The 72,089-nt window shown below is 33.4% G+C and overlaps 1 protein-coding gene and 1 pseudogene across 1 annotated transcript; both read left to right on the top strand.

Moving 5' to 3' along the window:
• Nucleotides 1-37,833: 37,833 nt before the first annotated feature.
• Nucleotides 37,834-37,956, top strand: LOC145242320 (U2 spliceosomal RNA; annotated as a pseudogene).
• A 5,227-nt stretch (nucleotides 37,957-43,183) lies between these two features.
• LOC145239937 (uncharacterized) lies at nucleotides 43,184-43,636 on the top strand. The gene has a single exon (XM_080103535.1). It carries the CDS (start codon nucleotides 43,184-43,186, stop codon nucleotides 43,634-43,636), a length of 453 nt encoding a protein of 150 aa, XP_079959661.1.
• The last annotated feature ends 28,453 nt before the right edge of the window (nucleotides 43,637-72,089 follow it).

Genomic DNA, 72,089 nt, shown 5'->3' with positions numbered 1-72,089 from the left:
TTATTTTAACTTAAGCGTAGCAGGTCGGTAAAAAACCCCATTGCGAACGTAAGCGCAACAGACAACACATAATTCTAACTCAGCAACAAGCATAATCTCTTATATATATTTGAGACCGCATCTAAAATCAGATCTCGCGAATAGTACACGAAGAGAAAGTCTCATAGAGATGTGTGGTCGTATGTAAAATGTCTAATATCTCAGGAATGTCTTTGTTGAATTTTTTTTTTCTCTTTATTTGTACTTTTCCGTCAATAAAAATGGAACAATTCCAAAAGCGTCGTGTATGTTCAGTGTCAAATATAAGCATTAAATTGATATTTAATGTCGAAAGTCTCATGATTTCAACAACTTTTTCATGTAAAAGGTTTTAAGTCAAAAACACGCTTAAAAGTAATTCTGAGTAGAATGTGTTTATATCTATAAAACATTTCATAAACAACTCCAAATTGTTTGCATGAAATTTATTTTAAAATAATGTGGTCAAAATAATCAAATGATCGAAATCGTGTTGACTTATTTTTTCGCCACCATCAAAGAGACCGCCTTGACGTGGCGTGATGGACATTCATATGAGAAAGATGGTTAAATCTTGAACGACAGAATTATATATATATATATATATATATATATATATATATATATATATATATAAGCGAGATAAAACATTTTGCTAACGGCATTTCATTTCCTCTAATGATATGTGTCTATTGAAAATCCATGGATTAAGGAAATTAACATAACTTCCTTCTATATATTCCTTTCGTCAAACAATAAATTCTTAACTCGAATATATGTGTCTATATTTTGATTATCAGAATTTAACTTCAACCACTGAACTTATATATATATATATATATTAGTAGTAGTAGTAGTAGTAGTAGTATTGTTTAGTTATTTAAACAAAAACAAAACACACACTGTCTACCAAAGAGTGCTCAATGTGTAGACAGAGCAATATGAATATGTTGAATATGAAAACTAGTGGCAACACATATGCAAATATGTTTCAGTAATCACCTTGCAGGGTGGTCACTGAAAATATATTTGCATATGTGTAGCCACTAGTTTTCATATTCAACAGATTTATATATATATATATATATATATATATATATATATATTTGTTTACAGTTCTTTGGGGAAAGAATTCCAACAAAGTGCTCGATTACAAAGAAAAGCTTTTTCGATATAAGAACTTAATATTTATTTATCTAATAGTACATAATGTTCAGAAAAACATTGCTATTTAATTCCTAGGTATTTTTGTTTTTATATATACATGTGTTGTATTTTTTAAGGTAGCCATAATTTTCTTATTCAGCATCAACTAGAGGATCATAGAGAGAAGACCAGCATACTCACCAGCTTCAAAACGGTGCGCCCTTTGTGATGCGGAGAAATACCACATTATTATTATTTATTAGTATTAATGATCCTGCAAAGACCTGTTTGAACGTCCGCAGTGAGACCCTTATATATATATATATATATATATATATATATATATATATATATATATATATATATATATAAAATGGGTTAAGAAATTCCAACGAAAGAAAGATGTATATTTAAATAAGGGAGTAGTCACCAACAATGCGTATTTTTTAACATTATTTTATTATTCTGTGTCTTGGTTTTTCATTGAGAATTACGTTTGGATCATTGTAATAATGCTTTTAAGTCATTGAAATCGTTTACGCGCGTTTCAGACGGTCTGTGATGCGTCCTCGTCAGAAATTATTTTCAAATGTGTTGGAGATGTAAAAATGTCGATTTTCGTAGTTAATTTGAAGTTTTTCCAAGGGGTAGAGGCTTGTAAGTGTTTATTATTCATTGGTATGCTGAATTTTTATTGCTCTTTTATTGGGCTTGTCCAGGGAGACCTTGACCTGGCTGTAGTCGCTATCTCTTTCTGCTAATGTTTTTTTCTTTTCCTTTAGGGTGGGGTAGGGTGTGTGTGTGTGTGTGTTTATGTGTGTGTGTGTGTGTTTATGTGTGTGTGTGCGCGTGTGTGTGCGCGTGTGTGTGCGTGTGTGTGTTTGCTTTTATTGGTTTGGGAATGTGTATATTGTTTTATAGTATTTTGGGGTTATTTGCTTTCTTAGGAAGGCGGCTGTGGTCCGAGGTCGTTACTAATGTGTATGTGTGGGGAGGGGGGACTGGCTCTTCTGAAATAAGGGTACGGGTGCTTTCATTCTATTTTGATATTTATTTTTTGGATTCTTGGATTTTAGTATTGTGATTTTTCGTTTTAGTCTTTTCGGGTGTTCCTTATATTATGTTTGTTTAGAAAGAGGGGTGTATTTAAAATAGGGGATTTTTTAATGTTTCTATTTATTTGTCTCCCCATGTGGGTATGGCCAGACCCAAGACCGGTTCCTAGTGTGGGGAAGATTTTGTTCCCCAGAGGGGGGGGGGGCATTGGAGGGGGTATAGGTATGGGAGGGGGATGATAGAAGGGATGATAGTCGTTTCAGTCATGAGGGGATTCTCCTCCACTGACTGAGGAGGGAGCGAGGTGTTGGAACAGATATTATACTATGGTTCTAGGTGTCTCCTAGTGTTGTTGGTTTCGAGGTTAAGTAGGGTTGGTATTGTTCAGTGTGTTGTATTAGAGATAGGGGTGTTATGTCTGTGTGTGGTTGTATGCGCGCACGTGTGGATGTTTTAATGTGTCGGTTCTGATTTATGTGTGGGTGTGTATATGTGTATGTGTATGGGTGTGCATGCGAGTGTACCTTGCATTTCATGTTTTTGTGTGATGGTATTAGGTTCTGTTCAGTTCAGGAATGATCCTGGTCATGAAGTTTTTTTCCTGTGTAAGTAAATAAAAATAGTTGTCTGTTTGGAAGATTGGCATTATTTTGAAGCTGTTTCCACTGCATGTGTGTACGTGTTTTGAAACGTAGAGGTGTCTGTTATCTGCAATTTTGATGTTGCTCTTATGTAAGGCCACTCTATTGCTGAAATTTTTGGTGGCGCCTATGTAGGATTTGTTATATGTTGTGCATCTTTGTGCATATACTACATTTCTGAAGGTGCAATTTAGATCCTTTTTTATTTTGAATGTTTGTGCTGGGTTTTTGAATGCGTATGTGTTACCTTCTATTATTATGTCAGATGCTCCACATAGCGGTTTGTTGCATTTTGTAACTCCTTTTGTAGTATGTGGGACGAGTTTTCAGGAAGTTAGGATGTGTTTTAAGTTTTTGGGTTGGCGTTTGCTTTTTATTATTTTTGTTGTTTTAAGTATGTTGTTAAGTTTGTCGTTCTGATTGAGGAGGATAAGGTTTTTTGTTATCTGTGTGAATAGTTCTCGGTTGTTTGTGTTGTGTGTAGAGACGTATGCTAGAATTTGTTCTTTGTTGTGTACTTTTGGGGTTCTTAGTTGGTCCATTGGAATTTTTTCAGCCAGTTCAATACCTTTCTGTATTAGTGGTAGTGGGTATCCTCTTTTCCGCAGTGTTATTTGTAGTTCATTCAGTCTAGTTGAACGGAGGTGTCTGTCTGTTACTATGGTGCAGACTCTACGTGCTAGGGAGTAGGGTATTGATTTTAGACAGTTTTTAGGATGGTGGCTTTTTAAGTGGAGGTATTGTTGAGTGTCTGTGGGTTTGTGGTAGATGTCTGTGATTATTTTGTTGTTTTTTATTGTTACTAGGATGTCTAGGAAAGGTAGTTCTGTGGGGCTTTGTTCTCGTGTGAAGTTTATTTTTGGGTGTAGATTTTGTAGCAAAGTGTGGAGTTCTTTGATATCCCCCCATGAGGTTCTCCAGAGGATAAAGCAGTCGTCTAGGTATCTTTTCCAAGATTTTATGAAGAGTGTTTTTATATTATATATATATATATATATAATATAATATACATATATATATACATCGATCACGTTTAACCAACATGCGTTACCATCCATTAACAACAGGTTTAATGGGAGTCAACAGTGTCGTATAAGCACTCAAAGACCTACGGATAAAAAGATCAGTATTAAAAACAGTGTTGTTACAGAAAATTCTATTACATGATAAGTATTTAGTAATATACACGTTGTAAAATTGTTGATTTGGTTTGGTTTGGTTTGGTTCGATTGTTTTACGCCATATCAACTCTTTTCATGTTATTTAATGCCGAATCCAGTTATTTGGAAGACTTTTTTTTTATAGAATATATTTTTTTTCGATTCGGTTTCTATTTAACCCATAGATGGGACCCTAATAGGTACTACCACTCCGGGTCAGAGTTTACCTGGGAGAAATGGCAATTAAAGGGTGGCTCCATACTCCCCCAAAGACTGAAAGCTGGGGCCTCATCATCGGATATAGTTTAAGATCATATCAATGATCTAAAATTGTCGAGAAAAAGTTTATCACGTAATAAAGATTTAATGACAAGAATATTTTTGTATTAAATACGGTTTCAAACGAGAAAAGCATGCTGCCTTACAAATTTCTATTTGCGTATACGTTGTCTCGAACAACAGCGACCATTTTCACTTGTTGCTTTTCTATTACTTCAAATCATTAATATAAATATTGTATATTGCATAGACGTTTTGGCATTCATAGTTGGATATTCGTCAAATACAAAAGGTTATTTACGTTGACAATGTTTAGCGCTAATTTCACCTCTTCTCTATGATGAGAGGTTTAGCTCAGCCTTATAACTACACGTAAGAGAATTAGAAATAAAAGTTGGTGTTAAAGAACCTTATTAGAAATGACATGAAATGTAAAATGAGATCTGGATATATATATATATATATATATATATATATATATATATAGAGAGAGAGAGAGAGAGAGAGAGAGAGAGATAGATAGATAGATAGATAGATAGATAGATAGATAGATAGATAGATAGATAGATAGATAGATGCATTTATTTCTTATCATAAGAGCTCGAATCCACTCAATAATAAAATAATGGGTAAATCGACAAAAGAAAAAAGTTCCTATGAATCAAGATGATTCTGTTGTTTGCATTGGTTTCACGTGTCTTTTCTACGATTCGTTTCTAGAAAGAAATTTGATGCTAAGTAAAGAAATCACGTGAAGGTTTCTAATATGCTTAAGTAAAAGTATTTTATTGGAACGAACTAGTGGTTAAATACTTCACTGTCGTCAGAACACCATAGATACGTAATGTAAATATACGTTTCAATTAAAATTGTTTAGTTGTCTCTTTCTCCTTATATGAACATGCCCCTGCTACCATTCCAGATACAACTGCTCGGAGTGTATCGTCTACCCTCACCACACGACACCAAAAACGCCCGAAGTACCGGTATCAATCGTATATAATATTAACAAAAGAACAGTTACATAATTCATGAATGCATTAGTTCTCTCGGTTGCAAAATACTAAAGATCATTTACATACAATTGAAGAGAGGCGACTGTGTTTAAATTTCCTTCGATATAAGTGCAGGTATCTCATTGGTTTCTGTATTCATGTCATGTAATAAGGACTTAAATATAATCTAAGAACTTCAGTTTCTTATAAGATTTGAATATGCTCTAATTACCAGAGAACTCGTAATAAATGATAAAAATTTTGAAACATCGTGGGGTGACAAATCTTTAATATGCTTATGTAAAATTGCATCACTATTTTAATCATCGCAGGCATTTCAATTTGTGCAGATTAATATATTTCTATATACGTGTGTACATATATATATATATATGTGTGTGTGTGTGTATGTATATCTATGTATGCATGTATGTATATATGTATGTATGTATATGTATGTATAGTTTAATTCAATGTTATACGCTAAGAAAAGTGCTCAATTACTTGCGAAGAAGTTTCTATATATTAATCAAACTGTTCATATATTCATGGCTGATCCTATGATGAATGTGTATCCATTTAATAGAATATATATATATATATATATATATATAGCAAGTAAGCTACACTGAGGCGTCATGCTTCATGCCTACAGGAAATCGTACGGCTAAATGATAACATAGACACTATTGTGTAGCTTACATGCCATATGTATATATGTGTGTGTATGTATGTATATATATTCATACTAATTCCACTACTAATATTAATAGTACTAAACGTTATTCAAATATTGAGCACTGTTAAAGTAAATAATAATATATACACAATATATTATAACACCTTATCAGATTAGATGTGTATATACCTTAAATAGTAATTTATATATATATATATATATATATATATATATATATATATATATATATATATAAGTTGCGACACCAGATATCGGCTATCGGCATGTCTTAATTATGTGACCTAAAATGTAAACCCATTTTAACCAATTATATTCAATTTATTTCATAAGTAAACTATGCAAAATAATAAAATTACTTGAATTACACAAAATGTATAATTTAAAAGAAAATATTTAGCATGAATGTCCAGGATGTTTACCTTGTATTATTTACCAACGGGTATGGCGCTCGGGGAAATGGAAAACTCAATAAACTCCCTCTCCATTTTTGAACACCATATAAGTATTTTACACGATTTATTAACTATCTATATGTTTTAGATATGATGTTTTTAAAACTTTGATTAAACAGATAAAATTTCTTTTAGGACCTGTTAAAAATGCGAAAATATTTTATTAAAAAAAGAAGAAAAAGACGATCCAATTTCTTTTAATTTTTTAAAGCTGAAATATTTTTAATAAATTTCTGTATCAAATCTATCTACAAAGAGTAAAAGCGTTACATTTCATCCTTTTCCTTGCAGATGAAATTTTGTGTTGAATTTTCTAAATAATGATGAACATTAAAACAGTTTTATTATTTTCTGATTAAGAACTAGTAATCTTTTATGACACGTACTTAATTTTTGGGGAGAGCGGCGATTTCAAATTGAAGTGTCTGCACGAAAAAACTGGAAATACAGGCAGTGTTCTATAGGATCAAATACATTTTTTACAAATGTTCATTTTTAAGTATTATTTTACGATAAAGATGTTTATCAAGAGAAAACAAATATTTTACTCAAATGCTGTCTTTTGATTTTAATAACGAATAAAATTTTGCTGAAATTTTAATTAAAAATATAGAGAAAAATGTAGAATAAAAAAGAACATTGAAACAATCGTATTATTTTATAAACAAGAACGGACAACCATGCATAAACATACGTTTATATGGTACCCACTATGTGTAATCAGTTAGCTTATTTCGAGACCTGAAGGCCATGGTAAACCGAATTTCTATCGCAATTGATGATAACTACATAAGTCACGTGTTTTTCTCGTTAATAATTTTTTCAACGTTTAAAGCCGATATGCTTTTTTTTTCATTTTTCCTTAATATATTAGTTACACCTGCCAGATTAGACTAACGTACTTTGTGTGTTTTTATCATAAATGTTTTTGTAAATGTTTGTATCCGTTGAAACATATTTAATAAAATATATGCATATATTTTTCTGTGTATTTAGCATATATTTATGTATATCGTAGTAAATTGTAAATCACTTATCCAGTTCATATATGTGTGTGCGACTTTCTGTATATGTATGTGTACCCGCAACATGCGAGCATAGAAATAGTGTTGAAAAGAATGGATGATGAGAGGACACTTCTTATTCCAATTCTATCCAAACCAAATATCATGTTCACGCTTTTGTTTTACTCAGACGTTAACTGAAGCCGAAGTGTGGTTTACAATCGGAAATAACTGGAGCCAAATATACCATTTATTTCCGATCTTGAGAATCATATCCGGAACTGCCAAGACGGCTCCAGATTTAACCCTCAAGATGAGACAATCATTGCTTTTAATTAACTCAATTTCCGGTCGTTACTTCATGATGGAAATCGATGATGACGATGATGTACTCGTTACGGCCGCTGATTATCGCATTGGCGTTTAATGTTCTATTTCGCTTTTAGTTATTATATCACTTCTGATCATACTCTTGGCAAAGGTATGAATCTATACGCTATTTCTACTATTAAATGATAGTGTATACTCGCAAGTCTTGGTAAAAAAAAAAACAATCAAGTTATATCGAGTCATGATTAATACTAGATAGACAGAGAACAGCTATTATTGCCAAACATTTGTATCAATAGATGCCGAGATGTGAATAATATTGTAACGTGGTGTAGCCGTTACTTTTTTACTGTGTCACTACAGTTTAAACTTCTCTGGAACCCTCAAGTCCTCTGGTACCGTCACAAATGAACAAGAAAAAAGAAATAGACAAGAAATAGGAAGGAAATAAACATTTGGAACATATCTGGTTCATCTTTGGTCTTGTTTGACGGAAATCTGCAAAGCAGATTATTCCCAAGAAATGACCGAGACTCAGGTTTTATTTTCGGCAACTTTTTATTGCGGTTTTTTTTCTCCTTTGGAAAGTTTAATCGCTGATTCTGACTATCGCTATTTCTGACCCTCTCTACTTGGATTTATTATGATCTGAAGGCCGTCTCTGTCTCTCTCCGACTGACTCAGCTAATTTCCATGTATCTCAATAAGACCATCTTCTCTTTTGCAAGATGTAATCACTATACGACACTAAGATAATCACCTGATGTTTTTACATGTCATTGTTCTAAGATGCCAACTAAATTGTTATGACACCATTTTTAAGTTGCCATTCCCAAATTAATGTAACTAAATACCGATTCTAAATATTTTGATTATTCTAAAACATATTTTAGCTTACAAAACTTTTTGGCTTGAATAATCATAATAATCATTGCCCGATCCATATCTAATATCCTATATGGGTAGATAAGTTTATCTCATCAACTTAACTTAATTCTTCTAATATATCGGATAGTGATTGCTCAGTTACGATCTGTACAACAGCTCAAGACTCACTACGTGACCAGCTACAAACAAATTATAAGCGGGTTGTATTAACGTCACGACATAGGTTTTGGTTTTGTTAGTTTTTCATTTATCAAGGCCAAGAATCATTCAGAGGTTGTGACAGATGAAATGACACGATTGTCAGTTGCAGATTTTTAATGCAATGACTTTAGTCTGTTTAATTATATAACTGTGTAAAGTAAAATATTATTTAGCTCCTAAGGTCAAAAATTTCATTTTAGTTTCTTACAGTAAGTGGCTTCATGCCTTTTCTGTGATGATGTCCATAAAAAATATATATATATAAACATAAACATACGTACATTTACATATCTATATATACTAGCGGGGGTACCCGGCGTTTCCCGGGTGTTTGGAGGTATGTGTGCTGTTAAATAAAAAAGAAACCGGGGGAGGGGGGTAAAAGTTGGTAGGATCGAATCCGAAGCCCTGAGGCGAAGTTTGAAAATAAAATCGGCCAGCCAGAATGAGTTACTGAAAGGTGTTTGAATTTATTTAAGTAAGAACCAAATTGACAGGTGCACGCACTAAGTCGTAGAGCGTTACGACGATGACGACGACGACGACGTAAGCAAGAGCTTTTCAGCAAATGAGGTCAATGACCAGGTTTGTTTGTTATAAGCGAAGTAAAAAAAGAAAACATAAAAACGAACGTTAAAACTTAAGCGGGGGGGGTAATCAAAACATCGAAAAAAAACACAAAAAACTAACGTAAGGCAAACGAACGATGTTAAATGTAAAAATCGAAAAAACAAAAAAGAAAACAGAAAAACGAGCACGTGAAAAATGGCTTAAATAAGCCTGTTTCGATATTAAAATTTAAAAAATCGGTGGGTACCCGTGTGTTTTGGGTGTGTGGTCTGGAGTGGATAAGCGAAGTAAAAAAACAGAAAAACGAACGTTACGTGAAAATGGCTTAAATAACACTGGTTCAATATTTAAATTTAAAAAATCGAAAAAAAAGACATCTCACACCACGATTCGAACCCAAAACGTTTAGATAACGAACCGACGCGCTAACCAACTGAGCTAACATGAAATTTAGACAGTTTTTCAACTATTGAAAGTAAATCAGGTCATGACGTCATCTGACGCATGCGTAGAATCGGTCGTCGTTACGAGAGGACCGTTTTTGTTGACCCCCCCATGTCGTAAATTGTCGATTTCGGGGTGAAAAAATGAATGTTTTGGGCCAATTTTTCGATATTTTTCGAGCGAAGGATGGAGCTTCAATATAATACCGATGTTGTGAATTTTCGTCATGTTTGTCGAAAGTTTTTAGAAGACACACAAACACACATACATACATACATACATAAAAACAAACATACATACATACATACACACATTTTCACTTTTTTATGTATAGATAAACATAAACATACGTACATTTACATATCTATATATATATGTGTGTACATAAATATGTATATGAATATATATATACACATATATACATGAATATGTATATGTATAAATTAATACACATTTTTATACAAATAGCGGAAGGTCTGTGTGTGTGTCTGGTCACGAATATGCTCCTATATGGTTGACTATTATAGAAAACTGATCACATATAATGATAGAAGATGTATCGAGACACAGGAATGGGTATGTTTGATCTGGCATAATGATGATTCATTAAAATTGTGGAGTCTGCGTACGCGCCTGGTCCACAAAGTATGGAAATAAAAAATTTTAAAATTAAAAAAAACCTTTACAAGTGTTTTTGATATAGATGTAAATAAGAATACTTTGATAAGTATGTTTTATCTTAAATAGGGGTTGTATAATAAAATTTGGAGGTCTGCGTTCGCGCCTGGCCTCCATAGAATGGAAATAGGCACAAACTTTACTAAAGACTTTTCATATTTATCTGCGTAAATATACTTTGATAATTATGTTTCAGTTTGAAGAAATACGGTATAATGAAATTAGGGGGTGTTGGTTCGCGCCTGACCTCCATAGAATGGAAATATGTCACAAAGTTTAACAAGGTATTTTAATATAGATCCACAGAATATTGTTTCAGTGTGAACAGGTATGGTATAATAGATTATGGGGTTTATCTATTTTATTTTTACTTTCATCATATTTTGCTTTGGTTTTGATACCCCCAAATTCGAAGCTGTCTCTTTACAACCCTTCCTTTTCATAACTATATATTCATTCTCACTGGAAAAATGAAAAACATATATAAATCATAAAAGCATAGCTACGTTAGTCAGCTGGGGTGACTGGACACCCCAGAAGCAAATTCTGACATTACCTAGCGGACAAGTAAAAGTAGTTTTTTTCTTTCATCTGTAAATTTAAGTCGATGTCATACTGACCTCTGACTTTTTTAAATATTATTTTTACTTATCTGACATGTCCATTTAATTTGGATCTCTCCCGCTTCCCTGATTATATATATATATATATATATATATGTGTGTGTGTGTGTGTGTATATATATATATATATGTATATATATATATATGTATATAGATATATATATGCGAGTGTGTGTGCGCGCGTGTGTGTGTATGTGTGTGTGTGTGTTATAATTATAATTACTCTGGATCGACGTTTTCACATTTTATAATAAATGTTTAAATTTCAGCATAATTTCTCGAGGTTAATATTGGATGTTTGGTTTGTTCCTTGGTAACTGACTCAGAGATTGCTTTGTGCCGGGTTTGAATCTCCCAACCGGCTTTAATCGTAACTCCCTGCACTGATGATTCCTGAAAGGATGAAACACTAGTGTTTGTAGGTATTTAAAAATTATTGTAGTAATAAGCAAGTATATGTGTGTGAGTTATTTTTCTAAAATATGATTTTTAAATTATATTTCTCGCTTTGTGTATATCAATTCTTTGTGTTCATAATCTCAATGCATGCTAAATATAACAACATAACATAAAAGAATAACATTATATTATAGTTACATTTCAAGATAGAAATATTCAGTTTTCATGATAAACAGCTCCTCCAACATATTAGAATTTCGGTACATTTTTTACAGATTCGTTTCATCATGCAGGAACAAACGGTTATTATTTTGTTACTATCGGATCTCTTCGTGCATATACTCTTCAGAAAAATTATTTGCTCAGAAAGAAAAATGCATGACAATATAATATCGCAAAAAAGAAAATTATATATATATATATATGAGAGGTGCTAGTCTAGCGGCACTGATGAGTTGTGATACAACGAAACAAGATTGTATATCGGTGACTACAAATATATTTTAAGCACCCCTCTTTGGGTACAGCATTGTCGTAAATAATCTCACCCGTTACTTAATTGGCTGAAAAATGCGAGGCTCGCTGTTTGTTTCTTTACAAACAGGCGGTTTGAGCACTGTAAAAGTGGTGGACGGATGTTTGTTTAAATAGACATTCGGACGGGTTATTTGCGGGCATCGCTTCTGTGGTCAAGTGGGAGAACTGCCGACTATCAACAGGGCGGTACTAGGTTCAATCCTTGGCACGGGAGAGCTGCTTGTCTAGCGGCACTGATGAGTTGTGATAAAACAAAACAGGACTGTATGTCGATGACTACAAATATATATATATATATATATATATATATATATATATATATATATATATATATTACAGTGCTAGGTTTATGTTTGGTATTAATTATATGAACATTTATTTACTATGCTTTGGTTATAACTACTTTTCTCTGGTAAGTGCTTGAATTTTGTGGGCTTGACCAATTTCCTCAGTTAGTAATGCTGATAACCTAGCATTACTAACTGAGGAAATTTGTCAATCCCAAGAAGTCCTAAGTCAACTGGAAGAGGAGGCGCGATTGGTGGGTCTGTACTGCAATTCTAAGAAAACAGATACAGGCCTTCAATCACGTTGACCCAATTGCAGCGAAAGCACTTAATGGGACTCTGCTCAAAGTTGTCAAAACTTCAAGTACGTTGGAGCATGGTTAGAGAGCTCTGAAAAATATTTTGAACTAAGAAAAGGACTGGCATGGAGTGCATGTCACAAGTTAATGAACATATGGGCATCAACTCTCTCAGAAAAGTTGAAAGTAAGACTCAATAGAAGCAGTCCTTCTCTATGGTGCTGAGGCATGGACTCTTATAAATGCGCTGAAGAATAGACGATGATTTTTACACACAGATGCCCAGGATGGCCCTCAATAAATCATGGAGAAGTCACGCAACAAACGAACAGCTTTATGGTGACGTACCACTAGTATCACTGAAAGTACAGCAGATAAGGATGAGAGTAACTGGTCACTGCATGAGGCACAGCGAAGAGGAGGCCAGCAAGCTAGTTCTCTGGATACCAACAGATGGACACCCAAACCGTGGTCGCAGAAGAATGAGCTACATCGGTAACCTACAGCAGGACACAGGATTTGAAAGTGTTTTGTACCTGCAAACTGTCATGCGAGATCAAGAGAACTGAAGAAGTCGTGTAGATTCGGTGGTGAAGTGTCCTGAAAGACGACGGAGATGAGATGATGATCGTCCTGTTACATTAGCCCCCTAAAGAGGACACGGTTATGCTCCATCAGCCTTTGTGGTATCCTGACTTCTTACTGAAAATATAACAGCTACAGTACGATGTTCCTTCCCAGACGCACAAACTTGTTGACATCTTTTTTCTGGATGTTGTTTTCAAGGATTAGTAAATTAAGAATTACGTTTTCTCTTCTAGTAGCTTACTTTTAAGCAAGTTAAACTGCAACGATCCTCTATTTTATTGGTCCTCACTTGCAAAATTTTCCGATAACCAATCCTTGGTCAGACTGATATCACATGTTGCCAGTCCCCTTAGATTTCGTTACCATCTTCATTGTTTGCTTTTATCATTATCCAACCCATCGTAAGATCGATCAGCAAAGGAGATACTATGTAACACTGTCGTGCAGCTGTATTCGATTAGAAATTTCGGAATGAAATCCATCATCTACCTTTACGCAAGAAAAACAAACATGCGTAGTGATCTCAACACATCGATGTAACACGATGGAATTACACACCATTATGTCATCATCCACAGACACACTCGATAAACACTACTAAACGTTTTCAAGCAGAATTCATATTTTCACATAATAACAAACTATAAAAGAATATTTTATGATTGGAAAAGAATTAATTAAAGATGTGTTCAAATATTTAAGAGCCTGAAGCATTAAAAATGGCCGCCATTCTCAAATGCTGTTTCGATAATCATTGTTTTCACTTGAAGCTAAAGAGAGTTGCGATTCAAAATTAAACAAAAATATTTTGATTTCCATATCAATTATTTCAAGTAATGAGAAATTTATCATTTAATTAAAATTTTCAAAGTAAAATTTAAAGAAAAAACGATAATTAAAACAAAGGCTAAATTTAACACAAACGACTCCAAATAAATTTCGAAGTAGAGTTTAATAAGAGAGAATGGACATTTGTGCATTATTCGATCTATGCGTTTAGCGATAAAAATGCAGTTGACTCTATAAACTAGTGTGACAGACCCACAAACAGACAGTCGCTTCTAGAAATTCAATGGTACATTATAAAAGTCGTAGAATACATTACGAATGTTTCTTGTGTCATAAATGGATGACAACATCATTTGTGACGTTATACATTAAAAGGCGATATCAAACATCGAAAGACACCCATTACGATCTTATATTTGGAACAGTAAAACAAAAGAGATAATATAAATTTAATGTACAAAAACGACTACATATATCTGTATATTTTTATTCAATCTGTGCCCCCAAAAAGGCAAGTGCCACTTTGCAGCAGGAGGCTACTATCAGGGACAATTTGCGGGGGCATTATAAAGGGAGATGAGTAGAAAGATGTTTGTTCATATTACACTTGAACTTCTGCATATCAGTACAGTTGGAAAAGCAGTATCCTGAAAGGGAGTTCCAAAGACTTGCAGTTTTGGGGAAGAAACTATTGGAGTAAAAGGCTTTCTTACACCTAGGGATCTCTACTGAAAAGGGATGGGACTTAGTTGCTTATCGGGTTTGTCGGGGGAAGTCACGTCGAGGAGGTACAAGTGCTTGCAGTTCGTCAGAGGAACCACCATTAAAGTATTTGTAGAACAGGCAGAGGGCTGTAACATTTCGTCGATGGGACAGAGGCTGAAGCTTAGATGACAGTTCAGGACCTATCAAGTTTGCGGCTCTCTTTTGAACCCTGTCCAAGAGTGAGAGACAATCGCAGTAACTGTCACTCTATATATGTATATATATAAATATGAAAATAATTTCTGACGAGGACGCATCACAGACCGTCTGAAACGCGCGTAAAAACGATTTCAATGACTTAAAAACATTATTACAGTGATCCAAACATAATTCTCAATGAAAAACCAAGACACGGAATAATAAAATAATGTTAAAAAATACACATTGTTGGTGACTACTCCCTTATTTAAATATACATCTTTCTTTCGTTGGAATTTCTTAACCCATTTTATATATATATATATATATATATATATATATATATATATATATATATATATATATATATATAAGGATCCTTCGAAAAGTAACGCCTCCCATCTTTCAAATTTGAAATGTTGAAGAGCTACGAAGACTGGAGTTGTACAATTAAAATGAGCGACCATTTTGTGGTTCAGAATTTATTTTCTACATAGTCACCACCATTCTTTAAACACTTTTGCTAAGAGTGAACGCTATCTAGGTCATAAAAGTCCAAAGCCCGTTTTGTTGCATCTCTGTCGTTACTCTGAAATCGACGAACCCATCTGCTAGCTATGCTACATCAATTGCATAGACTTTGTAAACGTTCAACAGGCGCCGGTGAATGTTGATCGAGGCACTTTTTTTTTGCTTGGAGAAATTCAGTGACGCATCTCTGTTTCTGACGCTCGTCCATGACAAGGGGTGCTTTCTTAGAGTCTTACACCGTCAGAGAAATTAAACTTACTAGATCATGAATGCAGTAGTTCTGTCACCATAATAATTCAATTTGCAATCCCTTTGATCCATTCGAGTAGAATAAAAAATAGGGGGTATTACTTATAGAACATCCCACGTTGATATTTATATGATCATTAACAGACAGACTGTTCGCTGTATCACAGTTCTTTAATGCAACTAGCCTAGCAACTGCTTCAGGTTCGGATGGAAAACTCGGCCGCCTAAACGATAGTGAAGCTTCAAAATGTTACGCTATATAGAATTACTATTAACAACACTGTCCAAACGCCTAAGCTTCATTTGTTTTGACAAAGAGCATCGCATTAAACTTTATTAATCGATATAAAAACCGTTAGAACCGACACAATTTGCCAACGAGAGACAAGTTTATTTATTCCATTAGCATAAAAATCCGGAGTTCTGGAAGCGATGAAGTCATTGAACGCCGATTTGGCATCATCTCTACTTTTAAAGCATTTTTCGCGCAGGAAGTTGTCGAGATGTTTGAAAAAGTGATAATCGGTGGGCGAGAAATCCAGTGAATATGGTGTATGAGGAAGAGTCTCGCAGCCCAATTCGTTCAGCTTCTGTAGAGCCAATTACACATGCGAGCGAGCATTGTCATGGAGGATAATTGGTCCCTTCATATTGACCAATCTCGGGCACATACGTTGGAGCTTCTGGTGCACTTCATCAATTTGTCGGCAGTACTTCTCCGCTGTCATCGTTTCGCCCGGATTCAAGAAGCTGTGATGGATGAGACCTGATATAAACCATCAAATAGTCACCATAACCTATTTTTGGTGTAATTTCGGCTTCGAAAAGTGTTGTGGAGCTTCTCCGGCATCTAATCACTGTGCCGAACATCGCTAGTTCTAAAAAATCCACTTCTTATCACACGTCACAATCCGCTCGAGAAATGCGTCGTTTTTGTTGCGCAGAAGGAGCGTAGACGAAAGAAGACATCTCAAAACGACGAGATTTTTTATTATCGTTCAATGTATGCGGCATCCATTTATCCAACTTCTTTTTACTTCGCTATTTGCTTTAAATGACGAACGACTGTTGAATGGTCGACCACAAGTTCAACGGAAACTTTTCGTGTGGTTTTTTCAAGGAAAGGCTTTCAAATGTTCGTTATCAACCGCAATCGACCGGCTACGACAGTCTTCATATTCGAGGCCGTCGTCACCATTGCGAAATTTCTTGAACAACCGTTGTGCCACACGTCTATTAGTGTTTCATGGGCCAAACGCATCATTGATATCCCGAGCTGTCTCGGCAGCTTTTCGGCATATTTTGAACTGGAAAAAATAAAATCGTGCGAATTTGAATTTTGTACATGCTGTCGATAAGCCTGCAAAAATAAATTAAGAGATTGAGAACGATAAAAAATAATACGATTCGTTAGAGCAAAAAGCGCGCTTCAAAATTATATATAACATGACTATATATATATATATATATATATATATATATATATATATATATATATATATATATATATATATAAATTAATTTAGAAATGTATAATATAAATATCACATCTCTGTTTAAATGTATGTATGTATATCTGCCTAAAACTTTCGACAGAGGCGATGAATTTTCACGGGATTTGGTCTGTTTTGAAACGCGACCCTTCGGATGAGAAATATCGAAGAATTAGCTAAAAACATTCATTTCTTCACCATCAACTGAGCACTTTTCTACAGGGAGTGGTCGCTTTTTTCGCCGATATTTTCGAAAGTCAGCCCCTATTTTTGATTGACTCGCCTTCGCCACTTCCGGTTTAACGATGGACGCAACAGCAAAAACGTCACTTTTTTCACGTTCTTTTCCTCCTTTGCGTTATGGGTTCGAGCCTGCCTGCCTGCCTGCCTACTACAACTTTTTTTTGCTTAACACACACCTTCAAACACCCGGGCGACGCCGGGCACCAAGGCTAGTCATATATAAAAGTAACAAATGTGAGAAAACGATATTGTTTTTGCACCAATCTTATATAATCGACTCGAAATCAGTTCTTGTCTCCTTCATTTTCTGGTGTATGTTGTATCATAATAAAATTGTAAAGTCCAAATTTTAGTGAATGTAATTTTACGTCAATCCATAAACTGACGCGAATTCTTGCGCATTATTTTCCTTCGAATATTGTATCTCTTAAACATTAGACTAAAACCCACATTATCTTAAAATCGACTTAAAGGAACTGCAAAGTAGTTAGATACCATTATGTTCGATGCTAAACCAAATTAATCTTATTCAAATTTTCTATATTAAATATTCAATTTTGTTAAATAATTGCACAAAGACAGCATGCTTTCTACCGGTTTATACATCATAATTTAAATACAAATAGGCAAAACTTCATAGATGCTAGAAATCATTGTAAGAGAAAAATAGTGGCAGCCAAAAGAAAGTATGTTGAAATAATTAGGTTCGTAAAAGATAGGCGCTTGTGATTTTTTGAAAAACTATGATAGTGTAGTAAATAAAGAGCAATCAGTAATTCCTCCATTATCCAACAACCAGAAGTTCGCATGCACGGCCATCGAGAAGGCGGAGCTACTTGCCCGGCGATTTGCCTCCAACTCCACCTTAGAGTCAACAAACAACTCCTTCACAGATTTCTCTATGCAGACTGAAACCATACTTGATGATCTGAAAATCATCCCCCCTCATGTCCGCGATATCATAAAAATCTCAGACACCTTCAAGGCATGTGGATCTGATCTCATTCCTGCAATACTAATTTTAAAATGTTAAGCTGAGCTAGCCCTCATACTTGTCAAGCTCTACACTAAATGCCTTGCTGAATCTTGCTTCCCTAATAGTTGGAAGATAGACTCTGTTGTACCAGTGTACAAGAATTCTGATGAAAGGATTGACCCTCTCAATTATCGCCCTCTCTCTCTTAGCTTAGCAATAAATCTCACCCCTTCACTGTTGAGGTCACTAAATGTCAGAAAGCTTTCTATTCTAATAGTTTCTTTCTACTACATGCTTCCCTAAATGTACTGATATGCAGTTTAAATGTAACGTAAACCAACATCTTGTTAATCTTTCTTAGGTATGATCCGAAATAGTAACCTCGTACGTCCAAGTGGCGATATGCCTCGCTAGGGGTGAACATGAGTAAAAAAAAAAGGTTACTTAAAACACTAAACACACGTTGCTAAGAAGTTACCACAATACGTCGACTTGTGTTCATGTCTTAATACATGAGCATTCTGCGAAAATAGGAGAATTATTAAATAGTTGGGAATAATCCCATCATAAGTTGATGCTGTGTTATTGCTGCTTTTAAAAGAATAATGTATGAAAATATAATGATGTAGAAGGTAGAGGAAGGACGGGAAGAGAATTCACTAGCCAGCATACGCTGATCTCGATCTAAATTTAGGTTAGTTTAAACAAAATTTTTAGACATCCGCACATCTCCCTGAAAACGTTCACTCTGGTAATTCGTCTTCGCCGTCAATGTTACCACGCCCCTTTGTAGGTGGTCTCAACCTAGAGCATTATCTGTTTAGCGGCATCATACTGTATTACCCTCTGCAAATAATCTTTGCAGATACTCCTCGCAGCTGACTCCGAATCAAATCACCAGACATCCACATTCTTGACAATAATGTCAGTGTGTCAATCAATCAGATTTTATTTTTTCCGGCCAGGTGCACGTCTGTGTCAGTAGAATTTATTTATTCTCGATAGGTGCTATTTCTGCTACATACGACCTGATATTCAACGAATAGACTTATTTATTGATGAGATTAACACATCAAATTTACTTTTACAATACCTTTGGGTCGGGATATAAGTGGCCTTTTCTGTTTATATAGAGACTTTATAGCGCTTAAATAGTGGCAATCGTGATCTCTAGCCAGACTTCTCGTGAAAAGGCATTGTTTAAGTCATTTAATTGTGAAACGCAATGTCAATTTAAGAGCTACATAATGATAGACTGAGCTGAAGAGGATATTATCTTTTAGGAAATCGGTTATTATCGATAGCTTTATTTGTTTTATTTGTTGTAAGATACGTCAACTTTTTCAGATTATTAAATCAGTGCTGCTTTATTATAAGCCCACCATGTAAAACCGTCTTTTTACTTTATATACGATTCTGGTTAAAAATTTGATACTTTTTATGGAAAAGAAAAGAAAATTTAATATGTCTATCAATATTTTACGTACTTTATAAAGTTAGTCTACACATATTAGACCGTCTTCGTCCGAATAAGATTCACTAGAAAAACAGTCTTGAGCATCCACCAAGGCCTTCAAATTGGGACCTGAACATGAAGCACGCAACCTTAATAGCGTACTTCGAGAGCGCCTGAGCACCAATTTGATTTCGCCAATCAACTAGTCCTTGGTACTACTGACGATATGCTTGCTGCTTGTTCAACTACACCCTACATACGAGAATCCGTTGTGTTGCGAGTTTGCGGGCGAGATGATGGGACTAGTGAATTCGTAGAGGTTTTCAGACAGTTACCCTATGTTAATATACAGTATAATCACGTCGACACACCGGTTCTCGTTAGATCACCGACGATAAGCAACATTGAGCCTGGTCAGCACCAGATAGGTGACCATTTGGGAATACCAGGCGCTGTATGTATGAGGTTGTCAACACATCTCTGCAGAACCTAACATCGTCATTTCCACTAACTGGTTTATACGTGCGACTGGGGACCGCTTGTAAACTTAATATTCCCATAGAACTTCCTCATTCAGGAGAAGCCGGTTCAACCTACTTAGGATGAAAGCCGCTGGCTGGCATACTCCTGTGTTTTTCTGAAGTGTGACACCGAGCTGAGTCTTGCTGCCACCCGTACGGCCTGCTTGTAGTCACTCTCTTCACACAGTGCATAAACAATGGGTAGCAACAAGGTAATGACATCGGAAATGAGAGTAGAGTCATCTCAAAGACATGGAATAACATAAATAATATCACAGCCTTAGGGAAATTGATCTATATAGTTAACGTCCGAGACTATGTGAGGACTCTACGCTAGTCACATGAAGTTATACGCGTTGTAGTTCTGAGAAATTCAAAGCATCCTCAGCAAGGTTGGATAGTAGATCTTTTTGATATATTTATTAGTGATCGTAAGGCGGTTGATTTCTTGAGCTTTGACGTTGAGTAGTTGACCCTTGTGATTCTTGTATGAGGAGTAAATAAATTACTCGTTCAACTCTTTCTTCATAATCGTCACTCCTTCTCTCCCCCATGTCTGGATGGTGTCTTCGCTGCACGCTGTTTGCTTTTGTATTAAACCTTTTCCACCACTTTATGCGGAAATAACCGATGTTTCGTGTTTTTTTTTTATTATTAATATGGGGGGGGATAAAGTGGGGGCGAGTTTATTCATTATGCTAAGATTAAATATTTTGTTTTGCTTCCATTATCTTTACTTAGGTTAAGGTCTTCTAGTGGTTGACGACACAGGCTTACGCTAAGAAAATAAGCCAGGACACAAAGTAATGCACGCTATCTCTTTAAAATTGCCTGAGCAGCCTGGTCTACATCCTTTAGTGAGGACACCCCAGAGAGATACCAAATAGAAAAGGCAAGACTTGAGAATACTAATATAAAATAGATTATTTTGTTTTGAAATTTGTTAACATTGATTTAATATTGTATCAAACTTTGTGTTAGTAAAATCGTTTTTGTAAACATTGATTTCGTATTTAATATTGCCACTAGTATTATTAGACCGTTTACGATCCTTCTGTGTGTTCGTGACTATTTAAACGGGCTTTCGATTTCATTTTAGTACATACATTAATATTGTGTTTTATAATATGAAACAAAGTTTTAATTACTTCATCCGTCACGTTTAAGTTTAACGTAGTTTGTCTTTCTGCTAAATTTGCAAAATAAACGGACGTATCTCTGAAATGTCGACTCTTGCCTTTCGAAGAGATTGGGGCAAAATATCTCATAAATTAAACATTGTTGCAAATACCCGAAAGGAGTTTACATATCACATTGTTTAAAATTACATTTTCATGATTGAATATCTATAGAATTGTCTGCTTTTAAGAAGTCGTACAAAGGTGAATTATTTTCAATGGAATACATTAAAGGAAATGAAAATGATTTGTAAAAATTATGAGAAATTCAATAAAAATGAAATCACTTTGCATAAATCTTGTCTTATTTAATCAGCAGACAATTTTGTTTTGGATAATTAATTTTATAATTTCATTAATGCTAACATCGAGCAATAAAATAAATCAAAATGTTTGGATTTGCTCAAACGAAATTTATTCAAAAGAGATATTTTATAAAAACCAAATTATCGTACATATATATATATATGTGTGGGTGTGTGTATGTGTGTGTGTTTGCGCGCGCGTGTATGTGTGTGTGTGTGTGTGTGAATATAACGATAGTATATACATCAAAATTAATGTAATATAATAAGCAGTGGCATATATAGGTAACAATAATTTGACAATTTCGTTGATATTTATGAGATTTGTTGACTCCATGTTTTATTTTGAAGCGGGAATCGTATATTTGTCCTTGCATCGTTTAACTTGGGAAACAAATTCGAGCTGCCATTGTTTAAGTGACGCTAGAACTGTGTATCACAATATGCAATTACGCAAAATACATTTACTTTTTCGATTAAGACACGGAACTTTAATCTTTAATAAACATGTTTTATGTTGTTAAACATCTAACTGTATGTTTATTAGTTCTTATATTGTAATTATTTCATTCATGTCACATTCATGATGTTGAAAAAATATATAGTTACTTAAGGCGGCCTCTATATATATATATAGAACTAGCATGGATACTCGGCGTTGCCCGGTTGGACATGAAGTTCGGTTTAGACACAGCTTCTTACTCCATCGTTACCCCCACAACAATTTCAACAATATAAGAACGGATAAAAAAATCACGTAAATTTAATCGGCCAGAAAAAGAAGAAGTACGTGAAAATCTCCCCAACAGAAGAAGAATATGGAGATAAGAAACTATTCTTCTGATATTGAGCACTTAAGCAGACTTTTTTAATGCTGTCTCAGTCTATTTGTTACGGTTTGGTGCAATGAAAACAAACTGAAAATAATTCAGTTTTATAAATAACAAAGTAAAATGCTGAATAACAATCTGTTTAAATGTTAAAACTGTAAAAAAAAATGTAAATGATAGAAAGTTTGTGCTTTTTGTTTATCGTCATTGGAGTAGAAATTTTATTTTCAGTTTACTTAAACATCTGATAAAAAATCGAAATCAGAAAATTCTTCTTAGTTTTACTATACAATTACAAAACAATTTATTTTATTTAAATGCTATTTATAAAAAAAGACCACCGTTACGTGTACGCTAACGTCAAATCTAAAGCTTATAATGAAACCTCCTAAACCACTAGCCAACAACGCTGACTTCCGAAAAACGTTGGACATTCTTTTATTTAAACCAGTAAAAAAAAAGAAAAAACGCTTAACGCGCATGCGCACTTTTCGAAGTCGATTCGAAAGAGACAATTTTACTAACCCTTCCTTCAAACTTTATTTCTATACGATTTTTTTCTTTTAGATCGCAATGGTCTGCGGCTGACAAAAGTTTTATCAAGACATACGAACAAACACACATATACACACAAATCGACCTTTAAGGCTTATATTATAGATGTTTTGTTACAAAGACTTTTCGGTCAATACTTGCAATATTCTTCAGTATATACATATATATATATATATATATTCTTTAGTATATATATATATATATATATATATATATATATATATATATATATATATATATATATAGTCGTCCACATACAGTACTGTTTCGCAGCTCATCAGTGTGGCTAGACAGGCAACTACTTCAAGCCAGGATTGAAACCCGACCGCCTGTACGACAGTCAAGTCTCCTAACATTTAAGCTAATTGGCGGCTGCTAAGCGAGTCGTGAATTAACGATGTTTTGACATCGTCCGAAATACCTAAGCTCCATTTGTTTACACAAAGACCATCGCTTTATACGCTAATGGTAATTTGTGTATCATTCTCAATATGATCAACTCAAGATGAGGAGCATTATAGTCTATATATATATATATATATATATATATAATTATACGTATATGTATGTATGTATGTATGTATGTATGTATGTATGTATGTATGTGTGATGTTTTTGAAGTAAGCTGCAACATTAGACAAAAATTTGGGAGCCAATGAAATGCAGAAACTTGTACACGTCGCATGTGTGTACTACGAGAGTATACACATATCCCACATTCAAATAAACTTTGTTTTACCATCTTAAAGTTTTGACACTAACTGCAAAGGCAGTATCGTAGACATTTTCAAAGAAGGGATTAACTGGATGCGAAGTTATATATATATATATATATATATATATATATATATATATATATATATATATAATCAAATTTTAGTAATTCAATAAATTGAAAATCTATGATGTGAAATTGTTAAATTTCAAACTAAAAGATTTTTATTATTCTATGTAAGACAAAGAATACATTTGATATATTATAACTCCTTATCCTATAGGATTTCGATGTCTACCATCTCTTCAGAGGAGAAAATATTAGCAAATAGTTATAATGATTTACACCTTATTTGCTAAAGCCTGTAGGACATGGGAAATGATAATTAACAGTGTTTTACGTAATTTAAATATCATAGAGTAAGGGAAGTTAATTAAAAGGATATAGAATTTTATCATTATTCTGAAGTGTATATATATATATATATATATATATATATGTGTGTGTGTATATATACATATATATATATATATATATATATATATATATATATATATATATAATTATTAAATGCGTTTAATATGGTAGGACTTGTATTTAATGCTATTTGGTTAATGTTAGACTGCATTGCTTGGATTAGAATTACTTCCAAGAATTGTAATCCTTGTGTACAAATATTTTGGGACCTAATCTAAATAGTAGTGGTTAATATACTCCTTATTTTAGTTTACTTGAGCTTTTTATTATGAGAGATAACATGGCTTTTAATGGCACTGTTTTACCAAAATTTGTTTATCAGTTAGTCATCAAACCAGGTATGATGATCAAGCTGCTTACGATGAAAACCATCGACGATGGCGCTGTAGCATCACAGTCTTAGAATGGTTCCATGTAGCATCAACCCTTACATTCATGAATACGTCTTGAAGATCATCACTCATCTACTGCAGTTAATTTGATTGGGAAATCTTTCTCATGGTTTACTCAAGATATGATTCTACAGTTTAACACACAAACCGGTGGTCTAAACCACACTCTGGACTCCGTAAAAGTCTTACAGTGTACGCTTGAAGATCTCAGCTTGGATAGGATTATGTTAATAGAAGGTTGCTGATGTTTGGACTGTGGGCTGATCCAAGTTGCTTTTTGGACAATTTCTTAAGGTGTTGCAGATAACGAGACTAAATTCAGTGCAAAATTGGAAAAGGTGGATAGCATTGTAGTTCATGCTACTAACTCTATATGTACCTAATGAAGTCCATGTTTCATGATCTGTCACAACTCGGACGTTGAAATCTTGTAAAAGAAATATTTTCCCAGAGCCGTCCCGAGACATTGGTGTGAGGATATGATATTCGATTCACTACTAATAAAAGTTGGAGCATAAACGCTTTATTATTTTTCTTATTTTTCTGAGAGGTTATTACGAAACACTGTCCAATACGAAAGCAAGAAATGTAACGATTTCTTCTCGGATCGGAGTGGTTGTCATTTGGTCGATGAGCATGGAAATCCCTTGAAGCTAAACGAAAACTCATTACGATTGACGTCATAGCAGGTTGAGTTAAAATTTCACCAGGAAATCAAATTTTTGTGGTGCAGATGCAGGTTTTCTCTGAAGGTGTCAGTAAAGGTTAGATTACAGATGCGTGCGAGGATGCTAATCCGCACACACCAAACCCGGATGATGCAAGGTTATGGTGATGATGCAGCAAGTTTTAGCCGATTGAATGGTTGACCTTGGTGATATTAATAAATTAAAAATGCGGTTTAATCAGTCAGAAAAAAAACGAAGATGCATGATTCATTAAATTACGCTGATTCAGTTTTAGATTATCGAGTCAAACTTTGTTATTCCCTGGAGAGACCACGTGAAGGTTGCTAACATTTCTAATGTACAGTAGCTTTAGGGAATGTGTGCGTATACGCTTGTGTATTATAAATACAAATGAAAACAATATATAATAATGACAACAATATATAATAATGACAATATATAATAATGACAACAATATATAATAATGACAACAATATATCTTATAGGATTTGTTTATAAATAATAGTGTAGTAACTGTTCTGGTGCTGCACTTCACCTTTTTCTGTCCTCGGTCAGTAAGTAATAGTTCTTTTGTTACTGAGACATTTTTTTTTATTTTTTTCCTATTTAGATTGCCCCGGTTTGGGGAGCTGGATTTTCCCCACATTAAAAGCCGACCTTGTGTCTAATTCTGCCTTCGTGGGGAGGCAAGTAAATAGGAACAATATGTCTCATAGAAGTTGTACTCGACATAGCCAATTCCATAGTAAGCGACCGTATCCATTAGATACACCATTGTACGGCGTTTCCTACCTGGAGAGAAACACTTATTTCATCGCAAATGGCGAATCTCGCATACAGTGCCGCCCAGGTTTTATTCCAGGCGGAAATCCAATCTTTACACACTAATGGACGCCGCCAGATTCACGTACATATTGTCTTTCTGTTAAATCATTCTATTTAACAAATACGTCTGTGTTCGACAACCGTTTCCGAAACTAATGGGAAAGCACCAATCAAAGATCCCCGTTTAAATTGGAAGCCTAATTCCACAAGAAACTTCACATTTATTAAATCACTAGCAGGGCACCAATAATTAAACGTGCCATTTTTTATATATATTGTGCATACACGGAATTTTATTCGCATTCTACCCTGACCGAAACCTTTGGAACTTCATTTAGTATGCGATGATAATAAAGTTTACCATCATTAAGTTTATCGTAAAACCATTACCTAAAAAAGGGCTTACTTTACACGACTTTATCTATATATCTATAAAAGTGAACGTGTCTGTCTGTCTGTCTGTCTGTCTGTGTACATTTCCCTAGGCAATAACTCTGTCAATTTTTAGTCTACAGACTCGAAATTTGATATACAGGGTACTGAGATTTGGGAAAATCGTTGTGATCGGTTTTCGGCCAGAAATTTCGCTGTTAAGGGGTCAAAGTTCAACGATTTGATTTGAGATCAAAATAATTAATGTTAAGGGATCAAAATTGGCGTCCAATTTATAAAAAAATTACCTCCGTGGTCTCTCCAAAATTACTCAATTTTGGGTCTAAATAGTTGAAATCTTACATGGAGTGCATTCACACGTAGGGCAAGTTATGAACAGTACATAGGGCTTGAGCAAAGCCGGGCTGAATTGCTAGTATATCTATAAAAGTGAAAATATCTGTCTGTCTGTCTGTCAGTGTCCATTTTCCTACACATAACTCTGTCAATTTTCAGTCTACAGACTCGAAATTTGATATACAGGGTACTGAGATTTGGGAAAATCTTTTTAATCGGGTTTCGACCAGAAACTTAGATGTTAAAGGGTCAAAGTTCAACGATTTGTCTTTTGAGAACTCTGCGAAACTCCTCCGACAATTTTGGGTATAAGCACTTGAAATTTAAGATATAAGTTCCTTGGACATGGATCTAACTTTATAATTTGGTTTGGACCCAAAACAGTAAATGTTAAGGGGACAGAATAGGGGTGAAAGTTTTTAAAATATTGACCTCTGCGGTTTCTACCAAATTAATCAGACAATTTCTGGTCTAAACATTTGAAATTTTACATTAAGGGTATTCAGAGATAGGTCAAGTTTTTTAATTGGTTAGGGTCGAAATTTGAGCTCCAAATATATAAATGTATGTATGTATGTTTGCATGTCTTCCTAAAACTTTCGACAAAGGAGACGGATTTTCACAAGATCAGTATCGTTTTGAAACTCGACCCTTGAGACGACAAATACAAAAAAATGGCTAAAAACATTAATTTCTTCACCCTCACCTGGGCACATTTCTACAGGGAGGAGTCGCTTTTTTCGATGATATTTTCGAAAGTCATCCACTCTTTTCGATTGTCTAGCCTTAATTTAAACCTACGTCACTTCCGGTTTGGCGGTGGTCGTCACGTTTTTTCGTGTTCTTTTCATCCTTTGCAGTACTGCCTTCCTACTACCACTTTTTTGTGCTCAACACACACCTCCAAACACCCGGGCAACAGCGGACATCCATACTAGTTATGAATAAAATGAAATGCAATGAAATAAATGCTGTTTTTTGTTGCTTACTAATATCCAGCGTTAACACTGGCGCTATGGTATTGTGATATATAATACAAAACGTATATATCCGTTGGATTCTTAGAAATGTTTTCTACGAGAAACTGTGTTTGAGTTTGTTATAATATTTTGTTTGCAATTTCTTACCGGATAAAAAGAGATTTGATTTATATAGAAATCGCTCTAGACAAGATGTGAAGCGACTTGATGTAAGGAACTAAAATTACACTACTTTAGGCTACAATAAAGCAGCCAGCGATAAGGCTTAAATGAATAGATATCGACTCAAAAAACAGCAATACCCCACTCCCTTCGTCAGAACCATCGCCTATAAAATGCGAGGACCAAAGGACAGAATAAAATAAGTGGGAGTTACGAGGTTTCCAAAAGATACAGTACAATTATAGTATACATTGTTCTGTTTTGTTTTCTACTTTCATCGTTCAATTAAGTTGAACAAAAATAGTCGTAGTATCGTGAAGTCAAATGAATACTAAATCACTATGACTACTTTTAGATAAATATCGATGTTTTCTTTCATATTGATTTTATCTTTCAATTAAAAATTGACAAATTAACTGATTTACATGCCATATAGTTAAATACTCATCTATAATTTCAAGAAAATCATTTGCATGACATTTTGATTTACAGATTATGAAAATATGATACTCTATTTTCGATACACAAATCATAATTTATATCGCAATCATTGACGTTTTTTTCATATTTATTCATTGTTTTAATTATTCTGTTAATAAAATTGATATCACTGATGAATAGATTAAAATTTTATGTAGATTTTTGTTTGCTGTCTTCTTTGTGACATTGTAAAAATTTGGTTTCGCAAAATGATGACGTCACCTACTAAAACAGATGCAGGACAATGGGGAAATGTGGTTACAAAGGAATGGCCTTATAACTTGCACTGTTTGAGGTCACCGGGTAGTTTCTCTAGGATGTCATAAATGACGAAATGAGAAAAGCTGATGGGATCCATTAAAACTGAACGCGGACAACTAGTGAAGTGTCAGGGATTATCTAAAGTCTGTTAAGGCATATTTGTATATACAAAATAAAAAAAGTATCCAACTTATTATCTCACGCTTAAAATTGATGTAGATTTTTCTTCGATAATTGCGTAGCTCTAATTGCTGCATCTTAAAAAGTCGTTATCTAATTATAAAACTCTATGGACCGTCCGATCACTCTTGCTTGAATCTTATCTTATGAAAAACGTTGTTGTAATGGAAACCAGCTTGCATTTAATAAGATTCAAACTTCTTTCCACAGTTCAACCATATTGAGTACAAATAAACTTCAGTATTTGCTTAATTTGTAGACATAGTTTTATTCATGAAATTAGGTTTCGTTAGGTTTCGGTTTCGATTTTAGCTGATGACACTCAAATCATTTTTTTTTTTACTTTTGAAATCATGACTATCGGATTTGATATAATGTGACATAATTGACTGTATAATAGTATTAAATACAAAATCAGAATAATGTAAAATATCATATTTAAGCGTATTTTAAGATCGGGCAATGCCGAGAGCCCTTGCTAGTTTTATATAAAAGTTGAACAAAAATAGTCGTTTCAACTCATGTAAACGAAGAGATTAGAAAATATGTCGTGCATTAATTTAATAATTGTAAAATGTATTTGAAACGCAAAACAGTGTTTTCGATTTACAATTATTAAACAATATAAACTGCGTTATCTAAACTATGACATAGAAGTACCACCTAATTTTAAGGGGATAAATAGGTTTTCCGACCTTTTTTCCGCAATCGAACTATTACCGAATGATGAGCCCAGGTGTGATATGACCCCCTCACATTATGACTAGCGCATCCAAAATCCTTTAATACGTACATTTTATCAAACTTAAGTAAGACACTCTATCAAAAGCCCCAATACTAATGATTACTACAATACTATTTCATTGCTTACTGTACAGGAAATAACCCTTATCCCTGAGTGGCGTTCGGGCCTTGATAAGTGGTGACCTCCATGTAAAAAAACCTCACAGACACCGCATTAACCACAAATGCACACATAAACACACGTATAAATGCATATACAGCGTACTACATTTCGCCCATGCGTAAATGTTGGTACATTTTGTTTTTAAGAACTAACATTTCATAACTCATATGTTTGACGATTGCATGTTGGGTACGATTTGTTTAATAAGGCATTCGCTAATAAGGTCAAAATAGTATATTCAAGTGCGGTGAAGTTTTAAAATAAACCAGAATGAATATTTTTAATAGATCCATTTAATCTACACCTTAGTCACAGCAATGATGCTTTAACTTTACTATCATAGTGTAATATTATATGGCACTAATAGTCGTTTGTATTCTACCAAGTCACCAAATGTCTCGTCTCAATGGCAGTAAAAGGCTGTTTGTTTCTATTAACATGTCCTATATATTTCACTCAATGAGTAGTGATGTCTCTTCATTTCTTTGTTTTCTTTTTCGTTGTTGTAAAAGTGTTGTCTTAGTTCTAACAACCGTATGAATCCGCATCATGCAACTTTTTGACCTATTAGATAAGTTGTCTCGCAGGAAGGATCACGTAGCCATCAGTCTGTGCCATCTCCTAATAACCCTAATGAATATGCAGTAACATAAATTCTTGATTTTCACATTTCTTTGCTTCTTTAATAAGTTAAAAAATATTAAGAAAACGTCAACATATTTACACCATGACGTCATACTCTCTAATGTTTTCTTTTCTTTTTACAGAATTATGAGGTTATACATTAAATTGACATCAGCATCCGATTCCTTCTCGGAGAATGATCAAAACGGCGTCCGAATCTCGTCAGCTCGTGGCGTTATACCCTTACTTATATCCCTAATTATACTCTTTTAAATTCCAAAAGATTTTCTTTACTTTTCTGCTTAATCTAACCTTACATAAAAAATACTGGTTTCGACATTATTTTTACATACCAATATTCAATCTTGCTGCGACATATCGATGAACCAAACGACGGACGAACATGACTACTTATGAAAATGTATTGACGGAACTTACTTAAACACGGGAAAAAAACGAATAATATATATATATATATATATATATATTATATATATATATATTTCTGTAGAAATATATTTTCTTATTATATATCAATCCTTATATAAGAAGCTCAATGTGATTACAGAGCAATATATAGAATAAATGACAAAAATTTATATTCCAAAATTCATGATCTTGACAATGTTATAATCTATTCCTTTTAATCAGTTGAGTTATACTATTCTTTACAGTATCTGTTTCGTAGCGCAAAATCAATCACTTAATTATTATATCAATTAGGTTTGATTAAAATTCAATAAGGCGTAATGGAAAAATATAAAGGTAACTGCAGCTTCTCTCCCAATTTTCGGATTTTCACCATGTCAAATCACATTATAATTTCTTTTGGCGCATTTATTTTTCCTATTTCTTCTAATGAGTTAAGGGCATTATAGATTCATTAATTGATATAATAATTAAGTGATTGATTTTGCGCTACGAAACATACTGTCAAGAATTATATAAATCAACTAATTTAAAGGAATAAAATATAAGATTGTCAACATCATGAATTTTGGAATATAAATTTTTGTCATAGTGATTTTTCGTAGGAGATATTTTCCACTTTGTATCTAGTTTCTCTCTCGTGGTAATGCAATAAGTATGGACAATCCGTTTAATATTAGACGAGTAAACCCACTAGTATAACATTTAGATAGTGGAAACACGAGATATGAAAACATTCGTTAAGGTCGGCTTAATGACTCAATGTTAATTTTAATCGGCGGTGGGAAATGATAGAAAATAATACGACCTCATATAACTACAAAAAGATAATGCGTGAAAACAATGAGAAGTTCATTGATAGCATTAAACGTGGTAATTTTCTAAAATTTTAAAATTATCTTAAAATATATGAGTAAATAGTGTGATTGCCCTCTGTCCCCAACATTAGTAGTAAGTGATTTCAAACAAGGATCTACAGGAAAAACCACCTTTGTTTTTCAGTAAGTTTTGTGTCGACTTAATCATTTCTCGGGGTATGAAAGAACTTATTTGCAAGGTAAGATCAGTGCCCAATCAGCAAGTACCATAGAAGTGAGGGTATATCAGTGAACAGCTAATAAGTTAGAATTATGAACTTTCATGTATGACACAAGATTGAAATGTAAAAATTAGAACATAATTTTTATAAGAAAAAAAATCTCCTTCCGAACTATGTATAAAGATGCTTATGCCTATTTCAAATAGAATACGATAGTCTAGAGCGTGACACACAGATAAAAAAAACGATGACCAACTGATGTACGGAAAATTTGTTAGAAATGATCGGACGCATAATAAAAATAAATACATTTTTCGCTTCTCATCCAATGGTAAATGTTTTCTATCCGCCATGTTTGAATGGGCTAACTAGTATCCCGTGATCGTTGGAAGACTCTGTTTCTTTAACAGCTGGAAAGCAAAAGTAAAATCCGTTTCAGTTTGTCGAAAATTAACGAGTTGTCTTTGCCTGTCGACACCTCTTCCTGCCACACATAAGCGTACGGATGATACATTATTCAGTAGGGTGTTCTTCTTTGTTGCGTAATCGTTTCTAGACCTGAAACCTATCAATCTTAGTATAGATTGATTACATACAAAGCACACCAGAGCTTATTTCTACTAACCGTTAAAAATATAAACCCTAATGTGTTGTGTATAGGATCAATCTCTACGGATATTAAATAATAGCGTATAAAATAGTTGATTAGCAGTTATTGGAAAGAAAAAGATGGCTATCTACTCACTTTAAAGAAATGTAATGATTAGCCATCACATTTCCTTAAATTGATTAGATAGTCACCTTTGTCTTCCCTATAATATGGACGGATGATAACCATTTTATACCCTCACATAGTTTTGATGACACGGGAAAAGATCAAAGTGTAGTATCTGTTCTTCAGATGCTGCACTTCAATTTCTTGTTCTCTGTCAGTGGAGGAGAAATCCTTCACGACTGAGACAATTTTAATTTTTGTTTCTTTTTCTCCACGTTAAAAAACGACCCTGGTGTCTAACTCTGTCCCGTGGGGAGGCATTGTAAATAGAGACACGTTGTACACAGTAACCTCAATATAGTAGTGGTAGTGGTAATAGGTTAGTTTAAATAGACCGGCATGCATTTTTCTCTCATTAAAATTTAGTACAAACCTGATTTTGTACAGCATGCATATTTGCGTCAGGCAAGAATGATAAAGGAAAATATCGCCGCTGCGCTTACTTATAGGCTGGCTATCGCATGAGGACATGAGACTTCATTGCATTTAATATGCATAGGAAAGGCAGACGGTAATAAAAAGACTGTCAATCAGAAAAGAGCATTTTTGGCAGAAGTGAGTTTTGTCAGATGTGTATTGAATTGTGAGAAGAAGAAGAAGAAGAAGAAGAAGAAGAAGAAGAAGAAGAAGAAGAAGAAGAAGAAGAAGAAGAAGAAGAAGAAGCTGTGTATTGATTTTGATACCGATAAAAAAGAAAAGAATCATTAAAATAAATTGTTGGAAGACTTCAGAATATTTTTAAGCAGTTTTTATCTTTCATTTTAGTTTTATTCTGTAATAGGGTTGTATTATAAAAGACACATAAACGACATTCTTTCGCTTTTTTGTGATATTTTTTTCATTTACTTATACATAAAAGGCACTTTGTGTATGTCTGTGGGTATGTGTGAGTTCCTTTCCTATTTACTCCGAAACGATTAGCAGATTTTTTAAATATCACACAAATATACTTTATGTGACTTTGAGTGTTCTTAGATAGGTTTTGTATAGGAATGCATCCGATAAGTATCAAAAATCGATAATCGAAAAATCTGATTAAAGAAAAAACATCCCAATTATGAGTAAAGTTTACATCTTAATACGATCTAATATCACAAGTGCATTTGAAAAAAAGCCCGGCGTATAAAATCAACCGTAGGTTATTTATAAGACAGGGACGACGTTAGAATGAATGTTACTTTTTTAAAGCAAAATTAAACCATGAAACTTTTGCATTTTAAACATTAATTCGAACCATTATATGCTAGTATCACAATAAAATTACAAGCGTATCACAGACGTTCCCCTCGTCCGCTCCCTGGGTGAACTAGGGATAGAGCTTCGGAAAAAAAGTTTGAACCGAATCAGCTTCGTCAGCTCAAAGAAAGATTTTTCTATCCTCTTTACTACGTATCGCTTTAATCTTTCTGACACGTATCTCTAATTCTATTTTTTATTTCTAATCGATTTTTATCTTTTTCGCATAATTTAACCTTATGTGAAAAATGTCGTTATTAAGAAAACATTATTACAGAGGAAAGATGGACACGAATATTTTTTTTGCTTCCAGTTGATTTCGCATTTTATTAACCGAAAATAACGTTGATTTTTACTTTCACGATTTTTACTTTCACGATTCTTAATTCTGTCAGTATTGGCTTTCTTACGCAAAGTAAGTTCACAATGAAAGTTAATGGCGTGGAAATGATCTCTTCCAGTCGGAGATTCTTTCCCTGTCATTCACGATGTTTGTCTTAAAAGTGACCTGAATGTCTGAAACAATTCATTTTAATTCCAAATTATCCCTCCTCCTCCTGGGTCGAATGCACTTTCTCACTTCTCTCTGTCACGCTTCTTCGCACTGATGGAAAAATTCTCTTGAAATCTAATCCTCAGCTCTGCTGTTTTGGTCTTCTTAATGGTTGCCACGTTTTCGAAATCGACCTCTTCGCTACTTCCTTTGGAGATTGGAATAAAGAAAAGAAAAATATTATGGAGAAATCATATGAATGTAGAAGTTGTACTTTTCAGTCATAAATGAACAGTTGCTAAGGAAGATGTGAACATGTGCATTGTCATGGTGGAATAATGACTATACAAACAAAAAGAACGCGAAAAATTAACCAATAGCAGAAAGTTAGATTTATTTTTCTATATTATTGGCGTCAGTCTGTCTTAACAGACATCGGAGTTTGGTACCTTAAATTAATTCTCTGGCGAAATATTATTGTGCAAGTCTATTCTGCATCGATATGCCATGTTGCAGATGTTAAAGATGTAGGTGGTGCTTGGTTGTGAGAGTTTTCTTGCAACCCCTCCTGTTCCCATCACTTCGGGTCACTCCTTTCGCTACTCTTTTTCAATCTGTCGGGTCGATATCATCTGTCTCGCTTGCAGAAATTATCGTACCGTAAAACAGGTTTTCTTGTTGGTTTGCGGCCATTTGCAAGCTCTCTATAAAGAATATCCTTTAGGATCCTCCCATCGTCTATTCGCATGGCCAAATGACTGTTTTAAACTGCCAAGCTACCAAGTTACATGATAACATAACCCGTTTCAGTTTCGTGTTCCCATACCTCTCACAGAATACCCAGCCACGTTACTTTTCAGTCATATCGCGTATGTTCGATTAAAAACGTATGGTTATAACTTGATTATGGGCAATGTATATTTTATGCTAAGGCGAAACAAATATATAAGTAACGTTCCGTCTTTATTTAAAAACCAAACAAAACACCCCCTAGTGCAAGGCCAAACGTTGTACGTTTATTTCGGCTTAGTAGTTATTGTATCAAGGGCGACAACTAAGTATATTACAATTATCGCATACATAATAAATAGACTCCTTCAACAAATGATTGATGTCTTCCAGACACTTATATATTGGTAGTGCCTTCAAAAATGATGGAGATAATAGATAGGATAACCTGGTTTTTCCATCTATTATCTCCAACATTTTTCAATTCATGACACAATGGGTTTACTTGGTGTTATGTTTGTGTTCATCTTCGCACTACCACGTTTCGGCTTCTTCCGGGAGTTATTCAACTTTAGCCGTTTCCATTATGATAGATACCACCCCCGTGTCTTCCGTCTTCTCTCTCACAATATCTTTCTTTGCGCTGCGACTTTGATGATTCTCATAGATGAAACGTGAATATCATTTTTGGTAGTATACAGCAAACTAAGTAAGCCAATCAACCACAATCATGACTAGAAGCATATCCTTGGACAAGATGGTGTAAAAATATGGAAACGATTGGTTATGCCTTAAAAAAACAGTTAGGAATGCAGTCTATATAAATAGAACCGATACAATTAATCTTCCTCTACATAAAACAATAATAAAACGCGTGCTAAGCAGCTGTAATTCGCTAAATAAACTAAGCTGATTTAAAAATGTAAGAGTTCTTTTTATTGACTCGCTTATTAGTCCCCAAAAGTCTTGTTTGGGAATAAAATTTGTAATCATCGATTCTATATCAAAGAAAATGGGAGTGAATTTCTCGTCATGTACGCGTCTCACTTGTTACTGTTCTGTCTTTCTTTTATGTTTCAATTACTTCATTAGAAGGTGAATGTGGTTAATTGGTTACCGACATGGACGGACGACATGGGTGTTCCAAGTTCGAACCTAGTTCGTTCCACAAAATTTCACTTAGGATGTTGGCAACCTTCACGTGGTGCGTTCCGTAAGCCATTAATGTATTTCTAGAAAAAATTCTGATTAGAAAAATATCGGGGAAAACAATGCCAACGTTATAATCTTCAAATACATACAATGACTCTTTCACCTCTTTTAAATGTGATTTTTTAACAATCATCTTAACAACCACCCGTATCAACTTCATTTAAACCATCAAGATCGTTTTTAAAAAATCTTACATGAATTTCACCGTTTCTCTGACCTTTAGTAATTACGACGTTTGAAGTTTTTCTATGTATGAAAGATGTTTTTGTTTGTTTGTTTGTTTAAGACCAGAACTGAATAATAATATTTGATTCTCCCTTTAAACTTTAATGGAAATTTACTTTATATCTGAAAGATGCAGTAGTTTACATCTGAAAGATGCAGTACTTGAAATATACTTCAGAAGTTCAATGGTTAGTAAATATAAGACGATTATTAGCATATTATAATTTGTTATTAGGTAAAAAATATAGGTGTCATTTTTAGTCGCGTGCAAGCGACTCTATAACTCACTCCGTTGGTCGGTCGGTCGGTCGGTCGGTCGGTCGGTCTGTCAGTCGGTCTGTCAGTCGGTCTGTCTGTAACACTTTTGTGTTTGGCCTTTTTGGTTAAGATCAAAGGTCTGTTGTTAATAGATGCTGTTCATTGCTTTTTAAACTTTTCTTGGCCTTTTGGCCAAGACCGGCAGATACTGCAAGCAAAGACCTTGTTCAATGTAGGGGCAACCCTTCATACCAATTTTCGCTATCCAGTTCCCTGGGGAGCTGGTGCCTATTTCCCCTTCACTCCTCACATTAAATATCGGCCTTGTGCCATATTTGCTCGGTGGGGGGAGCAAATAAATACCAACCCCACATATAGGACCTTGGTCAATGTAGGGCAACCCTTCATACCAATTGTCGCTATCCAGCTCCCCTACTCCCCGGGGAGCTGGTCCCTATTTCCCCTTCACTCCTCACATTAAAAATCGGCCTTGTGCCTAATTTGCTCGGTGGGGGAGCAAATAAATACCAACCCCACATATAAGACCTTGGTCAATGTAGGGGCGACCCTTCATACAAATTGTCACTATCCAGCTCCCCTACTCCCCGGGGAGTTGGTCCCCATTTCCCCTTCACTCCTCACATTAAAAATCGGCCTTGTGCCTAATTTGCTCCGTGGGGGAGCAAATAAATACCCTTTTCTTGGCCTTTTGGCCAAGATCAAAGTGTAGTATCTGTTCTTACTACATGCTGTACTTATTGTGATATAAAGTGAGGGATCACTTTTCTTTATTAATTTAATGTAAAATACTTTACAATCAGTCAGTCTCAAAGCCATTCACGTCATTCTCCAGATCATTCAAGTTGTTTTTGAAGGATTCCAGTTATTTTTTAAACATTCAAGTCATTCTTAAGGTCATTCAATTCATCCTTAAGTTCATTAAAGTCATTCTAAGTCATTTACTTTTTATTTTTTTAAGTCAATTTAGCCCATTTTTCGGTCATTTTAGTTTATCTTTAAGAATTTCATGTCAATCCTACATTCACGCATTCATTCATTACACGAGAGCACGCGACTAATGGCTATCGGTCTTATTTAATTACAAAAGAACCCTTCCATATAAAAAAGTGATTTTTAATCATTGATTTGACAAAAATTTCGTGGTTTGATTAACCATGAATATTTACATGTGTTCATATCATTGCAACGAGTCGAGTCTTCGAAATTCAGCTTTACAATTGACTTTTGCATTTTACATTATAATTAAAGAAATTATGTCAAATAATTTTATAAAATTAACAGAGGGTTCTGTACACTGCAACATAGACTACATTAAATTGCAAACTAAATCACTAGTAGGAGGTATGTGAAGCTTTCTTCCTGGTGTAGCAATATAAAATCACAGATAGAGAAGGCAATCAATCGATATTCCCGATTCCGATGACAATAAAAGTATTAGAAATGTAAAACATTCATTGAGTTTCATTCAATCCCCGGCAACGTCGGGTCTATTTTCCAGTTGCCAATGTATTCTGATTATTATTCTCTAAATACACCGTTATTCTTAATACGCACACACACACGCACACACACACACACACACATATATATATTTATATATATATATATATATATATATATATATATATATATATATATATATCGCTGTTTGTAAATAAGCAAGCAGTTCAAGCACTGTAGAAACGGTGGGCGAGTGTTTATTTAAATGGACATTTGTTGAGGTTATTTGCGAGCACCACTCCCATGGGCTGGTGGCTAGAACAACCGACTATCAACGCGAGGGTTGTAAGTACAATCCTCGGCTAAGGGAAGTTAGGATACAAACGAAACGAGACGAGTTGTGATACAACGACACAGTACTGCATGTTGATGACTCTCTCTCTCTCTCTCTCTCTATATATATATATATATATATATACATATATATATATATATATATATAGATAGATAGATATAAACATTCATATATTTTTCGTATTGATTTTTTATTCATATATATATATATATATATATATATATATATATATGAATAAAAAATCAATACGAAAAATATATGAATGTTTATATCTTTTCTGCATTTATTTCCTGTGTGTTGACGTGTAGGAATACAAAAAGTCTTTTGAAAAAACAAGAATGTTTCCTTCAAAAGCACATTATTTTCGACCGATCCTTCGATTTTTCTCAGTATGAATATATATATATATATATATATATATATATATATATATATATATATATATATATATATATATATATATATTGTTAGCCATCTATATTATATTTCTCATAGTCTGTTTATTTTTCTGTCCGTTCCACTTTTTTTCGGAAACTACAGAGCAGTGTTATCATATCAGTTAAATGTTAAGAATTAACCGAATTAATAGGAATTAGAATTTTATGACAAAATTGGCAGAAATTTAACAATATTTAATCAGCAATTTTGAATAAAACACTCATTCGAAGTCACCGGCTATAAATTTGCTTGTTTTTAACAGACTTAATATCTAGTTTATATTTATCTAGTTGTACGTATAGAATCCACGGCTAAACGAATTGGCCGACCCTTATATATATTGAAAAACAACTAATTATGCAGGCTATATTTATTATTATTTAGTTTTATGCAAAGAAACGAATATTTCTGATTTGTCTTAGTAGTGTAAACCTGTTCAGTTTAAAAATTATTTTAACTCTCTTCGCTAACCGTGTTTTTAGCGGCGGCGAACTTGAAATTAACAATTAATTATTAAAGTACAGAATTGACAAGTACGGTTATTTTTAGTTTAGCTTGATTTTGCAATAAATCATGGAAGGACTGACACCCGCGTAGCATTTACAAATTGTGCAAATATATTTTACTTACATTTTATGAAAGAATAATTTAAATGTATGAACGAATAAATAGGACGTGTATGCTGATTGCCTAGTTCGTGCGATTAAACCTCATGGTATTATTTTCTTTAGCAGATATGCAAAGTTCCACGTGTACGCCGATAAACAAAACACAATAGATCTATTGCAAGACAGCATTTGACGCGTTATTTCTGAAATACAGATTAATTCAATACGTAGAGCTGTGAAAATTCGACCTCTAGATTACACCGTATACGGGCTAACCACGTGGACCATGTATCCAAAATTGTATTTAAATTATAAAGATCTCCAAAAATAATTTTTGAAATAAGACATGTATTCGTACAATAAACACATTTTTCTGTGAATTATTTTAATGTAAACACCCGTTACACACACACACACACACACACACACACACACACATATATATATATATATACATATATATATATAATTTGAACAGTATGTGTTCTTATAGAAATACGCATACATTGCGTCGCCGTTTCTGTTTGCCAATTGCAAGTGATTATCCATAAGATAGATGAGAATTCCCACTTCGCTCATTGGAACATGGTTGGGATCAGTTGATGCCGCTAGCTTAGGTGCAAACCTTGAAACAAAAACTGCAATGAAGCTGAGGTACGATGCCTTGACAAGTTATTCTTTTAAAAGCAAAATCTTTGATACAGTAAATTTTGAAAACCTTCTTATAAAATTTGGACGAGTGATTCCATTCAGAGCAGTGAGTGTCATTATTCAAAGAGTTTCTCAACATCTTTTATTCTTCCAACTATATTAGGAGCAAAATAGGAAAAAGAGTGCAATAAAAATGAGAGCATGTCGTAACGGAGTAGCTGTAGTAGGCCTAATTAAATTCCAAGCAACGCCCAGTTGTCCTTATATATATATATATATATATATATATATATATATATATATATATATATATTAAATTCGAAGTACAACAGAATTGTAATAGTTTAAAAGCGAAGTGGGGCATTTTCTTTTTCTTTAATACTAATAGATTCATAGGCCCTTCCCGGTGTCCGATTTACCTAAAGTTGCCATGGTTGGGTTCAGCAGGTGATAACATCATCAAAAAGATTGTTCACCAGACCCATAATTGTTTCCCCGCCACTTTAGTCCGCCCTCTTTTTACCACTCGGAAATTCTTTTCTTCCTTTCAGAAAGATGTTTTGACCACGATTCAAAGTAGTCTTGTCGTCAATAAATTTAAGTGTCAGTGTGGAGCTGACTACGTGAGCAGAACGAGTCACAAATTGGAGGTCAGAATTTCCCAACATGTCCCTTTATGTATATGACAGGGTAGGTTAGACTCCTCTGCACGATCACGTGTTTCTGCTACCGCGATCGGTGATCACCTGACCAGTTCAAATAAATGTGCGAGTGAGTACACACCGGAGTGGTTCTCTATTTTGTATACGGCTAGGTCTGTTCAACATCTTGGATTCTTGGAGGCCCTTACAATAAACTGTTTCAGACCTGTTCTTTGCAAACAGATGGACCACATACGTTCGTTGAATGTTTTTAAACAGGCGCCACCAGATTAATTTCTACGCGGTGTTTTTTTTTCCTCATAGAAATTACTTCTTGCCAACATTACTTCATTCCGACATTTACTTCTGAAGACAGTCAGCGAAAAGTACTTCAAGTTTCTTCACCGTTCCCCTTTTCTTTTCTCTTTTTCCCCCTTTTAGTCGATCTTCTTCCTTTTCAATTTATTTTTCTTACTTTTAGTCGATCCTGTTTCTTTTTACATTATAGTCGATCTTTTTTTATAAGGTTTAAAAAAAAAATGCCCCACTTCGCTTTTAAACTATACAATTCTGTTGTACTTCGAATTTACTATCATATCTCCGGGGGCGTTATAACACTGAACTTTTAAAACAGATCAACTCGCTTATTAAGATCAGAGGAAAACTAAATTATACTAAGTGTAAGATTAATTTCTTACGCCAATGTGATCGTAAATATGTGGTTCCCTGTTATATTGGCAGAAGAATAATGAAGATCAAATGTCGTAATTCTTTGCACGTCCAGCGTGCTTTTCTAAGGAACGAAATTGTGTTTTTTCACAATAATCTTGGATACCTACGTTTTAAATTTCTATCTTTATGGTCCGTCGTTTGGAAACATCTAAATTTTTTGGATAAATTGCGTTTCTCTAGATTCCTCTCTAATGGTGATATTTATACTATTAATCGTTTTACTTTAAAATATAATACATTCCTCTAACAAATTTGGTTCTATGGCGGTTTCTAGTAATCATATCTTTAACCTGTCGTCTCTCGTCCTGTCGGACGTAGACCGGTTCGTGTTGTCTGGTGGGCTGGATTTTTGTATTCCTCCTACTTCTGTTGATAAAATTAAAGTCTTTAGCGAAATTGAAGTTTTCTTTGCCCAGTTAAAAAGCCATTCACCTACTTCCGATGATGACTTATCTAATTATAAAAACTTGCTTATTGATCTGGCAAATCGATTCTGCAACTTCACGATCGAGTCTTCTACCTGGCAAAAGAATCACTTTCTAGTAGCACAGGCCCTTAAATCCAATCCAGATATTTATATCTCCCAGCCAGATAAGGGTTCTGGCGTCGTTATCCTTGATCGGACTGACTATTTGTCTAAGTTCGCGACAATACTGGACAACACCAATAAGTTTATTAAATTAGGTGACCTTTCTTTCAACGATACCCTTAAAATTGAGGTTAAGCTCCAGAAATATTGTCTTCGCCTTAAGAAGCGTAATTTTATTTCAAACGAGGTTTAACGCAGAATTAGACCAGTGGGATCACAAAGACCACGCATGTACGGATTACCGAAAATTCATAAGGTAGACGCCCCCCTTCGTTCTATTTTGTCGATGGTCGGTTCGGCGCAGCATGAATTAGCCAAATGGCTTGTAGAGATCTTACAGCCAGTTTCAAAACATTATTCGAGCCATTGTGTTTTGGATTCTTTTGAATTTTCTTCCCGTACCAAGACTTAGAACTGAATAGTTCTAATAATTATCTTGTGCCTTTTGATATTTGTAGTTTGTTCACAAATGTCCCATTGGACGAAACTATTGACATTTGTTGTGACTACCTATATCGTGGGTCTAAATCGTGTCCCCCCTTACCACGACCGGTGTTTGTTGAGCTGATGGAATTAGCCACGAAGGCTGTTTCCTTTAGCTTTGACAACCTGATTTACCGACAAGTAGATGGCATTTCGATGGGTAGCCCCTTAGGTCCCATTTTGGCTAACATTTTCGTAGGTTTTTGGGAAGATCGTCTTTTTACTAAGATCTCCCCGCCGTCTTTTTACACGCGTTACGTCGATGATACTTTTGCCTGTTTCTCTTCACATGACGACTCTCTAATATTTTTTGATGTCTTAAATAGCTTACATCCAGCTCTCCAATTCACTATGGAATGCGATCATTCCTTACCCTTTTTAGATGTCATGGTATCCAAAGATTATACGAAGTGTTGCTTTGAGACTGATATCTACAGAAAACCCACCTTTACAGGCCTTTACATTAAGTGGAACTCTTTTACTCCACTTAAGAGGAAGATCAATCTAATTAAAGCCCTTGCCCATCGTGCATTATGATTTGCTCGACTTCTAAGTTAGATGCCGAATTAGAAAAACTACTTAATATCTTTCTTGATAATGGCTACCTCCGACATATTGTTAGTAAGATAATTTCTAACAAGGTCGGGGTAAACTGTTGCAGACCTGTTCTTTGCAAACAGAGTGACCACATACGTTCGTTGAACGTTTTTAAACAGGCGCCACCAGATTAATTTCTACGCGGTGTTTGTCCCCCTCATAGAAATTACTTCTTGCCAACATTACTTCATTTCGACATTTACTTCTGAAGACAGTCCGCGAAAAGTACTTCAAGTTTCTTCACCGTTCCCCCTTTTCTTTTCTCTTTCTCCCTCTTTTAGTCGATCTTCTTCCTTTTCAATTTATTTTTCTTACTTTTAGTCGATCCTGTTTCTTTTTACATTATAGTCGATCTTTTTTATAAGGTTAAAAAAAATGCCCCACTTCGCTTTTAATATATATATATATATATATATATATTATTATTATTATTATTATTATTATTATTATTATTATTATTATTATTATTTTAATTAGTGTTTTATCCTTTCGGGAGCCATCAATGAATGGTGACACTATTACTGCCGGTCGAGAGATATCTCTGGCCCCATTAGCAAGGAGCAAACCTCACGGCACACCTTAACCGCGAGAAATATCGTTAAAATTTAAACATTTATTTTTAAATGTCGAAACATCCGTCCAGTGTGATCTAATGATTGTAACATCATAATCTGCCCGTGCGAGCATAAGTGACCGACTTTAATTCCAACTTTAAAGTACTCAACAATAAGAACCGAGTTCTTAAAGGGGCTGACAGTATTATTATGTTATAATATTAACAGAATTTCACGTATAAATGTATATGGGCGAATGCGTCGAAGTAACACATTTAGTCATTTTACATCTGACAAGTTATATTTTCATCCATTTTAACCCCTTAGCAGCTATTTCTACCGGCTAAACTCCAAACTGAAGTTCACAGGACCAAATCCCCAATATCATGTTAAAAATTTGTAGACAAATTATTGACAGAGTAGTTTGATAGAGACAGTTCCGCACACAGACAGACGAAATCACACACACACACGCACACACACACACCCATATATATATATATGTGTGTGTGTGTGTGTGTGTGTGTGTGTGTGTGTGTGTGTGTGTGTGTGTGTGTGTGTGTGTGTGTGTGTGTGTGTGTGTGTGTGTTGATTTGCATTTTTGGATTTTACCGTCATTGGATATTTTACCTTTTATCAGACTATCCATTACGTGAAATCACCTTTTTCTTCGCCATATTACCTCTGCTTCACTTTTTGTTATCAAGTAAGATCTATGACTTACGTGCAGTTTCATCAATTACTTTTGCAAGCAAAATCCGATTCCGCATTTTGCTAAATCCTACGCTCTGATGAGAAGGAAAGTATTTCTTCGAAACTTCGGACTATCCACTTATTTCGTGTTTCCTTTTCAAATTAAATATGTTTTTACTCTTTTTCAAAGTGTTTTTAACATGTTTTAATAACTAATTTCTCATATATATATATATATATATATATATATATATATATATATATATATATATACTTATTGTGCAATGTGTAAGTAAATACTTAAAGTTTACGCATAAATTTATGCTTTCGTATATTAATTTATGTGATTAAATTAAGTAATCATATATAAATATAAATATATATATTTATATTTATATATATATATATATATATATACATTTATGTATATAAATATATGTGTGGGTGTATGTGTGTGTGTGTGTAAATATATATGAAATAGAAATGCATAACTTCTAAAGTAGTTACGTCCCGTACATATATTTTCATACTAATATTATTGTAACAAAGAACGGGAACGTGTATAGCAGCTACATGAAAATACACACTCGTGTGCGAAATGACGTCACAGTAAGGAAAAGGAAAATAATATAAAAAGGAAAGAGAGCACGTTAGAAAAGCAGATCACGTTAGAGACGTGGATGACTTTCGAGAGCACATTTGAAACGACGTTCGAGGGGACAGAATTCAGTGAGAAGAAGCATGATCACAGTTTTATCGGGAAAATACCCGGAAATAAATGTGGTTAAAAACAAAAAGTATTCGAATTATTACTTGTCCTATGGTCCTTGGGAAGTGCTTTATTAAACGTTACATTAAGATTTATTGGCGCATTAAACACTGTTATAGTAAATATGATTATATATGTGCAAAATATATTGTTAACTTATGATATTTTACGTGTATATCGATAATATAGTAAGATATATTTATGTATGTACATATGTGTGCGTTAAAAATCATTTCTGTATGTTAAGAGTTATTCTCGCAATATTTTGAGCGTTCCATCAATGTTTTAAAATGATTAGATTTTGTTTTTGACGAGCGAAAGACTTATAATATATTGATTAATTATTTATAAAAAAAAGGAAGAATATTCAACCAAAAACCAAGTTCTAAAATGTATTAATTTATCATAACAATTGCTGTGTCTAGAGAAGGTTTCAGTAATATCAATGCCTCGATTATGTTGGAAGATGCCACCTGCAATTTTATTAATATAATTTTAAAACGGATTGAATCCATCCTGATTCCCTTAAATAATTTTTTCCCCGACCTAAAAAAAAAAAGATTAAGCCTGTTTTTAAATTAATCAACAATGTGAATTGGATACTATGACATTTTTTCGCGTTGGTCAGAACTTGCAAAACTTATTCCGTGCGACTGAATTTTGTCGCGACATTAAAGGAAATTATTTCTATTTGTTCTTCAGTTTACCTATTTTTTTTTCTAATATAGAAAAATAATGTTTGACGCGAAATGGAAACCGTTATATAAATTACAAGAGAGTTCAACTCGTAGGCAGAGAGAAGGTACATATTTATGGTTAATAAGGTTAATTTAAAAGTTATTATGTCGTATAAAACACTTAGTATAAAGAATAGTACAACATATATTTGGGAATTATTTGTTAAGACTTTTTCACATTTTGTTAACATTTAATCAATATCGGATGTATCTGAATTCTTACTAAAGTCTTTTCAATCCATTTTTCCTGGTTTTGCATCAAACTAAATAAAACTAAGCATAGATCCAATTACAATTCCTAGTAGTTGTGGTTGAAAACTCATAATGTCGGCTGATTACATAGAAGTGAATCATGTCATACAAATGTATAAGCATATATATATATATATATATATATATACATATATATATATATATATATAGTGCGTGTGTATATATATGCATATGCATAACTTTATATATATATATCTATATGTATGTATATACAAATATATATATGCATATACATAGTATTATATATATGTATATATATATGTATATATATACAAACATATACATGCATATACATAATTTATATACATACCTTTATATATATATATATATATATATATATACAAATATATATATGCATATACATAACTTTATATACATAACTTTTTATATATACATACATATATATAGAGATAGATATATTTATATATATATACATATATATAAAGTTATGTATATGCATATACTTATACATTTGTATGACATGGTTACTTTCTTAGTAATCAGCTCATCATTATGAATGTTCTTATATTTTTTATATTTTGTTTTATGTTATATATAATACATATTTTATATATATTTCATGTATATAAAATATAAATGCACACACATATATATACATGTGTGTGTGTGTGTGTGTGTAGTATTGAATTAAACAAATGGCTAAGAAAATATTAGTCCACAATCATTGTCGTATATACAAGTTAGAAAAGCATTTCATCCAAGGCATGAAAATCGTAAAACAAAATGTTTTTACTATAGGCTTTAAAAATAAAGATACAAGATTCAATTTGAAATTTATTTATCTTCAAAGTGCACTTTTATAAATTTTACAAAGTAAGGTATAAACATTTAATTTAAATTGAATAAAACAATTAACTTGGATTTATTTTATGTAATGTACATTCTGTTACACTTTATAAAAATTGAAAATTTTATATCTATATCATTAGTTGCTAGATGAAAGATAATGTTTTTAAATGTAACAAAATGTACATTACACAAAATAAATCCAAGTTAATTTTTGATTCAATTTAAATTAAATTTTTATACCTTACTTTGTAAAATTTATAAAAGTGCACTTTGAAGTTAAATAAATTTCAAATCGAATCTTGTACCTTTATTTTTAAAGCCTATAGTAAAAAAAATTTTGTTTAACAATTGTTATGCCTTGGATGAAATGCTTTTTTAATTTGTATCTTATCTTTTTTATATTGTATTTTTAAACTCTCCTACTCTCTATTTCAGTTTGTATTTCTCTTCATACCACAACTCATTTTTGCAACCCCCTCTTTGTATTATTACAGGTCTGAATATTCTGTATATTTCAGTTTGTATTTCTCCTCACACCACAACTCATTTTGTGCAACCTTCTTTTTGTATTACAGGCTTGAATAATGAGAAAATCTGAATTTTTAACAAAAACTTTAAAATAACTTTTTTAGATTAAATATTTTTTAACTTCTTTCGGAATAGAAAATCTTTAAAATTTAATAAGGAACATATTTCATATAGGTTTCATTAACAAATATTCAGTACATAACGAGAAAAATAGAGATGAAAATTTCAAAATGACTGTATAACTGGTTACGGGCAATAGTAGTCTTCGCCAGCGAAAGTTTTTGTTATTGTTATTCTATTATTAATATTATCATTTAAAACATTAGTGTCCTGCTCTTTGGCGCGAGGACTAATAAAAAATATAAGCATTCGTCTGTATAATAATGTGAAAATAAAATTAATTTTAAACAATAAAAATTAAACGTGTGTTTGTGCACTGATTTCGTTTTATTTTCTTGCTGTAACCGACCACTATATATGCTCTTAGGGTCGAAATTAGTCTTCATTGAGCTTATAAGTTGTAACAATTTGGACTATATTTTAAAGGGCATATTGCATAAAAATAGATATTCTTATATATATATATATATATATATATATATATATATATATATATATATATATTAATATAAAGCTGAACGTCCGTGTGTGTGTGTGTGTCTGGTCACGAATAGGCTCCTATATGGTTGATTGTTTTAAAAAACTGATTACATATAATGATAGAGGATGTATCGAGGATCAGGAATGGGTATGTTTGATCTGGCAGGACGGTGGTTCATTAAAATTGTGGGGTCTGCGTTCGCGCCTGTCCCCCAAAGTATGGAAATAAAAAATGAAAAAAAGTTTACGGTGTTTTTTCTAAGGATGCACATAAGAATATTTTGATAAGTATGTTTTAACTTTAATAGGGATGGTATAATAAAATTGTGGGGTCTGCGTTCGCGCCTGTACTCCATGAAAATATGGTACAAACTTTAACAAAGACTTTTCATATCTATTTGCGTAAGTATACTTTGATAATTATTTTTCAGTTTGAAGAAATATGGTATAATAAAATTATGGGGTGTTCGTTTGCGCCTGACCTCCATAGAATGTAGATATGTCACAAAGTTTAACAAAGTTTTCTAAAAGGGGTGAGGGTCCACAATAACACCTTAACTTTAATCTTAATTCACGTAAACTTTTATTTATTTATTTTTAGTTGAATCATATTGTGTCGAATAAATTCACCTCATAAATTCACGTTCTTATTAAAGTGAAAGCAAAAAAAAATCGGAACTTTAGACAATTCTCAACACAAATTTTGCATAACTCTGTTTTTTCCTTCTCCACTTGCACGTGGAACTCTTTCGAAAATAGATAAATAGATAAATAATAAATAAGAAGAACGTTACTTGTTATCGTGTCAAAAGAAGGAAAAATCCTGCTCAGGTGATTATGTTTCTTTTTAAAAACATTTACATAACCTTTTTATTTTTATTTATATATCTGTTTAAACTTTTCTTTGTCACTGTACTAGAAGGAACTCAATTGATTACAACCCTTTCTGCGTGTTCTTTACATTACAATAGTACAACCCTGAATCCGACGGCGCAATACTACACTGTTCGATACTGTAAAACTGAAACAAAGCTGTTCTGCTGGAAAAGGGCGCCATTTTCTTCTTATTCATATTTATATCGATTCTTTGCTTTAAAAACATAAAGTAATTACGTGTTTACTTTTTTAATATCCCATTTTGCTGTTTCGGATTATTTTACTAAAGAAAGTAAAAGTTCATTCTTTTTCCAAACAGTTTTTTTTCTTTGTTTTTCGATATTTCCTCGATATTTTTTAGTAAGAGTGTTTAGCAGAAAAGTCAACAAACGACTACCCGAAAAAATAAATATACAAGAAATAAATGTTACCATTGTCAATAAAAGTTCAGTTCATGTTTTTTTTTTGTTTTTAAATAGTTTTAATGCTCTTTACTTGAAATAATTTCAGCGAACCGAAATTAAAACGAAATTTGAGACGATAACTACTTAAATGATTTTTTATATAAACTTCACATGCCATAATCGAATATTCCTCAAGCACAAAATAACGGAAAACATTAAAATATGTTTATAAATATTCCTTACGTTGACGTAACTCTCTTAAATTGTTAACACAGAATGCTCAAGTGCCCCTCCTTCAAATTGAAAACGGAGCTCTCCATTTCAAATTCGCTGCCATTTTGATTTTTTAAACCGGTCCGTGAATAAAAAAAAATTTACAAACTACTTAAAAATAGAAACCAATGAATTTTCTACCATAAAAGTAACTTTTATTGACTATGGTAACATTTATTTCTTGTATATTTTATTAATGTATATATAACCTTTTCTCTTTGTAAGGAAACATCATTTTGTTGGTCACTCTTGGCTAAGAACGAAAACAAAGTTGATATAAAAAAATATATCTTCGCGAAAATCATCTTTACTTTAATCATAGTTTTCTTAGTGAAAACTTTTTGAGTATCAAAACCTATCTCTTTACAACCCCCTCCTTTTCATAACCTATCATATTTTCATTAATCACAGTCTTTTCTGTAAGCTGTTGTCGAATCCAGTCAACGACGGGTACTTCTTAGTATATATATATATATATATATATATATATATATATATATATATATATATATATATATATAGTAAGTTACAAAATATATATGGCAATTAAGCTACGCTGAATATTCCGCGTTTCATCCACTCTAGGACTCTTCAGGCTTATGCGCGAATTTTGCGGTTGTCTGTCGTTTTTATATATGCACCTTCTATTGAGATTTACTAAGCCAATCAGCTTTCTATTATCCACCGCGCCCTTCCTATCAGCCAATGAACATGCACTTACCGGTCAACGGCTTATTTGACCTCTGGTTGACCTGTTCCTTTGTGTGTACTCTATTTAGCCTGGATATCTACCTTCTTGACCTGTTTTAAGTCTTGGTTAGGGTTTTTTATTTTTCTATTTTTTATTTATTTTGTTATTATGTTATTTATATATGTATATACACATGTACATATATATGCGTGTGTGTGTGTGTGTGATAGTTCATGTATATTCATGTTTATTTAGTTTATTTATTTGTTTATTTTCTATTGTTTTTGTTAGTTTTAAAATTGTTTTGTATCTCTATCCTAGAGTAATATTGTGACCTGGTAAAAACAAAACTTGGCAAGAAATTCCAAGATCTTATTGAAAAACACTTTCCCGCAACCAACCACTTACACAAAACTTTCAATAAAAATACCTTAAAGTTATCCTACAGCTACTGCGAAAATTTAGAGATGATAATTAAAGCACATAATAACAAAATAGTAAATAAAACAATGTAAACAGCAACAAAATAAACAATAAAAAGTAGACACCATGACAAAATAAATCTAACACTAGCAGAAATAATAATAATAATAATAATAATAAGAAGAAGAAGAAGAAGAAGAAGAAGAAGAAGAAGAAGAAGAAGTATACACCAACCCCAGACAACAACAACCATACTGGAAATAAAAATAAAAATACTAATAACGAACAAGATAAATGCAACTGTACACACCGCGCACTCTGCCCACTTCAAAATAAATGTCTAACCAAAAGCGTAGTTAACCAGGCCACAATATTTGCGAAAGATAATAACAAGAAATATTACATAGGTATGACATCCTTAGATTTAAAAACTTTATATTATGACCACAAAAGTACATTCAACAATAAAAAAAAAACACCGTATGAAAACAACACTAGCGAATAAATACTGGGAACTCAAGGAAAGCGGACATTCGCCGGAGGTCGAATGGAAAAAATAAGACAAGCTACCACATGTAGAAACTTAGACGACCCATGTAGATTATGCCTTCATGAAAAATTTGCTATCCTGTACTTAAAGAACCCCAACATATGTAGAAGAGAAATAGCGAACAATTGTGTTCACAAGATAAATTTACTCTAGAAGCTAGATATCCAGGCTAAATAGAGTACACACAAGGAACAGGTCAACCAGAGGTCAAATAGGCCTTTGTTCGTGCATGTTCATTGGCTGATAGGAAGGGCACGGTGGGTACTAGAAAGCTGATTGGCTTACTAAAATCTCAATAGAAGGTGCATATATAAAAACGACAGACAACCACAAAATTCGCGCATAAGCCTGAAGAGTCCTAGAGTGGATGAAACGCGGAATATTCAGTGTAGCTTAATCGCCATATATGTTTTAAACTTACTAACAAGCTCTACCTAAGTATTGAGCACTTTTGAAGTAAACACTTAAAGTTTACACATAAATTTATACTCTCGTATATTAATTTTGTGTGAGTAAATGAAGTAATTATATATATATGTATATATATATATATACATATACATATATATATATATATATATATGCCGGTCACTATATTTGTTCATATATATGTGTATTTTATATTTTGTTTGTTGTATTATTTTTACATCTCACATTTTTCTCTTTCACTCTCTGAGTGTTGCTATTTTTATTCTATTTTTAATATAATGGACAGCTCTCCTGACCAGAACTTCTGTGAATTTCTTTAAAATCTATTAAGGACGAAACTTTTTTTTTAAAGTAGCATCATTTGTTGAAGTCATTAGTTATCTATAGCTAGCTGACTGAAACCTACTCATGATTGTGTAGCGCTACCTAAATGTTTATGTAGAACCAAATAAAAAGAATCCTTGCTCTACTTTTGATTGATCGCTGTTGTATATATCTCGTTCGAATTCATTCTCTGAATATCATTTACTTGGAGTAATAATTATATATATATATATATATATATATATATATATATAAAGCTGAATGTGTGTATGTGAGTGTGTGTGTGTGTGTGTGGCTGGTCACGAATAGGCTCCTATATTGTTGACTATTTTAAAAAACTGATTACATATAAGACTTTTCATATCTGTCTGCGTAACTATACTTTGATGCGTAAGTATACTTTGATAATTATGTTTCAGTTTGAAGAAATATGGTAGAATAAAATTATGGGGTGTTCGTTCGCGCCTGGCCTCCATAGAATGGAAATATGTCACAAAGTTTAACAGGGTTTCTTTATATAGATCCACAGAATATTGTGATAAGTGTTTCAGTGTGAACAGGTATGGTATAATAAATTATGGGGTTTATCTATTTTATTTTTACTTTCATCATATTTTGCTTTGGTTTTGATACTCCCAAATTCGAAGCTATTTCTTTACAACCATTCCTTTTCATAACCTATCATACTTTAATAAATCAGAGTCCTTTTTCTGTAGGCTTTTTTTGAACCCAGTCAACGATGGATACTTTTGCTAGTATATATATATATATATATATATATATATATATATATATATGAGAGAGAGAGAGTGAGAGAGAGAGAGAGAGAGAGATGGATAGATAGATAGATAGAGATACGGATATACATATGTGTGTGTGCACGCGCATATTAAGATCCATCTTGATATTGAATTCTCTTTTATAATATCACCTCTCATATTTTAGTATTTAAAAACCTTTTAAAAAGAAAAAATATGAAAACCGTTGCGAAATAATAAGGTGAAAGTAAATCAGTTTTTACTCGACGCGAAAAACGATTAAAAATTCTTCGATATTTGCGTTTAATCAGATGTGTTCTTTATTTTGAAAAAAAATGTTTTTTGCGAAATACAAACACTTAAATACAAATGTGAAATCTACTTTACTTATTAAAAAAAATACGTAACGTTTATTCTTAAGACTGACCTATTTAGTGCATGCTGCATGTGATGAATGCGTTATTTAACATTTTAGCCTGACAGACAGACGCATATCTTATTTCAAAGGTGGCAAACCGAATAAAGTTTTATGTCAGATTAAAACGTCACAAACGGATAAATGAACTAAGCCGTTTAGCGAGATGCTTGGATGCATCTAAAACAAGAGCTGGCTTTGTAACATTAACATTAAATGCGCATGGAACAATTAAAATATTATGGCAAAGTGTGACAGAAAGTAGGACAGATAGCTCGATCGACGAACAGACAGAATTCCTAATAGATATATATGAAAATATCTAAACAAATGAAACTCGTTTAACGATAGAAATGTATTTAAATCTTAAACATGTCAGAAAGAAGGAAACAGAGAGAGAGAGAGAATGAGAGAGATCAATGGTGTTGTGATAGCCATGACTACGGTGGATGCTACTACGTGTCAATAAATCGATTTCTGGCAATCTGTTGGGGGTCAAAGAATTCGCGATCGCGTAATGATGTATTGCAATTTGATCAAGCCTGCAATGAAATTGATGCCCATGGTTCCAAACGCAAAGATGAAAAATAAAGTAAATCGTCTTTTCTTGAGGACACATTTTTTTAGTTTATTTAGTGGGGATTTGTTGCAGTTGTTGTCCATCCGATGATTGGTGAAGTTGCAATTCAGTTAAGATATCCACGTCGATAAACGGTGATAGATGCGACTAAAAGGAGTTAGTTCCCTCTAAATATGCTTTTAAGAAGATATTCAGTAATGTAATACACAATAAGAATGCTGTGGATATTATCTGAGTTCATTCTTTGAAATCAATCTTTAGCGATCGAATTTTAAAATGGACAAAAAAATATTTTTATACACTGATAGTTCACAACTTACCAAATCCAAAATTTACTCGAGGTAATGAGTCAGTGATGTGTTCAATTCATATTTGATGACAGTTGACTTAAAAACGATAATGCTGTAGGTTGTAGAGAAACATCCCGCGGTAACATGTTCGACACGTGAGAAGTTCTTGGAAAGAAAGTCTATTGCTAGCAATCACAATTGAAATTTCTTTAATGAATTAGAAATCGCGTGTATTACTGATCCATGACCTCAACCTCATAGTATTTTTTTAATTAAATAAAAGATCGTTTTTTTTATAATATTAACATAAACTTAATGTCAAGATTGAATTCCTCAAACAATTTTTTTTTTCACATTGATTGTTATACTTTTGTTATGGGGCTTTGTTTTAAGTGTAATCCCCTGGCATAGTGATAAAGAGAAATGTTTCAGATTTTAGTACAAATATATCACGTACAGAAGAAGAGAAAAAGACATGATCATTCTGTGTTTTGTGTTGTAACTTAATTAGGAGGAAGCGTTATTATTTCAATAGGTTTTTAAACAGACATAAATATAATTGGTCACCCTACAAAAGGAGGGTGGACCTGTAAATTCACCCTTGTCCTTCGTCCGTTCGTCTGTTCGTCCGTTCGTCTGTCCGTACTTTTCTCAATAACTATGCCTTGAAGTTTTTTTAAATTTTGCACAAACATTAACCATGATATGAGTAAAATGTACCAGGACGGATTTTCTGGGAAAACTCCGGTCGCCCCCTGAGGGATGCCTTGCAGGTTAAAATAGCTAAAATGGACACTTTTGTGCTTATTAAAATAAATTGATGCCTTGGATTTTTATAAAACTTTCTGAAAAGTTGTAACTAACTGAGTTCTATATAATTTTGTTTGTTTATATTTCTCGATAACTCTTCGGTGAGCCCCAAGGGTTCTATTAGGGCTAATAAAAACACTCCATTTTGGCACTATTTTACCATATTTGTCCAAGATTTTCTGTGCATGTCTATGTAGCAGTTTATCATGGTTCTGAACTCAAATTTAAAAATATGTTAAGGCTGTGGGGGCTTTTGGGGCTAAAAGGGGGGGTGAGCAAATAATGGACTTCGTAATTTCTTTTTTTGCATGGGACAGAACTTAACTTTACATATGTGAAGACCTAAAACTGAACCGTTTGTTCATTTTAACCAGGATTTGAGACGTTCCTTGGGACTTCTTGGGCTAAATGGGGGGGATGCTGAACTTAGTCAATTTTTTATACCTCGTTTAATGTGCACTCACGTGGGACCATGCATGCTTCACTTGTTTCTTATGGAAATCGCTTTAGATAAGGAATAAGGTCACTTGATATCAGCAGCTAACAAAACCGAAAAATGATTATTGTCAGAACAGATGCTTATTATCATTAATCTTGAAAATAGCCAGGCTATAGATAGGAGGAAAACAGTCAATGGAAAAGAAGTACCACAAGCCAATAGTTTTTGGAAAGAACTTTCTTGAATATGTAACTGAATTACAATAAAGTATCAGAACGGCGAATTTATGAAGACCACTAGACCAACGAGTCAAATAATCTGGAATTAAAGAAGCAGAGAATACATAAGACAATTTGAAGAACACATGCCATAATAGTATTTATAGAAATGACTAAGACTAGTCGATAATTTCCGCGTATATCTTCAGAAAGGGTTAGAACTCTTCAGTTTGTATTCCTACGCTAAGGTATTACACTGAGTGTGCGTAAAAAAATAATTGTGAAAATACTGTTAATCATCCTGATATCTTTGTTCCTGAATAAATGGTATTTATAGCCGTGGTTTAAAATTTACTTTCCTTTTCAATTAACAAATACAAAAATTGCCGGCAAGGACATTCTTATAAAATTGCATTTAACTACTTAGTCAGATCTTATCGGAATCAGAGATTTTTTGATCTGATACCAGACAGATATTTCGAACGAAAGATTAAGAAATTTTTAATATAATAGTATTAATACATTTTGCATAGTAAAGAAAAACGTCATCGTAGTTTTTTAATGTTAATTTGAAGATGAACATTTGTGGATATATCTTGAGTGTTATGTACAAGGAACGTTTAATAAATACTGTCTTTAATCCTTTCAGTTGTTTGAAATGCAGTGATTTATACATGGGTTATATTTATACATGAATTATTTTTATACATGGATTTTATATGGCAAATTAAAGTTCTGAACAAATTGTAGTTTCTGAGTTACATGTCTTTTAACTGGGTTTAATGAGAAATGAGGATTGTTGAGTGTCGTGTATTCATCCGTTTTTTTTTTTGTATTTGAAAAGAACACACATCACAGGACACTTTTGATAAAGTTAAAGACATTAAAATTAAAGATAATGATGCCATTGGCATATTACCTTATAAAACGCTGGCATCGTGAATTCAAACATGGATGAAAATATGTGGAAACATCTCTCAGACCTGGTCTGCCCCTTTCTTTCGTTGATGAGGTATCTGTCAGTAAATTGAGAATATCATTTTAGAGGATCGACGCGTACCTATTCGTCAAATAGTCCAGGAGGTCAAGGTAAGTACAGGGTCTGTGGAAACTATTATTCATGGCCATTTGCATATATTAATATGGTTTTTACCAAATGGATTGCCTCTCAAAAAACTGATTACTCAGCATGAAGTATATGTCTATCACTATGATTTAGAAACCAACGTCTGACCAATTTAGTGCAAGCACTTGAACTCAACACTTACAAGAAGGCAAGGGTGCAAGCCTCTGCTGTCAGGGCCATGCTAATAGTCTTCTGGAACCAAACCGGAGTAATGATGGCAGATTCCCTTGCAAAGGAACCAAAATTACAGGAGTCTATTAGCTTTACATTTGAGGTAACCATGAGGCTGGATAAGACCAGTAGAAGTATTATCTCACCCTGCAAGATAAAGTTCTGGTCCACAACGCACATGTACCAGATCAGAAGCACTGTCTGAATCGATGCTTTTCCAATTTTAAAGTTGTTTTTGAAAGGAAAGCGTTTCCCAGATCATACCGGGTTGATTTTCCGGTCTTACGTGGTGGTTGAAGGACTAACCACCACGTAACATAAAAATGTGATGAAAACGATCTTAAACGGTAGGAGAAATGCGTTATTCTAAGTGGTTCATATGTAGAGTAAGACTAATAACCATGTCAAGTTCTGTTGCTCTACTACTATGAAAAGGAAGTAAAGAGGGCATTACTTATTAGACGCCGTATAATAAGAATTAGAAGAAAAATATATAATCGACAGAGCGAAGGAATGAAGGAATGAAAAAAAGAAGAAAAATGAAAGTGGGAAAGAAAGACACTAAAATGAATACAAAAACGAATAGGAAGAAAATAAAAAAATTAGGAACGAACAAATATTCATTTCAAGTATTATGTAAGAAAATGAGAAAGAAAGACACGAAGATTAAGAAGAAAATATGAATATATTTCAGGTGTTATATAAAAAAGAATTACAATTAGATAAAAAGAAAAAATATTCGGTAGAAGAAAGAAACAATACTGTAAAGAGGAAACGAAAAAAGAAAGTGCAAAATAAAGACACAAAGATGAATAAAAAAAAGGCAATAAAAATAACGTGGAAGAATTAACATATACTGTTGATATTTAATAAACAAAAGAGAAGAAATTTAATGAAGAAAAAAGTACAAAACCCAACATTCGATAAGATAATGAACAGACGAAAGAGTTAAAATAGCAGTATGAAAGAATCTACTATTATATAAACGGAGCTTTGTCTGTATGTGAGAGTTCGTTCACTATGTTAGACCCATTTTTATGAAATTTAACACGATGTGTCTAGCAGTGTTCTTAGCTAGGTTTTGTATCGGAATGACTTCGGTAAGTATCGATAACTGATAATCGAAATCCGATGACAACCGATTTTGACAAAAGTAAACGCCTTACACAGCCTAACACCATGAGTGCATTTGAGAAGTACAAGCCGGAAGGCACGACATATAAATTAACCAGGAGTTCTTTGATATGACAGGGACGCGTTCGAAATGGATGTTTATGTAGAGAGCACAACTTATAAAATCAACAGTAGGTTGTCTGCAGGATGTAATATTACGAAGTTACATAATTAACAGGATAATTTCATTAACTATTATCCTTGAGTCACCTTTGGGACTTAATAAGTGGCGACTCACTAGTAAAACAATAAATTCCATAATATATAATGACTCGTTTAAAATAGGAAATGTACTTCAGTATTAAAGATTTCACAAAGGGTTGACTTGCCGTTAAAAAACAACGCAATCCGTAATACATTATGTCATGCATTGCTTTCCTTGCTGAAGATATCTCCTTTCCTTTAGACACCTTGTATTGGATGAGATAATTACAAATTCTTATTTACGTTTGGATGTGTAATTCTAAACTGAATATGCCTTCATAAGATATATCGTGTTCATGTGTTTTTATTACACAAACTAATAGATACGCTTGAGATGCCTTCAAGGGGAGATTATTCTGTAGTCCTTAACAAAGACCCTATAAACACGTAATAGAATTCTATTTGATAGCAATCGTCGTGGTCCTCGTGGACGTAGCAAGCACATCGATTAGAATTAGAGTTTATTCGTTGTTTCGCCCTTGCAGAAATTGTTGACTTCATTATGTTGTCACTCGATCGACGCCGTGATCGGATATGGATCGCTAACCTAACTGGAATCGCCTACGAAGAAAAACATCTACGAGACTCAAACAAATAGAAGACATTAGAGCCAATTATTTTTGCCTTTAGTTTTATTTTGTCAGCCTCGCTAGTCACAGCTTAAAAAAGTAATCCAGCTAAAGACTACAAGCTATCCTGAAGTCAAATCCGATGAGACAAAGATAACATCTTTTTTTTTCTTTTCATCATTTAGAAAACGCGTATTGATATTCTAAGCCTAAAACCATGTGATGCAACTAAGATCTCGACGAGTTTATATGCGTCTTTTATTCGTTATTTTATTTCTTTGTCCAATTATTGTCCGCCTTAGAATGGCCGGCCCCTATCTTGTTTGTAAACTTTTGAGACAAGGTTTTATAATTTGTATTATATGGATTAGTCCGACTATTGTTTTTATCTGTATTTTATTTAAGCAACGTCTCAGTCGATGTAACCTCCGACCTTCTTCATGTATATGTTGTACTTAGGACTCTTTTTGTCGAACTCAAGAATCTTTACAGAATCGTTTTATTTAATTCACAGGGGTAGTAGCTCTCGTTTTGTCATCCATGACTTCGTAGAACTCTTCAATAATTCCCAATTATATTTGCTTAGTATAGCCCCGACTGAGAAATGAATTGTAAACCTCAAGAAGAGTTTCACATGTAACTAAATTTTAATTAGGAATTTATCTGTTACGTCACGATCTCTTCCCATTCCCAAGTCCGACAAATTGCGCCCGACGAATGTCGGAGTTTACATCGGTAGAAACATTGTGTTGGAGACGTCTCTACATGGGATTAATGAACTATGTCATGACGTCACTTCCTCTGGTGACATCACTTCCCGTAAGAAGTACCGGTACTAGTAGTCAGAGATTGGCACGCGGCCAAGGAGGTCGGGTGAACACGCCATACCGTTAAGGAATGGTATTGCTCAACTAGATTTGCCTGTAATATATGTGAATACATGTTTGTTTCCTAAAAATTCTGTGTTCCTTCGTTCTTATTACCATTTAACCCCATAAGAACTGGTGATGTCGAATTCGACTTTCACACTGGTTAACTCCACAAAAAAAGGAAAAGAATGAATGAATCTGACTTCAAAAGAACTTCGGATTTACAAGCGAAGAATTCGGCTGGCAATTATGTTCTAAAAATAAAATTATAAAAAAAAGAAAACGAACACAAGGCAAAGTTATCGACACAAAAGAAGTGTACGAAACGCGTTTTTGTTAAGGCCGTAAAAGTTAATTTAGTTTCTTTTTGAAAGAAAAGAAAAGAGAAAAATGTTGACCAAATTTCACCGCGAGAACAATTCTATTGTAACTTGTCGACTGGTTATTCGTAGGCAAATTTGAACATTTTTCAAATGAAATGAAAAGTTGTTGTTTTTTTTTGCCTTTGTTTTTGCTGCTAACTTATTGCAATATTTTAACAGGAGATAAATATTTTCCCCCTTTTCGTTTTACTTAGACTAAAAGAAAAATTTTTTTTTCATTGAATGGAATTTTCTGAAATATTCTCTTTTTAATTGTTGGTTCTAAAGTGAAATTTTTTTTCTTCCGCGTGGAGACAACTTCCCCCCCCCCAACACACACACACATAAAAAACAGCCATTTTGGTTAACTTTAAGACAATTCCACAATTATTTTTATTCTTTAACAACTTTATTGTATAACGGTACTTTTTTTGGTTTTGTTTCGCAAGTAATTTTTTGTCCACCCTCATATTAGGTTATCTCTAAAGGTTTTTATCAAGAGGTAAGGGACACATTGCTCCCTTCTCTTAATCACACACTCAAGGAAAGGATATTTTCTGTTTTATTATTATTTTATCTCTCTTCTCTAGTCAAAAACGGAAATAATTTTTTTCGTGCGCTGGGAAAAGCCATTACAAAATGGAGGAGCTTAAAGCAGTATTAATAAAGCCAAACAAGGCCCAGATGGACCAGCAGCAGAAGGCTGAGGAAAATTTAATAGAACGTTATAAACAGCTCCACTTACAATTTCGAGATAGGCAACAATCGTTAAACGAGAGAATGCTACTTCAACAACAGAAACAAGAAAAGCTATTGTTAAAATTTTTCGATAGAACGGAACACAGGAACGACAGTTTTGCTTTTTCCCAAAGTACAATTTGGAATGCTATAGAAACGTTCAACTACCAACAGGAGTTGGATGGGACGTTTGACGCTTTCTATCAGAGATATGAGGACCTATTCACCATGGATTGTCAAGAGTGGAGCAACGCTAAAAAGTTCGCCTACTTTTGAGAAAATTAGGAACCACAGAACATAGCAAGTTTGTGGATTATATTCTCCCCAGGAAGAGGAGTAAATTAGAATTTTCTGAAGCGGTCAAACTTTATCCGAACTGTTCAGCCCGAATTCTACGCTCTTTCATAGAAGATGGAAGTGCTTGAACCTGCAAAAAGGCGACGACGACGATTACATAACCTTCGCGTCCGTGGAAAATAAACATTGTGATGATTTCCGTCTATCTGACTTATCGGCAGATGATTTCAAATGTTTAATTTTTGCGCAGGGTCTAGTCTCATCCAAAAACGCTGACATTAGACAACGTGTTCTCTCTAGACTTGAGAGCGAACAGGGCCTAAGCTTCCAGAAGTTGGCTCAGGATTGTCAACGGGTAATGTGCGTAAGGAACAACCCGAGACATGTCGAGGAGTCAGGCGCAACATTCATTAGAATGACGACCTTCAGACCGAAAAAATACCCCGAAAAAGCAAAATTAGAAGTAAGAAAACTCAGACTACACCTAATAAGTACCACCCAGTCGCAAGACCCAGATCCTCTACAAGTCCGTGCTATTGCTGCGGCGGGAAACATTGGTCGAGTCAATGTTTTTACAAATGTAAGTATTGCAACAAATGTGGGAGGAATGGTCACAAAACGACCCAGTGTAGGAAGAACAAGGTCAAGAACAGCGTCCGACAACCTTGATCCGACATTGATTCGGATAACAACCGGCGCAAATATGTCACAGTTAACATCGCAAATAAAACTGTGCATCTACAATTGGATTCCGAATCAGACTCGTCCGTCATTAACCTTAAGACGTGGAAAAGGCTAAGGAAACCAACCATGCGGAAGACGAACAAATCAGCTCGAGTTGTGACAGGCGATAAAGTGGAACTTGAAGGATAGCTCACACTCCCGGTGAGCTTAAATGGTATTACTAAAAAAGTGAAAGTGTATGTACATAGGAGATCCGAAAACCTATTCGGTACTGATTGGATGGAGCGATTCGAATTGTGGGACCAACCTATGAATAAATTCATAGGGTAGAAGACTCGTCTACGGAAGCGCAACAACTGAAGGACGAGTTAAAAGTAGAATTTCCAGAAGTATTCTCATCAGGACTAGGAAAATGTACAAAGGCTATAGCAAGATACGAACTAAAAGAAAACACTCTGACCGTTTTCAAGAAGAAACGTAACGTCCCATTTGCAGCAACAGAGAAATCGAAAAAGGAAGCTTCAACGGAATCTGCCAAAGGAGGCACAAAACTGAAACTGCAAAGCTGGAAGCTAAAAAAACCCGCGACAAAAGAATTCCCAAAGCCGAAGCCACCTAAGGAGTACTTGTCTTCGAAACAAGTTAGCCATGCGGATAGCCTATCTAGACTGATACCCTTGAAAAAGGATCCGTTTGAAGATTCCATCATTGCCACTCTTCGGACGGACGGGGAAATAAAAACGATGATGGGAAACACAATCAAAGAACTCCCGGTGTCCCTACCGGAGATTAAAAAGGAGATTTCAACAATTTCTACACGTGTATAGGATTACACTCAACCCGAAAACACCAACAGCAAACTCACCTGTAGAAACGATGTTTGCGCGGAAAGTGAGATTTGTTTTTGACAAGCTCTTACCCAAACAGTCAAGGCCACTAGTGACCACTTGTGTACCCAGTAAACGTTGCATATCAAGTGAAAGGGTGTTTTTCAAAAGTTATAAAAACAACACATCAGTCTGGGAGGTGGGTACAATTACTAAGAGAATCGGTGACATGGCATATATCATACAAGGATCAACATATACCCACAAACGTCACCAGAACCAACTAAGAAGATGTCAATTAGTTGAAACCAGCGACAGTCCACCATTGGAAGATGAGCCGATAGACACTGTTTTCGAAACTTTTGATCTTGAACCTCCTCAACCAACACCTGAACTACGGCGGTCGTTCCGTAAGAGAAAGTTTACCGAGCCATTGATGGTAAATCCTAAAAACAGAGATACTGGCAGCTTGAGATGGGGTGTTGAAGACGCCCCTCCATGGGATTAATGGATTATCATGACGTCACTTCCTCTTGTGACGTCAGTTCCGGTAACCCGGCAGACTTAGAGTGGCACACGGTCAAGCAGGTCCAATGCAAACGCCCTATCGTTGAGGTATGGTATTACTCCACTCACTTTGCCTGTAATTTATGTGAATACATGTTTCGTTCCTAAAATCCTGTGTTCCTTTCGTTTATTACCATTTAACCCCATAACACTTCGGAAAGTACGTACAAGATAATAACGGTCGTAGCAACAACCGTATTAATGTAATAAATAACTCCACAGATACGAATTGGTCCAATGAGCATGAAACTCAATCATACTACTTCTAAATTCTATTTAGTGGCAACTTCCTATGCGAGAACAACCCCTGTTGTTCCATTATGAGGACAAATAGCTATGAGTGAAATATTCACTTTAATATGCAAACCCGCGTGTGAAATTCGAGAAGCATTCTATTTTATTTTTGTTGAGTCTTTTCTGTCCATCTGCTTTGATAATGCCATTCCATTAGATTATCACGTAAACAGAATTCTTCACTAGGAGACAATAACCAGAAATAAATTACAATGAATATGAAAGTATGTTCTCATTAATAAAGTTTTTTTAATGAGAAATACAATAGATATGTGCACATGACACGCATGATAAAAACCAACAACATAGATGAAAGTAGAGATTGTTAATTAAAACCAGCAAACACATAAAGAAATAACCGGATATGAATTGTGCATTATTCGTGAGTATTTATTCGTATTTTTAATTGAATATTTTGTTTTTTTTATTAATATGAACTTTAGCATATACATATACATATATATATATATATATATATATATATATATATTCTTCTTGTTTTCAAAAGACTTTTTGTATTCCTATACATCCAAACATAGGAAATAAATACAGATGTAAACATTTATACATATTTTTCGTATTGTTTTTAACCATATATATATATATATGGTTTAAAAAAACAATACGAAAAATATGTGTAAATGTTTACATCTGTATTTATTTCATATATATATATATATATATATATATATATATTAATAGAATAGCACACTTACTATATTAATTTGCAATGACTCTCCCACAAATATAAACAATAACTTTTAGTATTACGAGTTTCATATATATATCTGAAAATTACACTCGAAAATATTTTTTTAAATGCATAATAATAATAATGATAATAAATAATAATAAATAGATGATAATAGAATGGAACACTTAGTATATTGATTAAATAATGAACTACCTCCTTAGAAAAAATAAATTAATAAATAAATTAAAAGCGAATGTTAATACAATGATGCAAATACTATATAAACTTAAAATTGCCCCCTTAAAAAACATTAATGAAATAACACGCTTAGTATATGAATTATAATTATTCACACCTCAATAAATAGCATTGAACGTTTAAAACTATATAAACACAGAATTATACTTTAAGCATACTGACTACTTATTTAAGTATTTCCTACGCAAGAGAGATAATTCACCAGAAAATATCGCATTATTAACGCCTTTAATTAAAATTAAATAATGTTGCAACAGAAGCTTTAACGGATAGAATGCTGAATTTTAACATTTGAATAAAATAATATTGCGATAAATAATCTTGAATAAATCTTAAATGCTAAACAATTATAACATATGTAAATTGATATAACACTTCTAAATAAATGTAACGAAATTGAGAAAAATAATTATTTTATTTCTTTTAAATAAATAAGTTGATTTTATTTGTTGCAGTTAACGTTGACATTCATACAAATAACCTTATTATTCCACTAATTTCAGTAAATTTGAAACACTCACCATTTAATTAGGATGTTTGCATCAACATGTGTTAAGGCGACTTCTCGCACACATTAGATCGCCGTGTAGAAGTTATGAATAATAAATAAGTGTTACTATAAAAATATCATAAAGAATCACTTAACACTTGAATTGTACACTATTATTTTAATGAAATAAATACTTATATATTTTTTCTTTCTCGTTCTATGATAATTAATTTTTATATATAATAATAGTGTTCAGTATCACCAAATTATGTGACTTTCTCAACGTTCCAGCATGACTGATGAGAGCCGTAAGTTCTTTGTTTACGTCACACGCAAATTTATGTTTCATTCTTAGCGACCATACTTGACCTGAAACAGACAATATCATTGTGGTTTGATATGTTGATATTCTGTGACACAATATATATATATATATATATATATATATATATATATATATATATATATATATATATAAATTATCTGTCTGTGTGTATATTTGTGTGTGTACATTTCCTTACCAAACTGTTCCGTACATTTTCACTCTACGGACTGGAGATTTGAGATAACGGCGATTGAGATTTGGGAAATTCTTTTCAATCGGTTTTCGGCCACAAATTTGGATATCAAGGGATCAAAGTTCAACGATTTGACCTTTGAAAACTCTACCAAACTCCTCCACTAATTTGGGGTATAAACACTTGGAATCTTAGATGAAGGTTACTTGGACATAGAGCAAACTTTTAAATTTGATTTGAGCCAAACACAATAAATGTTAAGGGATCAAAGTTTTTTAAAAAATCAAAAAAAAGAAAGGGTTCGTCCTATGATTTTTGGTAATATTGATATGATGATAGTAGTTGCGATTAATTTTATCTTTCAATCGATTCTACTCAAAATACAACTAAGTTTTGAAAAATTATATTGGTAATCGTTTACAATAATTTGTAACTTTCTTGGGATAATTTTCGTTTTGCATTTTCAAAATAAACTTATCCTGTTGAAAATGCATTTATGTATGTGTATATTAATGTGTGTGATATAATTGGGGATAAAGGTCTTCAGTTTAGTATTTTCGATAAGTAAAAGCCGATGATATGAGATGCGTTCCGATTTTTGTTTGAATATTACTCTGTGCCTAGGTTGTAAATTTGACGTAGGTAGATGGAACTTGGGTAAATGGCTGAACAGTATTTCATCTCTGTTTTGTCTGGAAAACGAATTGTCTTAATTCAAAGGCTGTCCTTTTTTTATTGGACTATATCTAGCAAACAGTGAGTCCGCGAATTAAATAAATAGCTTTATATACAATAGACAGACATTTTGGGTTTTTTTTTTAATATAAAAGTGTACTATATTATTAGCTTATGCTGTTGTCTCATTGCATAAGACTTTCAATCAGTCAGTTCAGTGCGCGTTCCTTTTCACGACTTATATTCTCTAACTCAAACCAATCTGCAATTCTAAAAGCATCTCTACTCGCTTTCACTTAAGCAATTCCACAATATATAGACAAGTTGGGTTCATTCCTACTTATCCTTTTGAAAGTTTACACATTAAAGCCGACAAAACGACACTAGCCGTGTTGAGGACTTTAAATCTTCCTAGATGCAGGTATGAACTTTAAAAATAACACATTTGCCGATATCTCTAGGGATTCAAAACAATGGCGACTGACACCTCCTCGTATCATATATTTTCAGACAGACCGTCGACTCGATGTTTCTTTTTAGGTGTCTTTTAGATTTGTTTATGCACACCAGAATAGACATAGAAGCAAAATTTCAGAAGGTTTTAGAAAAGTTTGGAAATGCTGTCTACAAATATTTTCATACACTACGTGTTAAAAATCAAATTAAATTAAGTTCATATGTTTATATTTAAGTTACATGTTACAAAAACGATATCTACAAATGAATACCAAACACACAAAAACACACACACACATATATACATATATATATATATATATATATATATATATATATATATATATATATGTATGTATGTATGTATGTATGTATGGGCGAATGAACTCTTTTTCTGGGTCAACTGCCAACTAGCACCGTGTATATTTGTGTGTGTGTGTGTATGTATATATATGTGTGTAATGGGGTAGAGAGGGCTCCCGTAAGCCGTGGTGAAGGCAACCGTTCTAGGAGAAGCAAATCTCTGATTTAAAAAACCATAAAGCGGAAGACCAGTACCCGCATTAAGCTGGTCTGCAGCTTAATTTGTTGCTGGCTATCTTGCTCTTGTTTGTTGCTGGATCGCAAGATTTTGAACCGAGAGAGACTTAGCTGTCGTACAAAGCTAAGACTCTTTAACATCATATTTGTATAGATACTCCCTCAGACATTTGGGCTCATGGATTTTAAATGTCTGAGGGAGTGGCACTCGTCTTGCAAGACGTTGCAATCATCATATCATGTATGTATGTAAACAGTCATTGTTAAAAACAACAAAACGCTTCTGTTTTGTAATACGTTTTTTATTTTTTCAATTTTTCGTATTATCTTTTTGTATATATGTCGAAGGTATCGATGCATGTTCCAAGGATTTTTTCTTCTCAAAGTTTTTGCAGTTTTTTTTTTAATTTTAACTTCTTGTGTAATCATTTACACATTCTTCAGGAATTTGTGCGAGAAGCTCGCTGGTAATTATGGGTAGATTTATTTAAATAGTAGTTGGGTTGCGAGCGAAGGTGAAGTGAGGGTCAATGAGTCTGCTGGCTGTGGTGGGGGAGTAAGTATCATGGAGTCCAGGAGAGCGTGTTAATTTTAAGGTTAGTGGGAAGAAACGATTTTGTGTGAGGAGGGGGGGGTTATCCAAGGCATTTAAGTGTGTTGGTACTATTTCGGAATGTGACCTGATTAAGGGTACATTTTTTGCATTTTTATATAAATAGCTCCAAGTATGTTTAGCTTCTTAATATTTGTTTCATGGTGTAGTATTTTTTTTTAATGAAAATTTCTCTGAAATTCGAATAATGTATTTTATGTAAGTGTTAGAATATGGCACTAAATTCAATATTATGGAAGGTAAGCCACCTGGATAATATGATAGTGATTTGTCCGACGCAACTATAAGTCGCATTGTTGTTACAGGACTTATATTTTCCCAAGGGGCACTTAAACTGATCGATGACGTTAGTGCGTTCAAGTGGTTTTAATGGAGAGGAGGGGTTGTTTTAATTACTAAGTTTTGGGTTTTTAATTTTTTATAGTAAATGATGAATTTTATGCTATTCTGGCAACGGAGAGGATTTATCTATGAATGATGTTATTATAGCGATTTTGTCTAACTAAAGTCCGGATGCATTTGATTGCAGTAGAATAGGTTAATTGTATTAAAGTTATGATATGTGGTGTATTACTGTTAGTGGGAGTGTTGTTTAACTTCTGGGGTATAGAGTTTATGTGTTGGTCAACAATATAATTTGGGAATCCGTTGTTGATGAGGACTTGTTTAATATTTTTTAGTCTGATAAGCAGTACTTTTTTATTGAAATAGATAAGCTCGATTGAGGAAGTTTTCACGATGGCTATTTTGTAATGGTGGTGGCATTCGCTCTTGAAATTTAGAACACAAGAATTATAGCAAGTAGGTTCTTGGTAGTTGGAAGTGCTAAAAGTATTATTGGAAGCGCCAATAAGGACATCGAGTAAAGGAATTTTGTTATTAACATTTAATTCTACAGTAAATTTGAGCACAGTTGTCTTGGAGAAGGTTCGTAAGGGTAAGAATGTCTTGGTTGTTATTAGTAAGGAGAGGGATTATTGGTGTTATTGAGTATCAGGTTTTCGAAGTGACTCATGTAGAGCTCACTGAAAGTATGTCCAGGACGAAACTCATGGATACGCCATCTATTTGGGTGTAAATATTCTCCTTGTGGTCGTAGAAAGGTACTCTGGTGATGCAGACTAAAAGCATTTTTTAAAGTATTGCTTGGTTAATTTTAGAGGAGAGGTATGTGTTGTCAAGAATTATGTCAATATTGTTTTTGCCTTTTTTGTACGGGAACGTTTGTAAATAAGCTTTTAACATGCCACGCTGACGTAGACGACGAAACATATGTCAGTGGATAATACTATTTTCAAAACAATATATATGCCGCTCCCCATATGAAGGTATCAAATTGGTTAAAGGGAAAAATGTTCCCAACTCGCATTTAGGTAAAAATACACTTTTGTAAATAATTGAATTCTAGCAAAAACGTATCGCAAAAACAAAAACAAACGAATCTACGAAAATCGCGATATATCCGAACAGTCAGCGAGGTGGACGAGTGGTAAGAGTTTATGATTCTTACCATGGGGTCCGGATTTCGAATGTCGGTAGATTCAGCCACTCTGATGAATCGTAGACGACAAAACACGTGTCAGTGGGTTATTCTTTTTTAAAAAAACCCATATATATATATATATATATATATATATATATATATATATATATATATATATACGAGTAAACAGTTAATAAAAATGTTAAAAACACTTTTTTTGTTTTCAAGTAAGATCTTTGACTTACTTGTTGTTTCATCAAATACTTTTGCATGCAAAATCCAATCCCGCATTTTGCTTATTCCTACCCGCTGATGAGAAGGAAAGCATTTCTTTGAAACTCCACGGATTAAGGACTATCCACTTATCTAGTGTTTCCTTTTCAGATTAAATATGTTTTTAACTCATATCAAAGTGTTGTAACATGTTTTATTAACTGTTTGCTCGTATTATAAGCTCTAATTCCTATTTGGTTTTATCGAGCTTTTACATCTGGCTAAGATAATTTTATAAATATTAATTCTTTAATATTTATAATATATTTTATTTTACCATCTTGGATCATTTTGGTAAATTTAATTGTAATTTTTATTTTATATTTATATATATATATATATATATATATATATATATATATATATATATATATATATATATATATATATATATATATTCGCGCATATTTTATTAAAGAGGATCTTCGTTCTTCTTTTTATGATGTTTCTTTCGAATTTTTCTTGTTTTCGTACAAGTATTTTTGTTGTGGGATCCAAAGTTTTTATAAAGTCCCCTAGTTTATCGAACGTTTTTGGACTCGATTAACCATCGTCATGGTTGTTCTTCCTGTGTATCCTACTTATTGATTGATTTGTTTACTGTTTTTATTACTAATTTACTATCTGTAGTTTCGCCTAATTTGAATTTTTTTCTCTCTTTTTCCTTTGTTTTTCCCCACTTCCTCTTCACCTTTATCGTGTTAGAATAGGTGGAGAATTCGGATGCTGTTGTCAACGTTTATTTTATTAATGGTTGGGTTTTTACTTTTTTGTTATAAATGCTTCTAGCATTGTTAGTCGTTGGTAATTATTGCAAGTTTTTAATATGTTAGTGTTATTTTTTAAAAGTTATTTGTATTTTTTGGAGGTGGTGTTTATTATGTTATGTTCTTGTTCGAGGTGTTTGCAAATAGCACTGGAGGTGTTCTGATGTCCTGTGAGACGTCTTCCCAATGTAGTACGTGTATGGCCAATATAGTTCATATTTTTCGAGTAGCAGTCTCCTCGAGGGGGGCATTAAAACAAATAAACTGCATTGACAATACTAATTTTATCAGTTGTATCGTTGTTATTATTCTTTACTACTAGGTTTTTCGTTAGGTATTTTTTATAATATATTATTGGTTTTATTTTGTTAGGATTTTTTTATTTTTATGTATCTTTTTATAATATTTTTATGGTAATTTCGTCCTGTTTGTGATTATAGTGCATTTGATTTTTGCAGTATAGAGGAATTAGGGTGTTTTCGTTTTGATTAATTGGTTTGTTTTTATTTCTAATAAATTGGGCTATTTCTTGATCGATTATTTTATTGGGAAAGTTATTGTTAACTAGTATTTGTTTAATGTTTGCTAGCTCTTTGTAGAAAAGGATTTTATTAGATGATATTCGGTGTGCTCGGTCTAATAGATTTTTTATTATGGCTATTTTATATTTGTTGGGGCAATAGCTGTTAAAATTAAGAAGGCAGGAATGTTTACTGGTTGGTTTTTTGTATACGGTGGTGGTAAATTTGTCGTTGTTTTCGGAGTTAATTAGTATGTCTATAAATGGTATTTTATTGTTTATATTATGTTCTATGGTAATTTTTAGATTTAGATTTACATTGGCAAGACGTCTCACAGGACATCAGAACACCTCCAGTGCTATTTGCAAACACCTCGAACAAGAACATAACATAATAAACACCACCTCCAAAAAATACAAATAACTTTTAAAAAAATAACACTAACATATTAAAAACTTGCAATAATTACCAACGACTAACAATGCTAGAAGCATTAATAATAAAAAAGTAAAAACCCAACCATTAATAAAATAAACGTTGACAACAGCATCCGAATTCTCCACCTATTCTAACACGATAAAGGTGAAGAGGAAGGAAAAAATTCAAATTATGCGAAACTACACATAGTAAATTACTAATAAAAACAGTAAAATGACAGATAACAAATCAATCAATAAGTAGGATGCACAGGAAGAACAACCCTGACGATGGTCAATCGAGGCCGAAAACGTTCGATAAACTAGGGGACTTTATAAGAACTTTGGATCCCACAACAAAAAT

The sequence above is a fragment of the Euprymna scolopes genome, chromosome 2, assembly GCF_053919585.1.
Source record: "Euprymna scolopes isolate OS-2025 chromosome 2, ASM5391958v1, whole genome shotgun sequence".
In the NCBI taxonomy this organism is placed as follows: Eukaryota; Metazoa; Mollusca; class Cephalopoda; order Sepiida; family Sepiolidae; genus Euprymna; species Euprymna scolopes.
This window is presented reverse-complemented; position numbering and strand designations above follow the sequence as displayed.

Excerpts from the sequence above, each read along its gene's own strand:
- LOC145239937 (XM_080103535.1), top strand. The coding sequence starts at position 43,184 with ATGGAATTAGCCACGAAGGCTGTTTCCTTTAGCTTTGACAACCTGATT.